The sequence below is a fragment of the Typopeltis vanoorti genome, chromosome 15 (assembly GCF_054136105.1).
Source record: "Typopeltis vanoorti isolate ZY-2024b chromosome 15, IOZ_Tvanoo_1.0, whole genome shotgun sequence".
NCBI lineage: Eukaryota > Metazoa > Arthropoda > Arachnida > Uropygi > Thelyphonidae > Typopeltis > Typopeltis vanoorti.
The window spans coordinates 36,649,729-36,713,463 of NC_143563.1; the positions used below are offsets into that span (position 1 = coordinate 36,649,729).

Here is a 63,735-nt window from a genome sequence, read left to right on the forward strand (position 1 = left end):
GTTGCACTGACTAGAGAGCCTCATATTACTCCAATTTATATTGGCTATAAACACGTGATTTATTACTTAGCATGATGTACCTTGCCCATATTGGGGTGTTGCCGATTTCATTCCAAACAGTGCGTGTATATATATATATATATATCACACAGAAGGTTTCAAAACGGTTAGTACATGAGTGCTGTGTGCATGTATTTTCCAAATGCTACACTAGCATCCTATAACTATGCAAGAAAAGGTGCTCCCTGTATTTGTTGGATAAACATTCCCATATGCTTTTTCCAAAACATGCTGCGTATCTTTTCCAAGCAGTATTTTGTCAAATTAGTCATATTCTAGATGCTGGTCAAAATTATGCCTTGCTGGTAATGACATTTAAAATTATACATTAATGAAAAATAAACTTAGATGTATATAGTATTACATATATACATAAACACAAAGCTAAACTACCTTTCATTATGACAAACTACAGAATGACAGATTTCACTGACTACAAACTTTTGTCTTACCTCAGATGGGAAGAAAATAATTAAACAAATAAAAATTAAATTGATTTTATTAGTTTGTTAAAGTCATTCAGGACTGGAAAACTTTTAGAAGTATAAATATAGTAAAGTAATTGGAATGGCTTAGCTCAGAGTCCTGATTTTAATTTGGCTAATTATAGTGCTGTAGTAACAGATAGAACAGAGAAGTTGCTAGCCTAGAATTTTATTTGGAGAAATTTGATTTGCTGCTTTGTTGATTGTAAAAGTTGGCCACATGATTTCTGAAAATTTTAGAGTATTTTTGTTGTTCACTTGTTTGCTTATGGTCTCACAAAACCTCTTTAAATGTCCACTTAAACCATCTCTCATCGACAGTATTTTAATGACATGGTAATAAATTTTGCTATACACAGAAAGTATGCTATGATATGCTCAAATATGATATAAGTGACCAACTCGAATCACTGCTAATCCTATCGACAGCTTTGGAGACTGTACTACTCTCCATTCATCCTACTCAATTGACAAACAGCAATGTGCAGACATCCCTGCTGTGAAGATCATCTAAAACTAGTGCCTTCAACATTGATCTACATACACATACTGGCCAGTGAATTGGAAACTTTTATTTAATACCATACTTAATACCTTTAGCCCAAATTATAGCACATATGCAGTTTTGCATAGATTCCACAAGTTGTTGGATTGCATCTATCTACAACATGCCAACCATTCACTAGCAAGTCATTTAACTGGCTCAGATTTGAGGAGAGAGGACTTTGCTCCCTGATGTGTTTTTCTAATATGTCCCATACATTCTCATTGGGGTTCAGATCTGGACTTTGTGGTGACCAGGGAAGATGGTGGAAGTCAGTTATGCTTGTTGAACCACTGCTGAACAATTCTTGCACAAAGGATAATAGTATTGTCATTCATGAAACAACCATTACCTGCTGGATAAAAAGTCATTTCAGGATGGACTTAATCAGCAGCAATGTTCAGATATTCCTTGGAGGACACCCAATTTGTTCTGTACCAACAGAGCATGCCCCACCATGACACCACCTCCAGAACCTTGAGTTGTGTTTATAAGGCAAGCTGGGTTCATTGCTTCATGGGGCTCCTGCCAAACTCTGCCTACCATTGGTACTGAACAAAGTACTATGACTTGTCACGACTTTTGTTTCCACGTGACTTTTTTAGGGTAGTTTTGATATGTTCAATACACTTCTTTCAGTATTCATATACTTTGTCCAATACTGTGTCTATTTTAAGTTCTTTACATATTTCTGTGCTTTTGTACCAGAGAGTATAGCCTGCTGTCCTTTACAGGAATTTCATTTCTCCAGTTTTTGTTCTCTTCTGCAGTTTTTATGGTCAATTCACTTTCGTATAATAGAGAAGGTCTTGCCAAAACTATAAACTCTTATTCTTGTATGTTTTTGAACTTGGTTACGTTTGAAAATATTATCAATCATTCCTATTATCTTTAGAAAATTTGAAAGTTTGATGTCCATGTCAGTTGTTTTTGTATATGATACAGCACATCCAAGGTATTTGAAGCAGTTAATTTGTTCTAAAATTTTATTTTCAATCATGATTTTACTTCAGACTGGAAATGGTCCTTTAAAAGTCATGATTTTGTTTTATCTGTTGATATTTGCCTTCCAAATATTTTTCCACTTATGTTTAAGCCATATATTGATTTTTGGAGTTCATCTTCACTTCTTGCTAAGATTATTTGGTCATCTACAAACAAAAGGGTATTTAGTATGGTTCTGTGATCCAGTTTAAATGCTGGTTTTATATTTTCCTTCCATTTACATTTGTAACAGCGGGATTATTAGCCAAATAGGAAGTTTTTTTTGATATGGTATCATTCAATTCCTCCTGCATATTTGCTGGTGACTGGTTCTCCAATTCCTTTTTAGCTGCTGAAAAGTTTCTGGTAATAGTTTTGTCCCCTTCATAATATATGGGATAAGATTTATTAATAGATTTCTTTTGAATAAAGCGATCTTATTCCTGGACTCCTGTGTGTGTGTGTGTTTGTGTGTGTGTCTGTCTGTACACACGCGTGCACACATTATTAACTGAGACCTCCAGGAAATCAAGTATTCATCAATGGAGGCCTGTACTTCACCCAAACCAACTATCATACCATTCACACTGGTAAATTATTCCATTCACTGCTCTGTAAGAGAAAAACCTAACTCTTAAACTTTTTTTTTGACTGCAAACAAACTTAACATTCATGCCCCTGTATTCTCTCCTCACCTAATGTAATGAAAAATTTCATCAGACAGTATCCTATAACACCCATTCAGAAGTTAATAGACTTCTATCATATCACCCCTCCTTCTATTAACCAGAATCTGTAATCCACATACTCGCAATCCGTCCTCATAATCTAAATCCAATTATCTGAATACAATCTTTGTAACTCTTCTTTTCACCCTTTATGCAGATTCTTTATTTGCTTGCAACCTGGGAGACCAAATCCATGCCCAATAATCCAGAGGTGGTCTTATCAAGGCCGTACAAAGAGGCAAAATGACCATATGTTAAGGTTTGCTTCAACATTGCAATTATCCTGATGGAGTGGTGATGAGAGTGGGAACGGTCAATGAGTTTAAGGAGTGGTATGATAGACTTTGTGTTTCTTGTGGGGGGGGGGACCTCCCCTCGATGAGTCTTGATAGACTTTGTGTTTCTTAGGAAGGACCTCTCACGATGAGTCTTTTGACTCCATGGAGGCCTGGATAATAATAATAATCTTCTGAGTTGTATTTGCAACTTTTGCTACGTGACCTTTGAACTTCAAATTCTTATCCACCATTATGCCTAGATACCTCTGGAATTGCTGGTTCCCAAGCTTGGATGAGAAAGGAGGGTTATACTTGTGACTAGCAACCACAATATCGAAAAAACATATTGCTACAGAAACCTCAACCATTATTGCAAAACTGACACAAAACCAAGAGAAAGAAGTACTGGGGAAAATGAAGCAAGCCAGTAAAAGCCCCCAAGAAAAAAACCTGTTTAGCCCAAAACTTTTAGCCAAAATTGGATGCTGGAATATTAGGACTTTGTACAAAAGTGTAAAAGCTAATTTACTAACCAGAGAAATGGACAGATACAAAATAGAAATACTAGGTCTAAACAAGACAAGATGAAACGGTAGTGGAGAAATCCAACTAACAACAAACAAATGCATTTTATATTCTGGAAACCAGAACGAAGATGACACACATAGCAAAGGTGTAACTTTCATGCTAACAATAGATGCTAAAAGAGCACTAATTGATTGGAAACCTGAAGGAATTATCAAAGTTAGATTTAAAACTAAATACAGAAATGTGACTATAATAAATATATATGGACCAACAAACAATGCAAAAACAGAAGAGAAAGAAGACTTCTATGATATGCTACAAAAAAAAAAAAAAAAAAAAAGAGAAGTGGATGAATGGATGAAGTAAAAAGTAAAGATATGCTTTTAATTATAGGGGACATGAATTCAAAAGTAGGAGATAATAACATGGGATATGAAAATAATGGGCTGTAACGAAAATGGGGAAATCCTAAGACTTTTGCACTTTCAATGATATGATCATAGGAGGAACCTTATTTTATTATTTTTATATGGCGATTTAGCCTAGTTTTGTTTAAATCTTATTTAAACATAAAGACATCCATAAACAGACTTGGATATCACCTGATAAGAAATCCAAATACCAAATAGAACATATTTTAATAAACAGACCTTTTAGAAACTCTTTGATGGATGTAAGAGTTTGGAGAGGTGCAGATGCCTTTACAGACCACTTATTATTGATTGCAAAAATAAAAATGAAACTAAGAAAAATATTTAAAGGCAAGAATCAAAGAATTAAATACAATATATCCAAACTGAAAAACAAGGATACAAAACACAAATATAAAGTAACATTAAAGAATAAACATAGAAGCCTTATAGAACAACATAAGGAAATAGACTTCAAAGAGAACTGGGAAAAAATAAAGAATATATTTAATAATACAGCCAAAGAAGTTTTGAGAAGGCAGAGCAGGAACCACAGACAATGGATCTCTGAAAAAAACCATTAACTTATGTGAAGAAAGGAAAGCTTTATGGAAGTAGGATAAATGAAAGATACTGGCTTAAAAATGGACAGGTAAAAAAAAAATAGTGCAAGAAAAGATGGAAGAGATTTCCCGGAGGAAATATGTAAAGAGGCTGAAGAAGCAGCAAGTAAATTTGACTCAAAGAGATTGTTTGAGATAAAAAGAAAGTTAGCTGGGAAGAGTTTTAAAAGAGAAGGACCTGTTAAAAATAAACAAGGAAGGTTATAAATGAAGCAGACAGAAAAAAGATGGGTAGAACATTTCCAAGAAATTTTAAATGGAGAAATAGAAAACCAAGAACAAGAAATACCAGAAACACAAGAAGAAGAAATACTTGAAATAAATACAGGAACTAAACTAGAAATAACTTTGGCATTAAAGAAAAAAAATTATAAAGCAGCTGGGAGTGACAATATACAAGCTGAACTACTTAAAGCAGATATAAATGCTACTGTTGAAGTGCTACACCCCCTATTTAATGAAATATAGGAAAAGGAGGAATGGCCAGAAGACTGGAATACAGGACTCTTGGTGAAATTACTAAAAAAAAAGGAGATGTAATACTTTGTAAAAATTGGAGAAGGATTTCACTTCTAAATGTTGTAAGTAAAGTATTTACTAGAATATTGCTAGAAAGAATGAAGCAAGAAATTGAAACTAAATTGAGGAAAGAACAGGCTGGGTTCAGGCCAAACAGATCTTGTATTGACCAGCTAATAACATTAAGAATAATTGTTGAACAATCAATAGAGTGGTAGAGTAGTTTGGGATTCATCAATTTTGAACATATATCTTTCATATAAACAGAACCATATACAACAAACACAGGAGTAAGACAAGGATGTATACTCTCCCTGACAATCTTTCTGATTGTTATTGATTTGGTGGTGAAAACATCTGAAGAAAGAACTGGCATTCAATGGGGATGGTCAAATAAAATCAATGACCTGGATTTTGCAGACGATATATGCCTTTTGGCTCAAAGACGTCAACACCTCCAAAAGAAAATAGATAATTTAAACCAGGAAGCAAATAAATGTGAATTGAAAATAAATCATAGCAAGATTAAAGCAATGAAGATAAACCCCAAACAAGAATTAGTCTTTGAAATACTAGGGTAAACACTGGAACACGTAGATAATTTTATCTACTTGGGATCAGTAATTAGCACACAAAGAGAAACCAAACAGGACATACAAAATAGAATCCAGAAAGCACAGATTGCATTCAGTATGATGAAGAAAATTTGGTGGTAATAAAATTTTAAAAAAAATAGGCTCTTTAACACTAACGTTAAACCAGTTTTACTGTACGGAGCTGAGACATGGTCATTGACAAACATAAGCATAAATAAAATACATGTCTACATAAACAAATGCTTGAGGAAGATACTACGAATATACTGGCTAAATAAAATAACAAACATAGGACTTTGGGAGAGAACAGGTCAAGCTATCATCAGAAATGAAATCACTAAAAGAAAATGAAATTGGATAGGTCACATAATCAGCAACCCAGATAAAGAAATAGCAAAAATTGCACTAGAATGGAATCTCCAGGGCAAGAGGAAAAGAGATAGATCCAGGATAACATGGAGAAGAAAACTAGATACAGGCAAGACAGCTGGGATGTTCCTGGAAAGGGATAAGATAAGAAATACTGAATAGAGTCAGATGGAAGTCGATGGTTGTGGCCCTATGTGCCGCAGGGAGTGGAGGACAGGTAAGGTAACATATGCCTTGATCCCTAGCCTTATAAGTTTCTTGTAGCATAACTCTACTAGTATAATATACTGGAAATTTCATCATGCCAAAGTGCCTAACTTTACACTTACTAACATTAAACTGACAGAAACTTTCGTTTGCCCAAATTTCCGCTCTATTCAAATCATTTTGTCAGTGCTGGATATCAGTAGCAATCCTGATTACCCAGCTTATTTTCACATCATCGGCAAGTTTGCCGATGATGCAAAAATAAGTTACACCACGTTACCTTAAATCTGCCAGACCCACTGTATAGCACTTTTTGATATCTGTCTGTCAACCATCGCTGATTTAAGTGCATAAATTTTAATTATTTAATCGCCCACGTTAAAAACAACGCGCAAGAGGCGAATTCTTTGCGACTTCATTATCATTAACATGTAGTTGTGGACAAATATTTTGTATGAAATTTAACAAATCTGAAGTTTAAATATGATATCACATCATTCCATTCAGATGTGCGTTTTTATAATAAGCCTGTGTAGCCTCTCTGGATGTGACGTTTGCACCAATATCGCTAGGCCATCCGAAGACCGCCACAGCCGTTCTCAGGACCAACTAGAAGAACTTCTTAATTCTTTCTTCTACTGGTTTCTGAGTTAGTCGATCTCGGGCACTGGCACGCAGGTTTTTCATCTCGTAAACTCAAACAACAAAAAAAAAAAAAAAAACCGACTGTAGAACCCACGCTGTTTCAGACAAATGAAGGGTACAGGGGAAAAACAACTTCAGTCCAATTTTTGTGCATTCAACCTAATGCTGCCATCTGTTGGGGATTAAAGGAAGGTTTCATCTCATAAATACGACTTTCTGCATAAACAACCTCAGTCTAGACAAATGAACGGAGAATATTTCTTAAACTTGGGAAGAACACCCTCAGTCCGAGCGGTTGTATGGAAAAACAACTTCGGTCCAATCACATCAACTATTATCACTATTGCATCGCTATTATTTTGTTATCAGTGGTTTGTTGAATCACTACTAGTTTTGATTATAGTTTTTACTGTTTTGGTTTTAAGAGTATTTTAATTGTTTTTTAATAATAAAAAGTAGTGTGAAAATGATAAGTGATTATTCTAATAGTTCTAATGAAAGCGAAGCTGATACTAAAGAAAAACTCACAAAGAAACGAAAAAAGACAGGTAGGACTAGAGATGTAATGAACATTCTTCGCGCAACAACGCACGAAGTTGGTCCTGACTGTTTATGCAAAAGGTATCGTCGTTTCGAAACTATTCCTGATGCCGAACGAAAGAGAATTATTCGTGATTTTAGCTTATTAGGGAACTATAATGACCAAAACTCATATTTAAGTGGACTAATTACAATCCTTCCCGTAATGAGAAAGCGGCCTAGAAAAGGAGTTGATGCGAGGGTGAACACGGCTTCATTTGCTTTTCGTGTCAGATTACTGCAAGTCGGCGATGAGGGAAATAGCGAAGATATCAGAATTTGCCGTAAAGCATTTATTTTGCATGGTATATCTGAAGAACGAGTGAAAAGGATTAAAAACTGTTTGATAAATACTGGTCAGTCACCTAAAGATGGGCGTGGTAAACAACTAAACAGACCCCACAACATTTCAGAAGAGACTAAGAACAAAGTTAACAGTTTTATTAAAAGTCTGAGGGGACGAAAATCCCATTATTCGCTAAAAGAAACCCAAAAATTATACCCTTCAGAGGATTTGAATATTTCAAAAGTTCATTTAATGTACATACAAAATAACCCAGAAAATAAAGTATCTTTTGAAACATTCCAAGGAATTTTTGAAAATGACTTTAATATCTCTTTTGGTTATCCTAGAAAGGATACATGTAGCAGGTGTGACCCTTAAAGGGGGAAATTTCCGTTTTGGAAGAAAAAATTAAATCTTGTGCTGATTTAGATACTTTGAAAGAAATCACAAATCAGAAAAAGCAAAAAGACACAGTATAAGGTACATTTGACAAAAGCAGAACGTTTTTATTCCTTAAAGAGACTTTATCGCAAACGTTCACTTAAAAATTCAGCTCTCGAAGCTGTCACGATGGATTTTCAAAAAAATTTGCCTTGTCCAAATATTACAACTAGCGATGTATACTACAAACGTCAACTTAACTTCATGAGCTTTAACATCCATATTCTTTCAAATTCACGATCTGTATTTTATACTTACGATGAGTCAGTCGCAAAGAAAGGAGCGGATGATGTTTGTTCAATGTTATTCCATTTCGTGTACAGCATTTTGCCCTTAGATGTTAAAGAACTTATAATCTTTTGTGACTCATGTGCTGGTCAAAATAAAAATTTTACTGTTTTCCGAATGCTTCACTTTTTAGTAACAAAAAAAAAGAAAGATTTGATGTTGTAAAGATGATATTTCCTATTAGAGGGCATTCTTACTTAGAATGTGATAAAAATATGGGGTTGTTAAACCAAAAATCTTACACTGAAACTCCGGACGACTGGAGAGAAGTTTTACGTATCAGTCGAGATAAACCTATACCTTTTGAAGTGATTGACTGCGGAAAGGATTTGGATTTCCAAAATTGGACAGATCATTTATTGCCTTTGTATAAAGCGAAATGCCCTTTTCCCACGACACCAATTCGTATGCTGCAAATTTTAAAGGACAAAAAACCTACAGCGATATTTTACAAGTCGGCTTATTCCGGGGCGTATGAAAGTGCATCTATTGTAAAGAAAACTATAAAGAATCAGAAGAATAAAAAAAAAATAATAACAGAGAAACTGCGCTACAGAGCTTATACACTGCCAAAGTACCCATGAAGTTAGCGAAGTATAACGACCTACTCCACCTGTCTTAATTTTTTAAAGCGGCCAAATTAAAAAAAAAATTTATGAAGACTTGCTGTATGATGATGCTCCAGAGGGTGGCGATGACGACAACGTTGATGACCATCCAATAGATGATTGAAATAAATGATTATTTTAAAACTACAATATTTTAACTACTTAAATTTTTATTACTTTTTACCATATTTCATTTTTTGTGTATTATTGCTTACTTAATAAAGAAGCACTTACCAACCTTTGTTAGTATAATAATTCCCTTAGTACCTATTATCTTTAAAACAAGGGATGCGATCTGATCATTATTTATAAATTAAATAATTAAAAAATCAGATATGACCAATCCGATTAATAAAAAATGTGCATAACAGCCATTTGTTTTTTTAATTTTTAAGTACTATTTAAATTAATTATGCTTAATATAATATACATGAATGTACCATATCTTTTATTTTTTTATTTTGTCATGCTATGTTTACTTGCATTTTGACAACCAGGAAAATTTTATTACGTTTTCTTCGGAAATCAATATCGTGGACTGAAGTTGTTTTTCTCCTGCACCCTTCAAATAATATAGTGTTCGGGTGAAGAGGGCAACACTTTTTCCGCTCTTCTCCACAATGCGGATTATAATGAATTTGTCTTAGGCAGTTATCTCTGATTGGCTACCCTTGGAGAATGAACTCCCGTCCCCTCAGTCTCAATAAAAGGCGTTACCGGATTTATTTTATTTATATTTTTATACCAATACTAATAAGATGGAGAGCCTGTGTAGCTCAGCGGATCGAGTCTTGGTTTCGAGTCTAGTCGGCGAATAGAGGAAAATTTTCTAAGCCTTTTTTCGACCGGTTCCCGAGTTAGTCGATCTCTGGCACGGGCAAGCAGGTTTTTCCTCCCGGAAACTCGGGTTTTTCGTCCTGTAAACTCAAGAAAATCGACCGTAGAACCCACATTATTTCAGACATTAAATATATTGTGTTAGGGTTAGGGACCACGAGATGGCGGCACATTTGAGCCGTCTCTCTTCACTGCGTACTGCTTAATTAGTGATAGCCTTGGGCCATCTGTCTCTGATTGGGTACCAGTGGAGATTGAACTGCCCACTCAGTCTCCAAAAGTTAGATAGGGCTAAATGGCCTCGCCTACTCCCGTATATATGGGAATAAAACGGCGTTAGTTGATTTTTTTTTTTTTTTTACTAATAAGATGTTACTGTATTCTGTAATTTTGATATCTTTTAATTCGCTAATGCCTTCTATTCCCTTGTGTATGCGAGGCTGTTTTAGCCTTTTCTAACTTTTGGATACCAAGGAAAGAATTCATTTTCTACCGCTAGCCAATCAGAGATGGTTGTCCCAAGACTTTCACTATTAGCATCCAGTAATGAGACGGCGAACAAGTGCTGCCGTCTCGTGTGTATCACTGCCGATTTTCTTGAGTTTACGGGATGAAATACTTGAATTTTCTTGAGGGATAAAACCATTTGCCTGTGCCAGAGATTGTCTAAATCTGTAGTCTGTCGAATAAATGGTTGGAAAAAAAAGTTTCTCTAGTCTGCAACTAGAATTGAACTTAGTTTGGGGAAGGGGGGGGCTTGTACAATGGATGCAAATGCCACTTCTACACAAGCATAGAAGTGACGATTAAAAAGGCCTGCATAGTTCAGTGGAAGCCGTGCTTGCATCCTCTGCGTTAAGCTGCCCAAAGATAGACTTATAGTTTAAGTCTTCTCGCCGACTGGAGTAACTTTTTCTAAACCTTTCTTCGACCAGTTCCCGGGTTAGTCAATCTCTGACATGGACAAGTGCACTTTTTCTCCTGGAAACTGGTTTTTCGTCCCCTAAATTCAAGAAAATCGACTGTAAAACGCACATTATTTCTGAGAGTAACATATCCTGTTAGGGTAGGTATGAAGAGATGGCAGCACTTGTTTGCCGGTCTCTTCATCGGTGGCCGCCTATAATTAGGGATAGACATGGGCCAGTTATCTCTGATTGGCTATAGGTGGAGATTGAACTGCCCACTCAGTCTCCAAAAACTAGTAGGGCTTAAAGTCTTCGCTTACTCCCTATAAAGGAATAAAAGATGTTAGCTTTTTTTATATTATTATAAATTCACACTTCTAGCATTCATAACACATTTCAGAAATAGACTTCACTTAAAGACAGCTTCCACAGGGATGACCTGTTCCTGCTCTCTCTCTCTCTCTATGTGTGTATACACATACACATACATATATATATATATATAGAGAGAGAGAAAAGTTTTTTATATTGGGTACACTATACGTTAAAGATACCAAGCAATTTATAAGCTTGGTTTTAATCCTTTTTCCCAAGTAAGCAAACAAGCAAGCCCAGTTTGCGCCTGAAAGTATTTTCAGGTCTAAGGCAACTCATGGTAAAGGTGGAGTAAGGTCTGGTCATTTGCCTTTGTATCTCCCATAATGCAAAGCACATCTCCTTGCAGAGATGTATGATGCTATGCATTAAGGGAAGGGCCACTACCCAGACTGGTTTCGACCTTTATTGAGGCGTCATCAGTTGCTGCCAGACCCTGAGATGATATATCTATGTATCTCTCTTCTCTCTCTCTCTCTCTCTCTATATATATATATATATATATGTATATATATGACAAAGAAATCTAAGGACTATGAGCAAGCTGCAGGATAGCAAATTGATCACGATCACGTAGCATGAACTCGCGTTTCGCCAAGTTGGATAGCTGAGGGTGATAATCAGAAAGGTTATAGCTGAGATTAGCATTAAAATGGACGGGATTGAGGACGATTTATGTTGATTCAATCATCCCTCTCTCCAGCTCATAGCATAAGAAATGTTTTCTTATTCGTTCCAGATTACTGGATGAGTAATAGAATCTGAAGAATCTTTAGATTCTATTACTCATCCAGTGAGTTTGTAATTATGCTTGCTCTGATGGGTAAGCAAAATTACGAACGTGATTAGACAGAGCGCTGGCTTTAGTTCTGCCATATGGGATGTCTTTGATATGCTCTTCCACATGCAACTCAAGCAATTTCTCCACGTGATCAAAATAAGACAATGAAGATAAACTGAGGGATACCGTAGGCTGTCATGTATCAGTACACATAAACCGACACATGACAGTTCAGGGTATGACAGAACTAGAGCCAGCAATCTACCAAATTACGTTCGCATTTCAGCTGTGCTGAAATGCGAACGTAATAATAAACACGTTAACTTTTTTATTGGAATTAGCTTGTGAACTAGTTTCCAAGTTATAGGATGTATTTCAGCTGAATAAAATATAGTGTACAGATGATAAAGAATTGGCATTAGTTCACAAGCACATCTGGTGGGATATAATCAGGACTAGAAAGTTTTTTTTTTTTTTGGTATTCTGGTGAACAAGATTCTCCTCTCTTTACGAGCTACAGAAATATGCACTGTAATGCTCCAGATAAGGAGAAGGCCATTTGCCTTAGCCATTTATGTAGGAGTTAAATAAAAAGAATGATATCAGGAAATCAGCCTTTTCTTTAGTTGTTGTTGCAGTGCTGTCATTTGGCTGAAAAAAAAAAGGTGAACGCACGGATGGAAAAAAAATTACTCCCAACAGCTTTGGCGAGGGATAGGAAGGCAGGTCTGCAATTGGCAACGGTATCGAGTTGCTAATGATGGTTGTCAATTATTGGGGACTGCAGTATAGGCTGTGGATAAAGCTGGGATTTTTTTATCGAGTCACTTACGCTAACCGTTTCGCACTTTTTGGAAAACAGTTGCTTGGTTACAGGGTTGGAATGGAACAACCAGTTCAGCTGTGCTAAAAAAGTGCACAGCTTAACTGGTTGTTCCTTTGACTAGGCTGTTTAATATGAATCTCAGAACAGGGAGGATTCCGCAGGGGCAGAAAGAATGTATGGTAATTCCATTGCATAAGGGTGGTGCAAAGACCGATGTATTCAACTATTGACCAATTAGTATCTCAGGAGTGGTGGTGAAGATTTTGGAAAAATTGGTTAGGGCCCACATTTAAAAATGGGTTGACAGTGAATCTCTACTTTGCAATGAACAACATAGGTTTACTAAGGGAAGGTCACGTTTTAGCAACTTTCTGACATTCTATCACAATGTTACCATTGAGCTAGACAAGGGGAATGAATACAGCATGATACTTTTGAATTTTGCTAAGGCTTTTGACAGAATACAAGATTATCTGGCTTACTGACAGATATCGAATAGTGGTATATAGTGATGTGAGTCTGCAAGATTTAACGTAACCTGGGGTGTACCAGAAGGACCAGTGCTTGTTCTTCTGTCATTTAATCTATACATTAATATTGGGAAGATTTGATAAGCGATGTATACAGCTATTTGTTGATGATGCAAAGAAACGTAGGGTAATGAGAAATGCTGCTGAATATGCAGTATTTGCAGAATGATTTGAATAATCTGGAATTGTGGACATCAGTTCAATGTCGGTAAATGTAAAGTCATTCACTTCGGCGTGATTAGATATCCAATGTCGTATTATATTGCTGAGATTATGCTTAAAGAAACTGATGAGGCTAGGGATCTTGGGGGGTTAGTAGATAAGTTGAAGTTCAGGGGGACATGTAGCAAAGATTGCAAATACACCTCAAAAGATAATTGCAATGCTGAAAGGAACGTTTACATGTGAAGATAAGGATGTCATTTTGCCTCTTTACAAGGTCTTGATAAGACCTCTCTTGGACTATTGTGTGCAAGTCTGGTCTCCTGGTTTAGGTTGTGATTCGGATATATTGGAGAGAATGCAAAGGAGATTGTTTTAAATGACCTCAGGATTCTGGAATACTGATTATGGAGACAGATATTGGAATTTGTAGCTTGCAGATACTAGCAAACAGGAGAAAGAGGGCTGATATGGTTGAGACTTACAAACTTCTGAAGGGTCATACAGGATTTCGATTGATGGAATTTTTCAATTTATGGAGGGTGAAGAAAGGACAAAAGGGCATTCTTGGAAGCTGAGAAGGAATGCCGCTAAGAAGGGGGTAAGGGCTAGATTTTTCTCTCATAGTGTGGTGCATGATTGGAATGGATTTCCATTGGATGTTTTGAGTGCAAGCAGTGTGAATGAATTCAAGAATAAGTATGACAGCTGGTGTGTGTGTGTGTGTGTGTGTGTGTGTGTGTGTGTGTGTGTGTGTGTGTGTGTGTGTGTGTGTGATATGTGACATCCCTGGAGGTCTCTCTTAATAATAATAATAATAATAATAATAATTAAATGTATGGCTGACATCTGCTGCAGCAATCCTGAATAATGTAGCAGTCATGTCATAGCATCATATCATCTCATGTATCAATGCATCTTATCACCTCTTTTCTGCCATTCACTTAACTCTGTTATTTATATTCCCTGATCTCTCTGAAACCAAGCATTCACTCTGATATTGCTATAATCATTGGTCTTTGAACCATCTTTAGATTTCTTGAAATAAAAGCTAGGTACCCATATTTCCACACAGGGTTATTTGTGGTTTGTTCAATGTCATATGCAGTAATACACTTATTTCTTTTCTCTTGACTTGTTGGTCTTCTTTGCCATAGCAATAATGTCCTCCTGTGTATGCGAAGGTTAAGAATGTCTTTGCTATACTCATAGTGTGCATACAACGTTTTGAACTTTGAATCTCTGCGACCAGATTGCAGATTTCATTCACCTGAAACAACCAGGTACCACACTCTTCCTTTGTCCAAACTAAAAAGTTTGCCTATATCTTCCATGAGCACTTGAAATCAGCATTACTTTTTATAACTCTTCCACAACTTTGTGCATTCATTAAATATCGGAATGGTCCTATGTCCTCTCTCTCTCTCTCTCTCTCCCTTAAAGTCTTTGAATCATTGATAGCGTGGGGTTCAGTCGCTATTGAGCTCAGCTGTCTCTCTGTCTTCTAAAAGTTAGCTAGAAAGCTAAAAGAACCCACCTGCTTGTTTTGGGGACAAAAGGCATTTCCTTTTTCTTTCTTTTTTATTTTTTTTAACATTTTGTGTGCATTTTATTGCTAACAAAAGTTGGTCGATTGGTAGATCCTCTGCTACTAATGGTTCACGCAAAAAGTTAAGCAAATTTGAGCCCGGTTAGTAGTTGGAAGGGTTTATCGTTCGATGTTATTAGAACACTCTACCTCGATGAGTGTTTGGACTCCCTAGAGGTGTCACATAATAATAATTATTTTATTTTAAACATGGATTTGACTTTCCCTTGAAAATTCTTTCCTTCTCTATACCCAGTGTTATACTCTTATGGCATAAAATATACGCTTTTTTTTTTTTTTTTCAGTGCCATTTCTAGCCATGGTGGCGTTTCAGGGCCTCGTGTAGTTTTCGATTAGGCGAAATGATAATAAATAAATAACCGAAAATTTGCTCAGAAGATTATTCGTCGGTTTCGATATGTGAAGTGTTAAAAAAAAAAAAAAAACAGATAAAAAAAGAGCTCTTGTTATTATTACATGTGTTCTGTTTGCAGTTGTGAATATTACTTTCGTAAAATAGCTTATTGTGATGTTAAAGCAAACATTGCTTGTTTCACAGTTAATGTGCCATGTTTGGGCGTTGACAACTTTCAATTTAGAATGGCAATATGCTGCTCAACAACAAATAAATTAAAATAGAGAAATCATGCTCTTATTCCAGGTAAAATGATATCCAGACATAATGTGTGTGATGTTTTGAAAATTTTCGATTTGATAGTGATACTACACACACAACAGTAAGTTATCTTCATATATCACATACAGAAACATCCTGGTAATGTCCAACAGAAAGTAGCACTAAAACAAAGCACATTCTGTTCATTAATTTTTCTTGGTTTTAAGTAGATTGTTGTTATCGGGATTATGCAAGATCTATATATTATTATCACATGGCACATCTATGATAGTGCACCCTGTATTATACTAGTCTCTCTTGCATATCTATTTTTATCTGTTAATTTTTGTTTTCTGGCACGAGAAAAAAACACGAATTTCAAGGGGGGGGGGGATATCAGCTTCATATGAGACTGCCTAATTCACCTTCAGAAAAGCCCAAATAAAAATTCTTACAACATAATGAGAATTAAACCTAGATATTTTCCAGTTGAAGGACATGTATTATGTTCTTTCAACTGCAGTACTGTATATAATTTCTGCTGGCTTTAATAAATGTATAAGAACAACTGTTTGTTTAAAAATAATGGACTATGTGATCTGTCATTTAGATTATATATGATTGCTTTAATGGCTTCTGATTAAGAGTATTAAAAAAAAAATTAGTATTTCTTTGTTGATTTTTGTTAAGCAAAAAATAAAAATCCCTAAGAGAGAGAGAGAAGTCAAAAGAAAAAAGCCAGAAAATCCACTAGAAACAGCAGGCAGTGTTTGAGCTGCTGAGAAAGGGGAGAAAAGCAATAAAACCATTTTTTTTAAATAATAGACTCTTCAAAGTCATTACCTAATCCCAAATAGAGAGGGGGGGAGAGTAATGATCACACACTGAGTGACAAAAATTGTCTACTACCTTGAACTACAATACGTTTCAAAACTATGGGATTAAAATCATTTAAGAATTGATATATATATATATATATCAATTCAACCATTTCAATTGGGTGTGCTATTGCATGGCTTATGCAACCCATGCTACAAAATTGATGTCAATTTGACTGTACGAGTGCACTTTTCTTGATGTATGAAAGTTTTAAGAGCATAGTTCATCAGCGCTCATCTTAATTGATCTGATGCAACTAACTGTAGGATAACTTTAAATACTTCAATTTATTAATTAATTATAACCAAATCTGCATAGAGTGGGGAACATGTGTTTATTTGAAGATATATTCATAATAATGAATGAGAATACTATATTTGAATTAGTCAAAGGTTTAAATATCATAGTAAATTTGGAATACGAGGACGAAACTACCTCCTTTGACTAAATCATACAATATGCGAGAGCTCTGGCAGAAAACGGAATATTTAGTAGATCGTCAACACTGTTTCCCATTGTAAATATGGATTAATTATTTATAGAAAATTATATATCACTTCATGCACGCAAAATAGATGAAACTCAGGAAACAAAAAACAGTAATTCATGAGAAATGACAACGTTCAATTGGATTAGTTGACACAATAACCAATCACAGCCACTAATTTCTAGGTGCTATTGTTTCAGCACACACCCTGCCTCTCCTTCTGGGTGGTTTAAAACCACAGGAATGTTAAGAACTTGACCACTGTAAAATGTGTATATGTTCAAAGGGCTTAAAGGTGTTCGTATTTGTGACCACACACTCAGGCAATTAATGCGAAGGTGATACAATATTTACGGATCGAAAAGTGCCATCTTCATGAAGCATTATTATATTCTGTTTAATTTTAGGAATTGCACAAAGCCAGAAAACAATTAGGGAAATCTTTAGCAGGAATGGATGCAAAAATATATCAGTGATATTGCTATGCTGTGGGTGTGCGCCATACACCTAGTACTCCCTGAATATACGCCCCTGATATATATATATATATATTTTTTTTTCAAAAATAGATTTAATGACTTAAAAACCGAGATTACTTATAAAGATTTAATAAGAATAACACAACTAGTTTCGGCTTATAATAGCCTTCATCAGGTATTCTTAAAGGAAGAGAATAGTAATAAACATTGAAGTATCTAAAAACTTGAAAATACAGGTAAAAAATTGCCACACATAATTGATACATAAAAACGTATTTTTTCAAGTTGTTCTAACAGGCGTGCCATTGTTTATTGCAAGTGTGCGTGCAGACTCACGTGAACGCCAATATTGAATAACTGCAGCATTGCTCTCTGGGATGTTATAACTCAAATTGTTGTTTAAGTGGACAGGATTCAGAAGGATTTCCCTTGATTCTATAATTTTTCTCTCAAACTCATCATCAGAGCGAAAAATATTTTCTGATCTATCCCAGCAAACGGAGTGGCTTTGTTGATCTTCATTAGGATTATTTGAAAAAAGAACATGACTGGATAATGCAGTTGCATATGATCTTTTGCAAGAGATGTCTCTTTTATGCTCTTCTATACGTTGCTCAACAGAGCCACTCTGTTTGCTGGGATAGATCAGAAAATATTTTTTGCTCTGATGATGAATTTGAGAGAAAAATTATAGAATCAAGGGAAATCCTTCTGAATCCTGTCCACTTAAACAACAATTTGAGTTATAACATCCCAGATAGCCATGCTGCAGTTATTCAATATTGGCGTTCACGTGAGTCTACACGCACACTTGCAATAAACAATGGCACGCCTGTTAGAACAACTTGAAAAAATACAATGTTTTTATGTATCAATTATGTGTGGCGATTTTTTACCTGTATTTTCAAGTTTTTAGATACTTCAGTGTTTATTACTATTCTCTTCCTTTAAGAATACCTGATGAAGGCTATTATAAGCCAAAACTAGTTGTATTATTCTTATTAAATCTTTATAAGTAATCTCGGTTTTTAAGTCATTAAATCTATTTTTGAAAATGTATCACAACAACCGAGTTGAAGCATATAATCACACACACACACACATATATATATATATATATATATATATATATCAATTCTTAAATGATTTTAATAAAATGGTTCTCTGTCTGCTACCTTTTATATTAAACCCATATTCTCTGGAAGCTACACATTATGCCACTCAAAAATATGGACTGATCGAAACATGACAACATTATCTGCCTCAGATGCACTTCTTTAACAAGAAATCTTAATTATTTAATAAACATCTTAAAATAACTCGAACATCAACCATTTGTTTTTTATTTTATATGAAAGGCACCACTGTGTGTGTTGCTAAAATTCTCAAAACATCCCAGTTGAATGCCATTCTTTCATGATATCCTCTAGTTACTTAAGAATAAACTAGATAACTGGTATTGATCAAATCCCTTTGCTGCCACTGCCACTTATCTTACTTTAGTCAAACTGGAAATTCAGCTGGAAAGTGGATCTCTATAATTGGGTTCATAAATCTGATCTGGCCCAGTGTGGAGTTATGCTAGTCTTACAATTCTTTGAAATAATTCAAGATTACTGCATCAGTCTATACATTTTGCCATTGATGCATTTGTTCTCTCCTCCAATCTTTCTCAGAACTCTCATATCTATGGTCTCTAATCATTGATCAAGTGCTTTATTTCTAACCCAGCTCTTATGAGATTCATAACTTAAAACTGGTTTGAACACTATTGTATTTTTGTTTAGTGTATTGGCTGATTTTGCTCTTATTCCATATCAGTTTATTCAAACTGGCTCTCCACCATCGAATCATTATTTTAGTATTGTTAAATGTTTTTAATTCCATTAATCCTGATAAAGTTGCATTTCAAAGATGGCCATTATTAACCACACAGTTATAATCAGTTGTGTTTGAATTCCCATTATTCTGTTAACTTCTGCACTAATGATGCTTAGATACTCGAAGCAAAATATCTACTGTTAATTATTTTTAATTAAATAAATTTTTAATTTCTTCATTGCAATATATATTCTTAGTAAACTGTTTTGTTCTGCTCTTGATAATATACATAATGCTTGATAAAGTCATAATAAAAAATAAAATAAAGTAATAATGCATGACTTAGTTTTTCTGCATACTTACTTTGCCTGTTTAGGTCATCTGGTTGACAGACCCTTCCTCTATAATAATAGCACCTGTGTAGTGCAATTAGAAAAATGACTGTATATTGCGCTCTTTGGAGGTAGCAGGGTTTTTCTCCCAGAAACTCTGGTTTTGCATTCTGTATACAGGCAAATTGGTCATCAGAAGACACAATTTTACAGACAAAAAAAATACTGTTGTCTTGGTGATGGGTGGTAGATGGTGTTGATGTTTATTGTAGTTGTGTGTATGTATGGGAGTACTCTCCCACGATGAGTCCTTGGACTCCTTGGAGGTATCACATAATAATAAAACTGCTTGGTATCACTACTAATTATTATTAATACTAGACCTCCATGGAGTCAAAAGACTCATTGTGAGAGGCAAATGCTGTAACACACAAAGCTCATCAATGTGCTTTAAGCTCATTCGATGTGTCTACATTCACCACAATGTCAGGCAACATTCCATTCACCAACTACTCTCTATTCAAAGAACCTGCTTCTTATGCCCCTGCTCACACCCTCCTTATACAGCTTCAAGATATGTCTTCTTGTTCTACCCCCCCATTCTCTCATTTTGCAAAAAATTTCTTTCACATTAATCTGGTAACAACCCTTATCAACTTAAATGCTTCAATAAATTAAAAATTCCAAGAAATTATATTCTTGGTTTAATCCTTTATCCAAGTGTAAGTAAACAAAGTTTGCACCAGTACTATTTTCAGGACTGGGCAACTCGTATATAGCAGCTAATGATTTCGCATCACTTGCCTTAGTATCACATAATGCAAAGCACATATCTTTACGGACATGAATAATGCTATGCATTATGGTAAGGGGGGTCACTACCCAGACCGGTTTCAACCTTTCATATCTCCTCTTTTCCTCCTATTTACAAGACTTTGCAACTGCATTCCCTCAATCTGTCCTCATGTCCCATATCCAAAAGATCAGTTATGACCTTAGTCAGTCTTCTCTGGACCCTTTCTAGTATATCCTCATCACCATGAAAACCTGGGGACTAAACCTGTACACAATAATCCCTCTTGCTTGCCCACCATTCTCTCATCTCATTCTCTACATTTGAGCTTCTGAGCTTTCTTCACAATGAGAATGAAACATCTTGATGAACTGCTCATTGAATACCTTGACTGTCTCCTCTGCAGCAGTTACCATTCTCCCACTTTCATACACTAACATCTTATATCTTGGCACATCATCTTGCATGACCCATGCTGACAAGCACAAAGAATACTACTGTTATTAACTCACTTTTGTATCCTATCTCTCACCAACCTCCCTAATACCTTGACTACAGCTTTAGATATACACATCAGTCTATAATTTGTTGCCTTAACTAATCATTCTTCTTTCTACTTGCCACATATCAAAAAAACTTATGAGGATTTTTCTTGGCCTGATTTACTAATTTCTGCCTGTACTGCACTTTTGTTGTCCTACCAACTAAAATACTCTCCTGGCCTGCTCATTATACTCTTCATGCAACTGATTATTACCATTATTCATCTGGTGCTACCTCCAAAGTGCCCTTCTTCCAGATTTTATTATTATTACGTGACACCTCCAAGGAGTCCAAATACTCATTGAGGGAGGACACCTACTCTACAACTCTCCATCTCCATCTCCACTACTCAACCCACCAACTACAGCAAACGGCAACTACCATCATCATCATCATCTACACCAACGGCATCTGTCCACCACCACTAGTATTTTCACAGACAATCACAAACATCCATGCTCATAGCGGGATTCGAACCCACTGCCTTTCTGCTGGAGAGCAGATACTCTAACTACTCAGCCAACTAGGCTGGCCAAAACAATTAAAAACATCCATGTCCACGACGGGATTTGAATCCACAGCCTATCGGTTGGAAAGCAGGTACACTCACCACTCGGCCAAACCAGTCTGACTTTCATGCTTATCTCATTCATCCATTTTACACCTACCTTCAGTCTTTTGATCTTCAGAATACATTCACACATTGATGCTGTCATGTATTTCTCTGTCACTTCCCAAGCATAATTATCCTTACTGCTCAACTTCTCATTCCATGCTATAGTTCTAAGCTGTCTCCTAAGCTTGTCACAGTCACCAACCTTGTACTTCCACATATGTCCTTTCCTCACAGAAGTCTTCATATGGCTTCTGGTAGATAGGCTTATAGGTTGGTTACTAGTAACTATTATTTTTTAGGAAATAAAGTATACAAAAATATTAATTATAAAAACTTTAATTAATACTTTCCCTCATATGGCTAGCTACACCCATGTTTTCTTAATAATAATAATATTATTTATAATTATTAATTAATTTTACTGATTAATGTGTCATGTAATATTTTAAAAAATGTTGCAAAATGGCTTTTATATATATACATATATATAACTTACCAAGACATCTGACTCCATAAAAATCTCCATGTTTAGAAAATCTACACACAGAATTTTAAGAAAGTTTAACATAAAAATGTGCTTCTCTACTCTCCCCAAATTAAGATCAATTATAAGCAAACACAAACCAGCTCACAACCATCTTCACATCACTATCCAGCATAGAAAGTGGGTATCATCTCAACTCTAGTGCATCGTGCCAGATCTGTACTGTCAGATGATGAAGAGCTAAAAAATGAACTATAACATCTAAAAAGAACCTTCACGAGTAATGGCCTCTTCAAAAACTATTAACAAGCATCTATAAAGCCACCATCAAAACAACTCAGAAACACAGGACAACCCCAAAGGTTATATCTCCTTACCATACATCAGCTCGCTCTCCAAGAAACTACGAAGAATTTTAAGAAAGTTTAACATAAAAATGTGCTTCTCTACTCTCCCCAAATTAAGATCAGTTATAAGCAAACACAAACCAGCTCACAACCATCTACAGTTCCCAGGAGTGTACAAAATTACGTGCGACTGTAGTAAGCCATACTATGGCCAGACTGAGAAATCCATCCTCTTACATCTCGAAGAACACCGGAGAGACATTGCCTACAAAAGAACTAGAGCAAGTGCCCTGTCAAGCCATGTCCTGTTTTCAGTAAACACAAATAATGAAGGCCACCAACATGAGATAAACTAGACAACAACTTCAAACCTTCATATATGCCACAACGAGGTAGAACGGCGCATAGTCGAGTCTAAGGAAATTGTTATGGACCCTCATCATATAAACAGTAACCTTAGTTACAATTTACCGGACTCATTCAACTCTGCTATCAGATTCTGGCGCACTCGTGAAGTCACACATGCACAGATGCCTAACAATAGAACTTTAACACGGACTGTAGCTCCAGTTCAAAGTTAACTGAAGTTTATAATATTCAAATTTCAGTGACACAATGTTTCTTTATAGTGTTTTTTATTTGCTTTCTGTGTTTCTTAACGCCTGAGGAAGTCGGCCTTCTGACGAAACATGTTGCATTGTGAATAAATTTAATTGTTTGTTCTAACTCTCGGATCTAAGTCAGTTTATAAAAATATGAATATATATATATATATATATATATGTTGATCCTATACATAAGAGGTCAAAGAACTTATAATCTGCCCATCACACCCAGCTCTGATGGGTGTGACATTCAGATCAGAATAGAGAAAGAAGTTTACTGACATTTTCTTGAAGAGTTGCAAGTGGTTTGGTAATTCTTTGTGATGAAGAAGCTGTTCCAGAGGACAGAGGCCGATGGAATAAAAGAGGAAGAGGGGAAGCTGGTTCAGTGTATATGCAGTTGCATGGAAAAGTGATGCTGGGCAACTGCTGCTCTGTTTTAACAGGCCTAACAGAAAGTGAAGGAATGATGTTGACCAATTCAATGGAGCAGTTACCATGGAAGCACCTATAGAACAGACACAGTGCTGAAATATTGCATCTATGGTTGAAGTGAGTCTGCAAGAGAGGGTTCATCCATCAGCCAAACTGCTAACCTCTGGACAGCATCAAGAATTTTTAGAGAGGCTTTAGGTACACCATGCCAAATATATGAGCTGTAGTCTAAGAATGGGTGAATTTGGGATTTGTATAGAGTTAGTAGCTGGGTGGAGGGAAAATAGCAACTTAAGCAGAAAAGAATGCCTAGTTTTTTAGACGTTGAAGAAGCAATTGATGTAATGTGTTTATATCAGGAGAGGGTGAAGGCTAGGACAACTTGTCACCTTAAGTTCCATCAGAATGCAGTCTTGCGCATTCTCTCACAAAAGGGAGCTCAGCTCATCCACCTTTACCTTCAGCAACACACAAATCACCAGACAGAATTAGATCTATCTGCTGACATTAGTGCTCTCCATTCATCCTGCTCATTTGAGGAGGATTAATGGAGAGTTACTTTATCAATAGAACTACTGTAGATGTACTCCCATAGCAGCATTTCTATATGCTATTTTCAGCAATTTGTATTTCACTAGCTGTTTTGCTAATTTAACATAATAATAATAATACAATATTGCTGTGTACTTTGAGATATTTTAAAATTAGCATAAAAACACTTGGTTAACTGATGCCACAGAATGATGCCTGCCTGGTTGGCCGAGTGGTTAGCATATCTGCTCTCCAGCCAAAAGGCTGCTTATTTGAATCCTGCCACGGGCATGGATGTTTGTGATTGTCTGTGGAAATACTAGTAGTGGTGGCAGTAGATGGCGTTGGTGTAGTTGCGGTTAATTGCTCTAGACCAGTGATGGCGAACCTTTCTACCCAGGTGTGTCAAACAATTTTTTTTTTTTTTTTTAAATGTTGACGTGCCACTTGCATACATGCATTATAAATTTAACTACATAATCATAGATGGTGACTTATACGTATCATATTAGGCTATTTATTTAATAGGACATTGATATAAAATCTATGAATTCATATTATACAATTCATTTAATAAACTGAAATTACAAACTTACATTACATTTAATGACTTTTCTGTTGCTGAGTGCTTGTGGAAAGTTGCTTTATAGAAGGGCTACAGTATGTACACATTTTAATGCTATATAGGCAGTGCTCAAATCATTGCTCAATCTATTTTTCCCTTTCGATTTGATATTATTTAAGGCAGAAAATAGAGTTTCACAAGAGTATGTAGAAGAGAAAATTGTTAGAAGAGCTTTAGGAAAGATGTTAAGAGCATGAAAGTTTTTGGGAAGGCTATTCCACACACTTAGAATTTCACAATCTAAATTTTTACATGCAGTATCATGCAGACATTCCTGCTCAAGTTCTTCTAATTCATTTCTAAGAGCAATAAACTTTCTTTTCCAGATAGGATTACACTGGAAGTCGGCTAGTTGCATTTCTAGATCTTTTATATCCAACTACTCAAAGCCATCTAATTTAAGATCCATGAATTCTGTTTCATCAGGATACTTTATGAATTGGATTGTTTGTTCCAATATTCGAAATTGCTCAAATCTAGAAGAAAACTGCTCAGTTACTGACTTTAGAACTTCGATAGATTGGTTGATATGTTGTTCACGATTTTTGGGGCTGGTTTCATTAAAAAAATTTTCACTCTTGGGAAATACTTAAAATTGTTACTTTCTAAATCACGTTGAAATATTTTGAGTTTATTCTCAAAGCCAAAACCTACCTTCGCCTTAACTGACGATCTTACACGATTTATCGCAGTTTTTTCATCAGAATACCAATATTTTTCAACATCCAAGGTGTGTCACCTGAAACCCTCAAGTGTGTCAGTGCTGACACGTGTGTCATAGGTTCGCCATCACAGGTCTAGACGGAGAGTTGTAGAGTAGGTGCCCTCCCTTGATGAGTCTTTGGACTGCCTGGAAGTGTCACGTAATAATAATAGTAATAACCAATGCCTTAGCTTAATTTATTCATCCTGCACAAACACAGTTTGCATCATGATACTACCAAACTTATAGTTAATATAAAGTATACTCCCAGTACAGATACTGTTTTGGAACAAACCTTTTTACATAATTATTTTTGTAGTATTTCATTTTGAAGAAGCCTGAGATAATCTGACACAGCATTTATAGGTCTTTATAAATCATATTAACCAGCCATGACGTCTATAGATGTCCAGCTAAATTTGGATAAAATTCTGTAACACCCGTTGAATAACATGGATAAAAAGTACAATTTGGTGTCACTATTTCATCCACCTCGGCTGGTAGGGAGGTTAAAGAAATAAATGTACATTAGTAGTAATAATTTTTAAGATAAAAAATTTACTATTCCTAATCCTTACTTGATATTACCCTTTTATTTGCAATGAGATAAATAAGTAAAACCCTTTTTGAATCATGCATCTGTCATTAGAAAACTTGTTTTAGAATGGCCAAGGAAGATGAACTTCATATAAAGTGGCAGAAAAATCAAACAGACAAGAAAAGTTTGTCAGCAAACAATACAATAGCATTATTTACATCATTTAATTTTTATAATGAGTATCAAAACCTTAAGGTTATGCTTAAAATTGACCAGTATGATTGAATAATCTATGTTTTGGAATGTTTACACTACAGTTGATAAACTTTTTAATTTTTTTTATTTCAGATAACAAGAGTTATACAGTCTTTTGAAATCTATCTGGTGATGCATTCTTTTGAAACGTCAAAAGGCTTTAAAGGGAAGATTTTTGCTGATTAACGTTCCTCGGCTGAAGAAAATCTGCAAGACAAAACTAGTTTATCTATCATTAATTATTTTATATTTTAATATATATAACTCTCAAAACATTAGAGAGTTACCTATTATTTTATTAAGAATATAAAATTGTTTTATCTAAGGGTAAAAAAAATGATCCCTTTCATTATTTTTTTCTATCAATTTTGCATTTTAATCAAAATAGGAAGATTTCAAGAATTGTGTAGCAACCTACATGAAGTGTAAACTGGCTGTTTACACTAGCAGAATCACAAATAACTGATTTCATTTTTATTAGAAATTTTGATTGAGGATAGACTAGAGATTAGTCTGACAAGTTAATTTGTAGAACGCTGCCTCAAGCAAATGGAAACTCTTGACTTTGAAGAATTTAAAAATTGTGACAAAATTATGGTCAAACAGTTCTACAGTTAGTCACACTAAAAAATATACAAATAACTGTTGATGAAGTTTAAAAATATGGAAATTATAACAAGTGATTTTTGATCACCAAAATTTAACATACCCAACATGAATGACCATGCTGAAAACCTCTTAACATGTGAAATATGTGATAAGACATTTTCACATTTAACAGCTCTGAAAAAGCATATATCAAATCATAACAGTGAGAAATCGTTTGTATGCAAAATATGTGACAAAGCATTTTCACAAATAGGAAATCTCACGGTTCACATGCGGACTCACACTAATGAAAAACCTTTTAATTGTGAATCATGTGGCAAAACATTTTCACAAATAGGTAATCTCAGAGTTCACATGAGAAGCCACAGTAATGAAAAACCTTTTACCTGTGAATTATGTGGAAAAGCATTTTCACGGAAAGAAAATCTTATTTCACATGTAAGAAATCATACTAATGATAAGCCATTTACTTGCGATATTTGTGAAAAATCATTTCCAAAATCAGCGCATCTGAAGATGCATATGAGTACTCATACTACTGAGAAAATGATGTGCAAATTTTGTGACAAAGAAGTTACAAGTACGAATCTTAAAATTCATATGAGGTTTCACTCTAATAGCAGTCTTTATACCTGTGAAATATGTGGAAAAGCATTCTATCAATCAGGAAATCTGAAAAATCACATAAGAATTCATACAAATGAAAAACCTTATACTTGCGAAATATGTGGAAAATCATTTACAGCATCGAGTACTCTTAAAAACCATATAAGAATTCACACTAATGAAGAGACGTTTATATGTGAAATATGTGGCAAAGCGTTTACAAACAAAAGGAACCTTATGGCACATTTGAGAACTCATACTAACACAAGGCCTTTTACGTGCAAAATTTGTGGAAAAGCATTTTCATTATCAGGACATCTAAAAAATCACCTAAGAATTCATTCAAATGATAAACCTTTTATGTGTGAAATATGTGGAAAATTATTTACAGAATCAGGCCATCTTAAAAATCATATCAGAATTCATAACAATGAGAAATCATTTGAATGAGAAGCAGTTGCTTCATTAATAAATCTCATCATGAAATTTAATAATAAAGGAAATATGCACAAAATATAAAGAGTTTTTTTTGAAAAGGTTTTTTTGGATCAGGCTAAGTTAGATGTTAGATCTTTTTAAGCCTATTGTATCTTTATTTTGATATATTTTTGTACAGAATTACATTTGTCTAATAGTTGTTTAAAAAATTAAGGAGAGAAAATTTGAGAGTTTTGAAAAATTTTAGAAAATTTTAAGACAAATTTCTCATTTAAAATTGTACTGCAAATTTGGGAGAGAAAAATTCTGTTTTTTTTTTTGTTTTTTTTTTATAAAAGTTGTCTCTGCCATTAATTGTTCAGTGTAATGCTTTTAGATTAATCATAACTTATTTGAACCATGCTTATAGATCATTTTAGAATCTTTACTTAAAAATTAAAACCATATAAAACAAGTCGTTGTCTTTTTTTGTAGCACATGACTATTAGAGTATAGTAAAAATCTTTTTTTGGTATGAAATGTATTATAAAGCAAATGAAGTCGGAAATTCTCCATGTATCTAAGTAAACATTTGAAAATATATCCTCAGTGGGTTAAAAAGATAGTACATTTTAAAGTATTCTGCTAATCCGAAATGAAAGAAAACGAAAAAATATGATCTGTTTTATTCTAATATCAACACTCCTTTTTTTTTTGCTGTTTCATTTTGTGCCATTCTTATGTTTGTTTTTTCACTAGTCATTTGATTTCATGAATTCTTACATCGGTATTCTGCATTTAACAAGAGAAATTGCATTTGTTTATTTATTTATTTATTTATTATTATTATTTTATATATATATACAGGAATCCCAACCATGAACTGCTTGAAACCTTTAGTAATATGGTTGGCCAAGAGCTTGGCCACCTTTGCTGCGAGTTGCCTGGTGTTGTACTACCTTACCTGAGTCCTGAAGATATTTTCAGGCGCAAACTTTGTTTGCTCACACTTGGATAAAGGATTAAACTAAATTTATTATAGTCTAACCAAGTGCAAAATCAACTTTCAAAAAAATTATTAAAGAAAATTAACATTTCCTGATTGCAGATCATAGTCTCTAGGGAGTATTGATAGAGTTTGTGCCATAAGATGTTGCAAGAAGGAATAAAGTTTGTGTGAGAGTTGGAAGTTACACTCAGCATTAATAAATTACTGCTCATTTAAAAGAGTACTGAATTATAGATGCAAACCTGTATGAACGGTGCCTATGGAGGTATCTTGCAAAAGAGGACAGAACAGGATTTGTGCAGTGGGGTGGAGTGAATCAGCATAAGAAGATTCATCAATTTCTTGATAATTGGATCAGTATCCATTCCCTTCCCGCTTTTGTTTAACTTTAAGGTGTACCTCGAGGTTTTCAAAATAAATTGCATTTCATGAATCCTGCATGTCCATCATTTGGATTGAAATTGGTACAAAATGTCTTCAAAGTAGAGAGTTGGAAATATTTTGTTATATGTTTTCCTCCCAAATGGCATGCATAAAAAGAAAAGAATTTTTTTAATGTTTATTAAAAAATTATTTTATTTTTACTTTTGAAGTAAAAGTAAAATAATTATTTTACTTTTACTTCAAATTTTGAACATCATTAATGGAGATGGTTTAAGTAATCAGTGGTCACGAGCCAACAAATTATGTTAAAATTATGTTAAAATCCTGTAATTATGTTTGTTTGCCTTTTAGTAGATTTGCTGCAACTTAATGGCAAATTACCTGTCATAGTACCTTTTCTTATTGTATAACTATTAAAATAAGGATGTTTTTAATAAATAAGTAATAGTATAGGAACATTAGGTATATAAGTTACAAAAAAAAAGTAATAGGACTATTATGATAAATAATAGTAATCTGCTTCTGCAGTTAGTAGAATCCCAACTGATTTTAGTTATCAAAAGTCACGTTTATCTAGGCTGACCATATCCTGATTTGACCGGGATGGTCCCTGTGTCCCAGCCGATTTGTAAATTGTGCCGGGAAAACATAATATTATTACTCTTGCTATTGTACATTATCATGAATGGGAGGGAAGTAAAAATAGAAAAACAAATAAGTTAAAAATAACGATGCTGTGCAAAACTCTAGAATATGTGTAATCGATCTGCATCAAGGCCACTTCGATTGTGGCTAGACCATTACTAACTATGAAACTATGTGCACGCAGAATCTATATAGGCATTCAAATCACGTGTCCATGATATAGTATCATGCATGTTTACAATGCTGTTCATCCATTCTAGTAGTGATTCAACATTTATAGAGTAAAAACAATTTTTAAAGTTTAACAGTTTTATTCCAAAAAACAAAATAGACATTTAAAACATACATAATTAATAAAATACTTTTAATTTTTTTTAGGTTAACAGTAAACCTGTTTTGTTTGCTTTTCTTGGAAGAACTGTGCTTAAATGTACAATTATTTTAATGCCAATTAAACAATTTAAAGTTAAAAGTCAATATTAATATATTTGTCATCAGGGTTGGGTCGTGCATAGGCACTGCGGAACTGCAGCACCCCCAATTTTTCTTGATATATAAATATATTTATTAATTTATTTATATTTGCTTGTAATATTTAATTTTATCATTAACAATCCTATACAATTTTCTTATTTTGTATAAAAAATAATAAAAATACATCTTATAGCACTTAGGATAGCGAAGGACACTAGCAGCACTGTGTTTACCACAGTATCATATTGCTACGTGCGCAAGCATATGCACGTCATAGTGAGATGCGAGTTATAAGTGTAATGCGGCACTGTCCGTCGCTCAGTTCCACTGTTGCTTATATGCAGTTAGCACCAGTAGTAGGGTTCATAGCGCTCATGGTGTTTACTCCATCTCTTTAAATATTTGAACATTACAATTAAAGGATTTAATTGTAATGTCCAAAAATCGTAAATCCATTCCTTTAATTGTAATTAAAGGAATGGATTTTATTTTTAAGTAATTTTGAATTATACCAAACTGTATAATTTTATCAATAATAAACAATATTTTTTCATGTTTAAATTTTTTTTTTTAATTTTTGCCATAATTTTGATATTTTATCCAAACACATATACACTGTACTTACAGTGTGTATGTACATTTCGACAGTTGCAGCACCCCCACGATTTCAAGCCATGAGCCGCCACTGTTTGTCATATGAGTTATTATCTTGTATTGAAGCTTCCTGGTTTGGGAAAATCAAAATATGGTCAGCTTACATTTATCCAGCTATTTATTTTATAAGACTGAGCTGTTTTATTCTGGATAATATTTTACATGTATCGAAAGTTTATTTTTAAGTTATTAATTAAAAAAAAAACACTTTCAGTCTTATATAAAGAACATCATTTTCAAAATATCGTTTCTGGAATCAGAGTGGAAGTATTGGGCGAATATGGATACTAAATTTCTAGCTCCTATAACCAGATCATTTTGCCTTCAAATTTAGGCATAAAGAATGCTCATACTGTGATTATTGAAAATAAATAAACCTTCAAGAAGCAATATTTAGGCAAAAATATCAGTAATAAAAATTTCCATATTTATTGGCCATGGCTTCATATGATTTCTTTCTATTCTGAAAAATAAACCAACCAAAAAAATAAAAATAAACAATACCTCATGAAAATATTTTAGAAGTGTTTGTTTCCTCATCAGGCACAGTAGTGTTGAGCCATCGATGTTGTGTTGCTAGTCATCATCATAAAGAAAATAGAGTGGACACCGCATCATTTCTGTAAACATTTTTTAGGATTTTAATACTTTTGGAACTTCTTTTCTCCTCCAAATTTTTTAAAACATGATACTCATTCCATATTATAGATAGTCATCTCTAATTTCTACAACAAATGCATCTACCTCAATAAAAACACTGCCATTTTCAGCATACTCAACGCTATCAAAACAACTTCACTACTGAACAGCGGGAAGGAGTCATGACAAATGGCCATCCCTGGAAGTTACGAAAGGAAACTGTGAGAAAGAGGGTGAGGAGTGGTTTCTTTTCATGGAGGGTGGTTGAACCATGGAATGCATTGCCTGATGGAGTGGTGAGAGCGAGAACGGTCAATGTATTTAAGGAGTGGTATGATAGACTTTGTATTTCCTAGGAGGGACCTCCCTCGATGAGTCTTGATAGACTTGTGTTTTTTTGAAAGGACCACCCATGATGAGTCTTTTGATTCCATGGAGGCCTGAATAATAATAATAATAATAATTAAACAGAATTCAAGCATATGGAAACATGATTTCAGTTGTTTGTTATTGAACCAATGTTTCTGCATACTTTGTAATATAACATTGTCTCATATTTAAGTCTCTTAGAAGTATTTCTGGCCCAGATCCCTGCTTAACCATGTTTTTTTTTTCAAAAGAAGAAATTCTTGGTTAGTGACTGTCATTGAATCAAGCTGCATACATTTACATTTGTTTTGAAAATAACTTGTAAACATTTTTGTGACTTTCAAAATCAGTGAGAATAAGGTTGGCTGAAGTAATGACTTGTAGTCACATGATTAGAAAAAAAATATAAGAGAAACTTGTTATTTTATCTATGTCATAAAAAAAAAAAAAACTATCAAAAGAAATAGAAGGAATAGAAGAAATGAACAGCGTAATGGAAAGAAAGATTAGTTCAGTTAGGTTATCAATTAATATTGCTTATTTTTAAATAGAATCAATTAATCTTTGAGGTACCATTCCAAATGTGTTCCTAGTGTATTCCTCTACCATGTTATAAAGCAGATTTTGTGCATATTAAAATTTGGGAGAGAACATAAAACCTGGAGCAAGAGAGAAAGCTTACTTTTAAATGTTGAGAAATACCATTATCCTAAATTATGCATATTTGAATAAAGACAGCCCACCTTTGTGTGGTATTAACTTTTGAGGAAACAGTAAAATCTTTGGAATTTAATGCTTTCCTATGGGGGTTCAGATATTTTGAAGGTTTGTTAAAATGTGATGTTGAAATAATAATAATGAACACTGGAGTTGAAAAGTTATAAAAACCGTGGAGTAGCAGAAATAATGAATATATTATGATGACAATAAATAAGTATAGCAAAGTGTTCCAAGATGGGAATTAAAATAGCTAAAAATAATTGTGATGGTGGGAACAAATGACTTGATGTAAGTTGGGCAGTGAGAGATATGAGATTTTTGCTTGAGGTGGTACGAAAGAAGACACAGAGAGGAAAGATAGTGTGTGTGTTGCCTAGGTATGATAAAGACGAACTGAGCAGAAGAGCAGTAATATTGAATGACATAATCGCTAGAATGTGTGACGAGAGGACTGGAATATGTGGATGCTTGGAGAGCATTTGAGGACAGAGAGGAATTGTATGCAAGAGACCGCTTGCATTTGAATGAGGAAGGGCGTAGGCATCTGGAGAGATTGCTGTTCTGAAAAAGTCAGTGCGTACCCGGGAGGATGGTAGCAGGGGTGGCCTCTTGTGGGAATGGGTACTTGGGAGAAGGGGGACGACATCAGGTAACACTGAGCCCAGTGGAGTCTAGAGGGGATAATGCTGGGTATAGAAACAACGGCATTTATATGCTATATACTAATGCCAGGAGTATCTGGAATAAGGGAGAGGAATTGGTGGCACAGATCAGCTTGGCCAGAAATTATTGGGATCACTGAGACGTGATTGACAGAAGAGGATATAATAACAGGAATAGAAGTCACTAGGTACAGCATTTTTCGGCAGGATAGGAAGGGAAAGTGTGGTGGTGGAGTACTGCTTATGATAAGTGACGACCTATGTCCTCTAAGAATGGAGACTTTGGAAGGCAGTGACACTCATGATTTTGAAAGCATATGGTGTGAGGTAGAGGTGGGCAAGACAGGATATTTAGTGGGGTGTTGCTACAGATCTAGGAGTACAGAGGGTGGGGACCAGGAAATGTTTAGACAGTTGAGTTTGGCAAGTGCAAGAAGAATGATTGTTATGGGAGATTTTAACTACAGTAGTATAAACTGGGAAGAGGAAGATGCATGTAGCAATAAGGGAATGGAATTTCTAGAATTCTTGAGGGACAAATGTCTTAGGCAACATGTAATAGAGGGAACAAGAGGTTCAAGAGTTTTGTATTTGGTTGTAGCATCAGAAGAGTTGATAATAACTGAGATGACATCTCTCCCATCAGTTGGAGAGAGTGACCATATGGTTTTGACTTGGAAAATGAATAGACATGCAGGAGTCTCAAAGAGACAGGAACATATGTGGAATTATAAGGCAGGTGATTATAATAGTCTAAGACGTCAACTTGGGGAAGTTTCATGGATGGAGGAATTGGAAAGCCAGGATATCATTAGTGTGTGGGAAATTATGAAAGAATATTTGTTAGCAGCAATGGTAAGTTGTATACCACGAGTGAACAAGAGGACACAATTTGGAGTAAAGTGGATGACAAACAATATTAAACAGGAATTGCATACGAAAAAGAGGCTGTGGAAGAGATATTAGGAGACAGGAGAAGAGAAGATGCATGAAGAGTATAAGACACAGGCCAGAAGAGTGACTAGTATGGTAAGGAAGACGAAACTGGAATATGAGAGGAGATTAGTCCTAAGATCCAAAGAAAATCCTAGGGAATTTTTTAGATATGTCGTCAGTAGGAGGAGAAATGACTGTGGAAGAATGATATTGTGGGATAAAAATGGGAATAGCGTGACCAATGCAGAGGATGTAGTAAAATTGTTCAATGACCACTTTATTGGAGTATTTCATCCTGGAGGAGTCAGTTTTAATGCTAGAGGGATAAGGCAGGTTCAAGGTTTAGAGGTACAGGAGGAGAGTGTGTTTCAAATAATGAGTACTCTGGATGTCAGTAAAGCTTTGGGACTGGATGGTATTTCACCACAAGTTTTGAGAGAAAATGTGCTAGGGAACTGACAGTGCCTTTGACCTGGCTTTTCAATGAAAGTCTGGCTACTGGAAAGGTGCCCATGGAATGGAAGGAAGGTAAGATAGTGCCATTGCATAAGAGCGGTAGCAGACTGGAAGTGTCTAATTATAGACCAGTTTGTGTGTCATCAGTAGTTAGTAAGATCTTGGAGAAAGTAGTGAAGGACCGTATACAGCATTGGGCAGATGAGGGTAATGTTATCTGTGAGAGTGAACATGGATTTGTGAAGGGGGGGTGCTCTTGTTTTAGCAATGTGCTAGCCTTTTATGAAAAAGTTACAAGAGCATTAGATGAGGGAAAGGCGTATACTGCCATTTTCTTAGACTTAACAAAGGCATTTGACAGGGTGCCACATGATAAGCTGATATTTAAGTTGCAGCACATGGGTCTGGATGTCAGATTGGTCAACTGGATTCAGAATTCGCTGTCCGATAGGTATCAGAGAGTTGTGTATGGTGGGGCAGTTTCAAGGAAGCAGAGGGTTACAAGTGGGGTCCCACAGGGCTCACTACTGGGACCTATATTGTTTAACCTCTATATCAATGACATTGTCAGTGAATTGCAAGGGGATTCAGTTGTTTGCAGATGATGTGAAGCTGGGAAGGATTATTAGTAATAGTGCAGATGCGGCAGCCTTGCAAGAGGATTTCAATAAGCTAGATAGATGGGCAAATGAATGGGGGTATCGGTTTAATGCAGCAAAATGTAAGGTCTTTAGGTTTGGGAAACATCGATGGGACACTGCATACTCTATGGGATGAGTTATACTGGAGGAAGTAGGGGAGACAAGAGATCTGGGGTTGATGATTGATAGAAACCTGAAATTTAGGGGACATATTGCAAAGGTGGTGAAGGTAACACAGAGGATTGCTGCAATAATGAGAAAGACACTGACCTGCAGAGATAAGAGGGTTATCATTCCATTGTATAAGACCCTGATCAGACCACACTTGGCATATTTTTCTTAGATTTGGTGCCCAGGATTTGAAGGGGATAAATTAACAGTGGAAAGGGTACAAAGGCAGATAACAATGATGGTTTCAGGACCGTACAATGATAGTTATGAGGATTCGCTGAGGGAATGTGGACTGCAGAGTTTGGTGGATAAAAGAAGGAGAGGTGATATGATTGCGACTTTTAAACTGTTGAGAGGTGGTTACAGGGTTGACACTGGGGAGTTCTTTCGCTTGGTTGAACAGCGGGAAGGAGTGATGACAAGGGGCCATCCCTGGAAGTTACGAAAGGAAATTGTGAGCGAGAGGGTTGAGGAGTGGTTTCTTTGCATGGAAGGTGGTTGAACCATGGAATGCATTGCCTGATGGAGTGGTGAGAGCGAGAACGGTCAATGAGTTCAAGGAATGGTATGATAGACTTTGGGGGACCTCCCCTCGATGAGTCTTGATAGATTTTTTGTTTCTTAGGAAGGACCTCTCACGATGAGTCTTTTGACTCCATGGAGGCCTGATTAATAATAATAAAATAACCCTAAAAGAAAAATTAGAATGTGAAAACGAAGTAAAGTCGATGTATTTTAAAAGACCTACAAATTCTAAACACATAATAAAATTTAAATATACATTACATTAAAATGATGATAAAATGACACAAATCTCCCCTTTTATTTGTGTCAATTTAACATTAGTTTGTTCTCTAATACTAATGGAGGATGAAAAGTTATCTACCAGTGTATAGTGTAAGCAGTCAGATCCAACTAATTGCAGATGGAAGAATATAAGAGGAGTTGCTTAGACCTTTATATGAATCTGGTTCTGGTAAAGGTGGTATGACTTCACATTACTTGCCTCAGTATCCCATAATGCAAGGCACATCTCCTTGCAGACATGTATAATGCTATGCATTATGGGAAGGGTCACTACCCAGAACGGTTTCTCCCGTTATTGAGGTCTCATCAGTGGGAGACAGACCCAGAGGTGAGGTGTCATAACACCTTTACCATGAGTTGCCCCAGTCCTGAAGATACTTTAGGTGCAAACTTTGTTTACTTACATTTGGATAAAGGATTAAACTATGTATATAATTTCTTAGTATCTTTAATTTATATTATAACCAAGTGAAAAACTTTTAACAACTAACTATCTCTAATCCAGAGTATTATAATAATAAGGTGAGACACCTTTTGGCAACTCGTATATAAAAATATGACTTCTGCATTACTTCAACCTTGGTATCACCTCACCTCTGGGTCTGGCTCCCACTGATAAGACCTCAATAAAGGTTTAAACCAGTCTGGGTAGTAACCCTTCCCATAATGCATAGCACTATACATGTCTGCAAGGAGATGTGCTTTGCACCACAGGATACTAAGGCAAGTGATGTGAAGTCATACTACCTTTACCACGAGTTGCCCCAGTCCTGAAGATACTTCAGGTGCAAACTTTGCTTGCTTACACTTGGATAAAGGATTAAACCAAGTATATAATTTCTTTTTTAAATAACGAAACCTGTGGTGAGATCATAACTAAAAGAAACACTCGTATTAACCACAGTGATAATTATTTAATAGGAATAACATACAGTTAGGGCGCATGATTACAATAGAATCTAATTAAACATGTGTAATGTGTTACAGAAGTAAAAAAAAAAAAAGTAATAATAATTATTTTACACAATTTTGTAAAATAAATCGGATGCAAATCCAGACTGCAAATACGATGACGTATTTGCAGTCTGGATCATCCCGAACATGAATTACAATTGTTTCTAGATAAAATTAACCTTCTTCATCATTGCATCAACTTTACGTTAGAAAAAAAATCTCCACAGGTATCTCCTTTTTGGATTTACACATTCAAAGGAAAGAAGACGGTTCCATCGCCACATCTGTCTTTCGCAAGCCTACTTTTCGGGTCGCTACATTCACAATTCTTCCGCTCATTATCCATCTCAGAAATCTGGCATTATTAAATCACTAGTTTTCAGAGCACACAAATTCTACTCCTCTGAAGAATCTCTAAACCAAGAATTAGAAGTAATCAAAAATACAGCCATCCTAAATGGATATAATCCTAAAACAACTCAAAAAATCATCAGTCACTTTCCCACACATCAAACCAGACAAGAAGAAGTCCATAGGATTCCCATACTTTACGTCACAGGCATCTCCGAATGTCTTTCTAAAATTATGAAGAAATACAATTTTGCCACTACTTACAAACCTATCAACCAAATTTACAACTTGTTACCTTCTCCTAAGGACAAATTCTCACCTTTAATGTTATCTGGCATTTATGAGATTCCATGCTCATGCAAATTATCTTACTTTGGACAGACAGGTAGGTCTGTTCAGAAATGCATCTCGGAACATCAAGACCACATTCATCTTTTTAAACCGCAGAAATCTGGCCTCTCTCAACACGGAATTGAAAATCCAAGCCATAGGATCCATTGGGAAAAGTCTGAACTTTTACATACATCTTTATATAAACATGAACTTTTATATAAAGAAAGTTCTGAAGCCCTACTACACAGACAAAATTTAAACCGCAACGATGTTCTTACTATTCCTAAAGTATGGGAAATTGTCATACAAAATTGTGTAAAATAATTATTATTAGGTTTTTTTTTTTTTTTTTTTACTTCTGTAACACATTACGCACGTTTAATGAGATTCTGTTGTAATTATGCACCCTAACTGCATGTTATTCCTATTATTGTTTAAACTACTGTACTAATGATGTCCTAAGATACTTAGGATGAAATATTTACAATTAAATAATTTTCACTGTGGTTAATACGTGTGTTTCTTTTAGATATAATTTCTTGGTATCTTTAATTATAGTATAACCAAGCGAAAAACTTTTAACAAATATGTATATATTATTATTATATCTCATCTTCCTTTTACTCTCTTTTACCTTGCAGTGTCGAGGTTTTATTAATCATCAGACCTCAAACCATTCACAAGATAAGGTGGTCAGCCCTACACCCTGGTGTATCCCATGTCCATAGTGTTGAGTTCTCAAGGCCAGTTTGCCTGCTTTGTGGGATGAAAAACCCCAGGATAAACTGGGGAAAAAACCCTACTGTCCATGCCCAAGACCGGCTAACTTGGCTATGGCTGAGGAAGATTCTTCAGCTCCTCACGTCACTGACGGGAATCAAACTGAAGATACTCCTTCTCCAGGCATATAGTTGCGAAGAGCACAGCCACTAGGCTAACCGCGCAGACTTATTATTATGTAATATGTATATATATATAATATAATAATACATATTATATATACACATATTATATTATATGTATATATATAATATGTATTATTATTATTATTATGTGACATAATATGTATATATATAATATATATTATTGTTATTATTACGTGACACCTCCAGGGAGTCCAAAGACTCATAAAGGGAGGGCACCTACTCTACAGCTCTCCGTCTCCACCATTCAATCCACCAACTACAATGAACCACAACTACACCAATGCCATCTACTGCCCACCACCACTAGTATTTTCACAGACAATCACAAATATCCATGCCTAAATATCATTCAAGCTGTAATCAGATACATTAGCATCACTTTCCATCATCTGTTAATTTTCAGTAGTTTCTATTTCTAAAAAATCATGCTAATTACTAAAGAGTGTATTTTTCTGATTTTCATAATAGCCCAATTTTTTTCTCTTCAAAATGGGTGTTTGATTTGCATCTTTTGGTAGTTTATGTGATGTTCATATTTTATATATACTGCATCTTTTGGATGAATTTAACTAACACTTAAAAGATATAAATGACAGATGTTTCATGATTTTTCATTGCATGATGATCTTAAAGCTATATGTAAGGTGCTAATAATAATTCCCAGTACTAACAGGCCTTTAAGGCCCATGACTTTTTGAAAAGTGAAATACCCTAGGCTTTTGAAAAAAACCATAATTTTTGGTTAAGATGGTAAGTCAAGTGCCTAATATATAAGGTAATACTGCCTGTTATATTATTTTCTGTACCAGTAGAAAGCCAGTAATAATAAAACCAAGCAGAAGATGTTTTTTTTCCTTATATGTGCTTGACATTAATTTAAAAAGAATGAGTATTACAGCCAAACAGTTACTAATTTACATTCATATACTCGTGTGTAATGTTCAGTTATATAGTAAAACACTACAGACAAGAATCCATGCATGATATATTTCCCTGAATGTGTATTGCATTCAGGGATCAATTAGGTCATATTAGGTGTTTTGTTGCACAGATTCATAATAACCCTCTCATGATTCCAGTAATTCAATACACTTAATCTGGAAATTTCAGTAGTTTTATTCAGCCTTTTTCGATCAGATACAATATTATATAACCAGTCACTGTTACCAATATGGCACGATTAACATGACTGATTTTTACTTGTGTCTGAAATATGTAATATAATTGTTAAGTATACAAATATTTAGTTTTCATGGTGACGATATGTTGGAAAGGGTCCAAAGAAGATTCACAAAGGTTATCAGTGGTCTTTGGAATGTGGAGTATGAGGATAGATTGAGAGAATGTAAGTTGTAAAGCCTTGTGAATAGGAAGAAGAGGGAGGTATATGATCAAGACATATAATCTAGTCAGGGGTTGTTATTAGATTGACATGGAAGAGATTTTTCATAGAATGAGAGAGGGGTTAGAACAATAGGCCATTGCTGGAAACTGTATAATAAAGAGGGGTGAGCAGAGGAGTGAGGAGAAGGTTCTTTGCATGGACAGTGGTTGGTGAGTGGAATGCTTTGCCTGAGTGTGCTGTGAACATAGACACATTTAATTGTTTTAAGGCACGGTTGGATGAGCATTGTGTGAAATAGTGTGTACCTCCCACAATGTCTCTGACTCCATGGAGGTCGGATATTAATAATAATAATAATTGCTATTATTATAATTAATAAAAACAGTGCATAGACTTTGAGTGTAGGCAGGTGCTGTTCAATCAAAGATTTTTTAATGTCTCATTAACTTCTTATTTCAACCCATGGATGAAATATTAAGAGTTACTTTTTAACTTTCATGAGTTGTTAATTTCTGATATTACAGTAAATTCTTACTGTAGCAAACACCACAATAATTCTATAACATTAAGCTACTTCTTAAAAATCTCAGCCAAAATATCATAGCATCAATGTTATGCTAAAGGAAATTCACTGAAATTGGATTGGCCTTACAAGTTTACCATAGCAAGAGTTGATGTCATTAATTGTATCAAGTTAGCAGTTTATTGTAAACATTTAAATATTATGATTTTTTCTGTACAGTGAAACTAACTTGGCATCCAGACTTCTTGGAATCAGATAGGTCATATTAGGTTTCTCGTTGTCCAGATTTATTATGGTCTCATGATTCCAGTAATTCAGTGCACTTTAATCTAGAAATTTCAATAGTCTGTTTTCCTTTTTCAACTGAATACAATATTGTATAACCATTTGCTGTTACTAATATGGTACAACATTCTTGATTTTTACACTGGTATGAAAGCAACTTGTAGGCATGCTTTCATCTATTTACATCCACTTTAGCTTAGTCGTCAAAAGTTTTGTGAAATCCATCTAAATATGTGATGTTAACAAGTATTGCAACATTGAAGTGCATTACAATATGTAATACTGGATGCTTCACTTCCTAACTTAAAGTGTTAGAAATTTTCATTATTATTTTCTTTTGATTATTAATTGATGGTTTTCATTCTTTACCATGGGTAGGTATAGCTTGCATTATTATGACACACAGTATTACTTAGAAGCATTGCTAGACCCATCAGATTCTCTGTTTTGTAAGTTTTGATATATGGCAACAATAGTGTTGATAACCATATAGTTATCAACAGTAGAAAACATATGAAAGTTTCTTTCTCCAACTCTTCCTCATGCAAAACAAACTGGCTGATGAAAATATTATTTAATACACATGCATTGTCTCATGCCGTGAGCAGCCATAATATCATTCTAAATACCACAACCCAAGCATATTTCACATCATAATTTTGAAAAAAATTACAGAATTTATTTAAATAACAGAATATTTTTCAACTCTTTAGAGAATGATGTAGCTGTTAATACCCACTTAGTGAGTAGCATAACTGCAGTAGATTCTCACTTCATACAAACCTCATTCTAGAGAATATTTTTATACAGACTTCTAAAAATGTCCTTGCCCAAACCCCATGGTATCGATACTATGATAAAGAAAATTCACTGTAGCAGAGATTCCACTACAACCAACTATTTCTTTCATCCCCTCAAGTTTGCTACAGTGCAAATCGACTGCACTGTACCATAAAAACCTCGTGACCTATGAAAATAGGAAAACCTGGGAAATTAACAAAGCTCCTTGCAAAGGGAATAAAACTGAAAAATCAGTTACTCCACTGTGCCTGTTGTAAAGCCGCTTGTATTTTCTCTATATTTCTAACATAAATCTGAGTAGAATTAAAAATATAAGTCAAATATAAGAAATGTTCATAAATTTTTTCCTCTATGCTCAACATGTCCTTCCTTATTTTCTTTAAAAATTGCATTCTTCTTTTGAAATTAATATCCTACACTATTTTTCAGTTTAAATCTGGATGAATTTTGCTTAACTGTGATCTATAATGTTCAAAATTAAAGCAAAAATAGACAACATTAGCTTTCGTACATGTCTGTGAATATCACATACATCCTTGGTAATATACATTTATTGTACAGTACAGACAACATTTTGTATTCTTCCAAATGGAAACTCCCAGAATGTGTCAAATATGTCTCTTCATTTGTAAATGAATTATAAAAACAATCAATAGTAAGCTTTTAGCAAATAACCTTCAAGTTGTCTCATTCCATTCCTTAATTTATATGTATGTGCATAAAATTCTGTTATTTCTTGGTATCAAAGACTCCATGTTCCAGAGGGAGGGGGGTAATCATGGAGATTTTGATAGGATAATCTTGTAAGATGTGGTTTGATAGATCTTGTGGTACTGGAGTAACCTCTTGCACTGAGTTACTTGTGCACCTGATAATGAGTTGGATTATAAACAAAAATGAGGATTAATTCAAAAAAAAGTCTTCAGAAACTGAAATTAGATGTTAATGCATTATTTCTATTTTTTTTATTCAGCTCTAACATTCTGTAATGTTGAATCACAATAGATTCATTAGTTCTTTCATGTTTGGAACAAAGTTAATTTAACTAAATCTTCTGTATTAAAATAAAGTCTTTTAGTTGTGTACATTTAGATTTTCAGTAAGCTATTACACTACTATTCTTAATATACATACTTAGATTATTTATAGATTTTAATCGAATAACTAACAGAGTCCATTCAGCTTTCTCCAATATATAATTTGTAGTTGTATATATCTCTGAGTACTTGAGAACATTGAAGACTTAGCTCTGATGAAGACTTGATTCAGTAGTCAGTAAGGAGTTAATATACATGTGTATATAAGTGTTGTAAAATTTGATATAAATTCTTTGGAACTGCAAATTTGATAGGTAAAATTGTGTGAATCAGAAGTTTTTTGTCTCTGCAACCTTTGATCACAAGCTTTGCTGCTAAGTGAGTGCATATTCCATGAAAACAAAAGAAACTGTAATGGTTTGGAAATGTTTTTAAACTTTAATTTCTCCACTTTTGGATTTAGCAAAAAAAAAAAATAATAATAATAAAATAAAAATAAATAACACACACATTATCACACAGAAGGTATGACAATTGTATTCCCAGAATGAATTCACACATAAAAACTATTAAACTGTTCAAATTAAACATATTTGGTCATTAGAAAGTTAAGCATAAAAAGCTTATTGTTTAATGCTGACCATATACAAATATTTTAACATTCTTTGCCTACCAGTTTCGCTAGCAAACTGTCTAGCTTTTTCAAGGCGTTGACAGAAAAGTATAAAAAAATTAGTAAATGCAAATTGAAAGGAACATTAAAAACGTTGTAAACACTCTAGTAGCTAATGTTGCACGTTCGTGTGATAGAGACTGAGTGAACTTATTGTTCATAATCATTATCATGCATGCGTGTTTGTTGTAAACGCATAATGTGATTACTAGCTAGCTGTAGTTTAGATGGATTTAGAGAGAGGATGAGGTTTTTCCATGAACTGTTAAGAATAGTACCCTGGTTTCTGTTGACGTTTCTGCCAGTTTTTAACACTACTGCGCTTCCCTGAATAAACGATGTCTATAATCGTCTTCTAAATATGGCATGGAGCTATTTTGCCACTCTATCGTGGCAAATGTGTGTTTATGTGTGTTTAGATGTACAGAAATGATGTTCTAAGCCAGAAGAAATACTTCTGTTGTGGTTTACGTCACCAACGTGCTCTCTCTGTCTGATCTCCAAACTCCGTGAAGTTTGTTCAATGTAGGCGAGACCACAGGAGCAAGGAATGTAATATACTCCTGGATATTTGTAGAATGGCACCTTGTCTTTTGGTGATCCTAAAAAATGTTTGATGCTGGTGGTTGGTTTGAAGATCACTCTGATGTTGTGGGCTTTTAGTATTCTGGCTATTTGATAAGAAATTGACTTGATGCAGGAATCACTACAGTAAAAATGTGCTGGGAGTTTGGTTCTTCTTGTCTGGGGTTGTCACCGTATAGATATTTTTTGATGATGTTCAGAGGGTATCCATTTTGTGATAATGTTTTGGCTATTAGTGAGATTTCAGTCTGTCTATCCTCGTCTTCTGATATAAACTTACGTGCTCTATTTTTCAACATATGTGCTAAGCCGGAAGTATTTCTTCCGGCTTAGCACATCATTTCTGTACGTCTAACCACACGATTCAGTGGCAAAATAGCTCCATGCCATATTTAGAAGATGATAGACATCATTTATTCAAGGAAGCTGCAGTAGTGTTAAAAACTGGTGGAAACCTCAACAGAAACCAGGGTACTATTCTTAACAGTTCATGGAAAAACCTCATCCTTTCTCTAAATCCATATAAACTACAAGTAGCTGGTAATCACATTATGCGTTTACAACAAACACGTATGCGTGATAATGATTAAGGACAATAAGTCCACTCAGTCTCTGTCACGCAAACGTGCAACCTTAGCTACTAGAGTGTTTACAACGTTTTTAATGTTCCTTTCAATTTGCATTTACTAGTTTTTTATACTTTTCCGTCAACGCCTTGAAAAAGCTAGACAGTTTGCTAGTGAAACTGGTAGGCAAAGAATGTTAAAATATTTGTATATGGTCAGTATTAAACAATAAGTTTTTTATGCTTAACATAAAAACTATATTTGTTTACTTGTATGCTATTATCACCTTTAAAGTAATCCCATTGCCATTATTCAAAACATTTCTGGAACTTGTCTTCTGGAAAGTTTGTTTATTACTGTCATTGCATGATGTTGGATGTCAGAAGATCTGCTCCTTTCAAGGCATTTTTCAGTTTCAAAAATCACAAGAATAAGTATGGTGAATACAGAAGATGGTACAGTTTTGTGATTGACTTTTTAGCCAGAAGCTTGTAAGCAGCTATTGCATCATGTGCAGGAGCATTGTCATGATGAATGATCCAGTTGTTTGGCCAAAATTCAGGTAAACAGTTTCACTTAACCTTGCCTGCACCTTTGAATAACATTGATGGTTTGTTTCTTTGTTAATAGTGTTGTCAGACCAAACTATTTGCACACTCTTTCCACGTTTACACATACTTGATGAATTTGTGGTCGCCCAGTTCTTTCATTGTCTTCTCATCTCTATAAATCTCTTCTGCCATTGAAATATGACTTTATCATCGCGTCCTCACTATAAAACACTCTTAATATGTCTAGAATTTTACTTGTGGTATTGCCTAACTTTGCATACAACTTTTTTTTTATGTGGCTCCTATTCACAAAGATTTATTTGTAAAATTTTTTTTGTATTTTTATTCCTTTTTTTACCAAGTCTAGAAGCCCTGCTCTAGAGACCAAACATTGAACTTTTTCAAGCCACTTCAGGCCTCCAATAAGTGGGGTGGTCTCATACTGGCCAGTGAAATTCATCTTCCACCTGAGTTGCTCTGTTCTAAACTCCATTCACTCAGAAAGCAACAAACACGTACGTACAAACTGCACCATAGTTTGTCAACTACTGGTGTAATGTTAATATGACTCAAAGCAATAACACAGACATGTCGAGACATGCTTGCTCAGTCATACAGTCTACCTGACTAACTATACACGTGATAGTACAAGGGTATTCTGAGAATTTGATTGTCGTACCTGGGAAGGGGGAGGTATTGTTTGTTTAATAAGGAAGGCAGACTTGCTAGATAATTTTGGAAAAAAAAAAAAAAGCATAAAATTTTTCCTTCCAAATTAAATTATCTAAAACCATGAATTCATTTATTTGTTTTTAAGCACAATTTGAAAATTCAAGAAACAATTTAAGATGCTGACATATTAGTAAAGTAGCTTTGGTGCACACCAAAACTACTTGACTAATATTTCAGCATCTTTTTTCCATGGAGAGTGGGCAAACATTTTGATCTATCAATCACTTAGTAGCATACCATATATATGTAATATCTTATTGATATTAAAAACTGTTGAAAAGAAATTTATTACATAATCATGTTAATCTTAATTTCAGTTTAAGTCACAATAAAAAATGTAATTCTTTTTATTAAAAAAATGTAATTTAATTCATTGTATTTTTGCTTATTTCTGCAATCTGTATGTTGCAGTAGAGCATCAATAAACTTAATTAAGAAGATTTATTCATTGGCATATTTTTATCTTCCATTAGTCATGTAATGAATAACAGGTTGATAAGTGTTTTCATTTGTTTTAACGACTTCTCTAGATAGTAAACATGAAAATGTTAGTCTGATTTATATGTCACATGGTGACTATCTGTCGGGAACAATTTTTGTAAGTTTTAACTACAAGTTTCATGTACATTATGTACACTTCATGTACTTTATGGATTGACAACATTTTTTTTCATTTTCCTTCTTCAGTCTTATTTATTCATGTAACTCTAGGGAAGCACTCAGATATGGCTTTCAGACATCCTTTGACTAGTTCTGCCATGCAGTTTTTCCATCCCAATGCTAGTGATTCTATCATAATCACCAGTCTCATATTTCCAAATATGGCCTTTTTATATTCAAAGCTTTCACATTATTGCCATCAAGTTAAAAAAAAAAAAAAAAAAAACTCCATGATCACTTCCTTAATTCAAAATAAAATAGCTACTTCATTTGCAGGGATCAAAAAAGTATGCAAAATGCTACTCGTCACAAAAAAAGAATATTCTCCCCCCCCCATCTTTTAATGTGTTCCATAAAGTGTCGATCAGTGGGTCTGTATCATTGTTTGAAGTTCATTTCATTTGTGTGAGTACACACCAATAAGAAGTCAATGAAAACAACATTCATTTTTTTGAAAAATATAATTTGTTACTAGAATGGCCCTTTATATTATGCACATTCTTCTGTGTTTTCTTCAAATTAAAAAAAAAAAAGATTTTGTTTAAAAAGTTTTTATTATTATTACTATTCAGGCCTCCATGGAGTCAAAAGACTCATCGTGGGAGGTCCTTCTTAGGAAACAAAGTCTATCATACCACTCCTTGAACTCATTGATCGTTCTTGCTCTCACCACTCTCAGGCAATGCATTCCATGGTTCCACCACCCTCCATGCAAAGAAACCACTCCTCACCCTCTTGCATCGCAACTTCCAGGGATGGCCCCTTGTCATCGCTCCTTCCTGCCGTTCCACCAAGCGAAAAAACGCTGCAACATCTACCCTGTAACTGCCTCCCAACAGTTTAAAAGTCTCGATCATATCACCTGTCCTTCTTCTTCTATTCACCAAACTCTGCAGTCGATCTTCGTAACTGACATTGTACAGTCCTGAAACCATCTTTGTTATCCGACTCTGTACCCTTTCCACAGTTAATTTACCCCCTTCAAATCCTGGGGACCAAATTCGAGAACAATAGTCTAAGTGTGGTCTGATCAGGGGCTTAATCAATGGAATGACAACTCTTTTACCTCTGCAGGTCAGCCTTCCTTCTCAGCATTTCAGCAATCCTCTGGGTTACCTTCACCACCTTTGCAATATACTCCCTGAATTTCAGTTTTCTATCAATCATCATCCTCCAGTATAGCTCCTCTAATCGAGTATGCATCCTCCCATCGATGGATCCCAAACTTCAAGACTTTACATTTTGCTGCATTAAACCAAAACCCTATTCATTCGCCCATCTGTCTAGTTTATTCAGATCCTCTTGCAGGGCCACCACATTGCACAATTACTGATAATCCTTCCCAGTTTCACATCATCTGCAAACAACTGAATTTATCCTTGCAATCCATTGACAATATCATTGATATAAAGGTTGAACACTACAGTTCCCAGTACTGAGCCCTGTGGAACCCCCACTTGTAACTTTCTGCTTCCTTGATATTGCCTCACCATACACAACCCTCTGATACCTATCAGACAGCCAATCCTGAATCCAGTTGACTAACCTGACATTTAAACCCATGTGTTGCAACTTAAATAGCAGCTTATCATGTGGAACCCTGTCAAATGCCTTTGCAAAATCCAAAAAAATTGGCAGTATATGCCTTTCCCTCATCAACTGCTCTTGTCACTTTATTATAACAGGCAATCATATTACTAAAGCAAGAGCGCCCCTTAACAAATCCATGTTGATCTCATCTCATCTTCTTTATACCCTCCTTTACCTTGCAATGTTGAGGGTTTGTTGATCATCGGACCTCAAACCGTTCACAGGATAAGGTGGGCAGCTCTATGCCCCGGTTATCCTATATCCTGTAGTATTTGAGTTCTCAAGGCCAGTTTGTCTGCTTTGCAGGATGAAAAACCCCAGAAAAAACTGGGGAAAAAACCTACTGTCCATGCCCAAGACTGGCTAACTTGGTTGTGGCTGAGGAAGATCCTTCAGCTGCTCACGTCACCGACGGGAATCGAACCCAGGACACTCCTTCTCCAGGCATATGTTTGTGAAGCGCACAGCCATTAGGCTAACCGTGCAGACATCCATGTTGATTCTCAAAGATAAAAAAATAATAATAAAAGATTTAAAAAATTATTTTTTTTTATTAAATTAAATATATTCTACTTTTTCAGTTTCACCTGCATGCCAGCTGGCAAAATCTACTTGCAATGGGTGATTGAGTAAGTGTATTTGTCAAGACCTGTTTGTTTATTTAAATATTTTCAGATACAGTTGCTATATCTGATATTCCCTTCAGTAACATACTGTTTTAGGTAGTTATCTTAACTATAAATTCTCTTTCCTCTGGTTTTGCATGCTTTCTCCTTTTTACATCTCCGTATTTGTAATAACATATATTGATAATCTTCCTTATATTCATCTGCCTCAGCCATGTATTTTTTCCTGTTAATCTGTGCTTCAAACCCATTACCTACATAACTTGTACTATCCACTGTTTGAAATCTCTGCTGTAGTTGGTTTTAATTTCTTTGCAATTGGTAACAGTACTCCAATTCTCCTTCCAACTTGTTCTCCCTTCCTGAATGCATGGTACCTAGTACAGCCTATTCTTTTCAGCTATGTTTCACTAATGCCGATAATATTTGGTCCCATTTCATTTACTAATGCTAAAATGTATCACTTTTATTTGTGATGCTTCTAGCATTGATGAACATATATGATAACCATCTAATAAGCCTACATGTTTCAAATAACTCTCAGAAGTTCAACAAGCAGCCTCAGTTGATTTATTGTCAAAATTTCTTTTCCTTCTGCAATCATTGCTTTTCTTTTGCCAAAACAAGTCTCCTTTTTTGGGATTAACCCTTCCATACTATAATTTCTCTCTTTCTTTGGCTCAGTAATCTCAATCTCTCATCCTCCCTCATGAGTCCAAACTCATACAGCCAGCTTGCCATAATCAGTTTGCCTGACTACCTATATTAACTGTTTCATTGTACAATTTCCCCTAAAACTGGTACCAAATCCATTCAAGTGTCATGGATCCTTCAAGTATAAAACCGTTTTACTATCGAACTTGCTCTGCATGAGTACATCCACCACTGTCCTATTTTTCCTGTGCAGTGTACACATTAAATCATTGCGGTTTTCTCCATCTCAACTGACTCTTATCATACTGTGGCAACAGGTTTACAATACTGACTCTTTTTTCCTTTTCTGATAACAAGTGGTTTTCTAGTCTCTCCAACTCCCATTTGGTGTTATGAAGCCATGAAACTCTTGTCATTGTGCCACACTCTTCATCATTCACTATATCTTCCATCACTTGTATTTTGATCCCATTTTTGTGCCTATTAATCTTCCACCTTTTTGGCACTCATTTTCGAGATGCTTTCTACACACACACACTCTTATCTTTTTCAAATCACTTACCTTTGGCAGATGGCTTGTGCCCCCCCCCCCCAAAAAAAAGGTTCTGGTATGTATCGGTGCTGCATTATTACACAGTTATATTACACTTTTTTTATATGGCTTCCACCTCAGGAGTTATGTAAAAACATAGCCAAAGTACTTGGGAAGACAAGGATTTTAAGTAATTTTTTAAACATTTTATGTTGTTATATTGTTTTCATTTAACAAAATCCAGAAACCTTGTTTTAAATTCCCACATATGAACCTACGGATGATCACAAATATACTATGCCTGGTGAAGAGATGCAAACTCATAGCCTGTTAGTTGGAGAGCAGGTTCGTTAACCCCCCAGCCATCCAGCTAAGCCAATACATGTACTTGATTATAAATCTAAACCTAATACAGATTAGAAAGCAATGTTATTTAAAATAATAAATAAACCTGTTTTTAGTATATGCTTATCAAATTAAGTCTTGATTTTGTTTAAGAAGAAATGTTTTTTTTCTTCTTACACATTTTGCTGTGTGCATATCAATTTATTTAGAGGGAACTTAATAGATTATACAATATTAAAATTACCTGTATTATTATTATTATTAGACCTCCAGGTAGTTAAAGACTCATTGAGGGAGGCCGTACATCACCCACACCAACTGTCATACCTTTTCTTAAACTCGTTCACATAGATGCACTCACTCACTCACTGCTCTATGAGAGAAAAATCTAGCTCTTACCCCTATCTTAACTGCACACCAGCTTAACTTCCACAGATGCCTCCATTTTCTCTCCCCACCTTCCATATAATGAAAAATTTGATGAACCAATATCCTATAATGCCTTCTCAAAAGTTTATAGACTTCTATCTTATTAGTCCTCTTTCTTCTGTCTACGAGTGTTAGCATGACATGCTCTCAATCTCTCCTTGTGATCTACATTCCATAATTCCAATATCATCCTTGTAACTCTTCTTTGCAGCCTTTCCATAGCTTTTTTATTCCTTTGGAAACCAGTAGACCAAATCTTTGCACAGTAGTCCAGGTGTGTTCGTATCAAGGCCTTGAAAACAGGCAAACTGACTTCCATATCCTGGCATGTCAAATGTTTCGTTTAACATCACAATTATCCTCTGAGTCTTATTTGCAATTTTTTTCAATTTTCTATATACCATATTTCCACCCTAAGGGTCAAAGCTGTATAACTGAGAGGAGACCTCCACATAGCCTTTAAAGGAATGCGGAGAACCGACCAGGGCTTCTGACCTAATGTCCAATCCTCACCTTCTCCTGGTGCACCCTATTGGGTATCTACTTTGATACTGAACGAACGAGGATGGGCTGGCAATTTGGGATTTAGCCGACCAAATTGTATTCTTATTGGTTAAACCAAAATAAAAAATGATGGTACAACATGACAAAATTTCATGCCGGCTGGGGCGTCGCCCAGTTAAACAAGGCCCCCGTTGTTTTCGCCAGGGAACCAGGGCGAACAGCGAAAAGTCAGCTACTGGAACAAATCTGAAAACAAACCCCAACTCAACATCACCAGAGTTAAAGATCGGTACTATCAACGTAAGAAGCCTGAATGGCAAAGAAATGGAGCTAGCTGAGGAATTAGATAAGTGCCAGATCGACATAATAGGGGTGACTGAAACAAAAAAGACCAAAACTGGTGAGATCTTTCTGAGCAATAAATACAAAATGTTATATTCAGGCAATGACAATCAAGGAAAAGAAGGAGTAGCCATAGTATTCAACACAAAATACGAGGCTAATGTTCTTGAATGGCAGTCAGTCTCAAGTAGAGTAATGTGGGCAAATATGAGAATGGGGAACTGGACAATGAGACTTATTTGTGCCTATGGTCCCACAGAAGGTTCTACTAAGGTAGAAGTGGAGGAATTTTTTGAGGCTTTAGAAAAAGCAACTGACACAATGAAAAAGGAAAAGCTGGTCCTTGTTGGGGATCTAAATAGTAGAGTAGGAAGTGATTGTGAGACATACAAAAATATTTTGGGAGGATTTGGAGAAAAGAGCAAAGCTAATAATAATGGCAAATATCTGTTGGGTTTCTGCTCAGGACATAGACTGGTTATTACTAACACCATGTTCCAACATAAAAATGTGCACAAATTCACATGGAGAGAAGAGGCTAGGAATAAGAAAAGTCTCATTGACTATGTTATTGTTGATAGTGATGTTTTCTCCCTGGTGCAGGACACCAGAGTGTACAGAGGATTTGAAATTGGAAGTGATCACTATTTAGTCTTGAGCAGGATAAAATTGAATTTCATATTGAAAAGAATAACATGTAAGAAAGTTTTAAAAAGCGAATAAAAGTTGAGCAGCTCTCAGATGTGAACTGTAGACTAAAATACAGAAATATTATTGAAAAGAAAATGAGAGTTTGAGAACAGGAATCAAACCTTGGAGATTCAGTGGCAAACTCTGAAGAAAACATTGATTGATTCTGCCATAGAGGCATGTGGTGAGGTTGTGTGCAAGGATAAAAAAATCAGAACTCCCTGGTGGACACAGGAAGTTAAAGAGGCAGTGAAGGAAAAGAAGAAAGCATATCAAAAGTTCCTGGCAAATAAGTCAGCTTTTACTCTTACAGAATACAGAGACAAATGTAAGAAAGCTAAAGTGTGTAAAACTAGCTAAACAAAAGTCATGGGAGGACTTTGGCAAGAATATAGAAAATAAATATCAAGAAGGTGGCAAAATATTCTGGAGGTTGTTGAAGAACCTTAGGAATGGAGGAAAGAGTGCTGTAAAAGGAATTACAGATGATAAAGGTGAAATGAAAACAGGAGAAAAAGATATCTTTGAAGTATGGAGTAATTACTTTGAAAAACTGCTAAATGAAACAAGCAGTGATGACAGCACAGTGATAAAAAACACTGACCAGGCATGCAGTCAGGAATACATATCCATACTTGAAGTAGAAAAAGCCATCAAAGGCTTGAAATGTGGAAAGGCAGCAGGAGTAGATGATATTCGACCAGAAATGCTGAAGTATGGTGGTATAAGAGTCTTACAGTGGCTGCACTGCATAGTTCAGAAAGCCTGGACAGAGGGACGAATTCCTGATGATTGGAGTAGAGCTCTCATAGTACCCATATATAAAAAGGGAAATAAAACTGAATGTGAGAATTACAGAGGTATTTCCCTACTGAGTGTTCCTGGCAAGATCTATGCAAGTATACTTGAGAAACGGTTGAGAAGAATTGTGGAAGAAAAGCTTGGTGAAGAACAAGCTGGATTCAGGCCAAATAGAGGCTGTCAGGATCAGATCTTCACTTTACGACAAATAGTCGAGAAAGCATGGGAATATAACAAAGATCTGTATTTAAGTTTTGTCGATTTGGAAAAGGCATATGACAAAGTGCCAAGAGAGAAGCTATTCAATACGCTGCAGTTATATGTTGTCAATGGGGCATTATATCAAGCAATACTTAGTCTTTATTTGAGTTGTGAGTCGGCAGTTAGAATTGAAGGAAGTACAGGAAGATGGTTTAATGTTAAATCTGGTGTGAGACAAGGATGTACATTATCCCCTCTGTTATTCATTATCTATATGGATCACATTATGAAGGAATGTGGTATTAAACCTGATATCAAAATTGGAGATGTTAATGTCAACTCTTTGCTTTATGCGGATGATGTTATACTTCTAAATAAATCCGCTACAAGTCTGCAAGATTCTCTGACTAAATTGAATAGCTGTTGTAATAGATATGGTATGAAGGTCAGCAATAAAAAGACAAAGACAATGAAAATAGGCAGAATCATTGAAAATGTCAACTGTGTTGTGAATGGAGAACCTGTGGAACAAGTAAAACATTTCAGCTACTTAGGCACAATTTTTACTGAAGATGGTAAACTAAATATAGAAATAGACAACAGAATCAGCAAAGCTGGTATCGTGGGAAGTCAATTGAATAAATTCATATGGAATAAGAAAGAAATTAGTCGGAACACTAAATTAGCTGTATACAAGACAGTGTTCAAACCAATTTTAACTTATGGATCTGAGAGCTGGGTCAGAAGTAAAACACTTGACCAAAGACTAGAGACCGCAGATATGAGAGTCCTGAGAAAGATTAGAGGCGTGAACAGATGGCATCAATGGCAATATCATATTAAAAATGAGGATATTAGGAAAGAACTTGACATTGTCAGCATCCAGGAATGCGTTAGCAGAGCTAATCTCAGATGGTATGGTCACTTAAATAGAATGGGAGAGGAAAGATTAGCAAAACAAGTGTTCTCTGCCAGGTTGGCAGGAAAACGACCCAGAGGAAGACCAAGATATAGGTGGATTGATATGTACAAAGTGCCTTAGACGATAGAAATATAAGATCTGATAATGTTGGAGTCTTGACAAGTAACAGACTGATTTGGAGGAAAATTGTAGATAGGAAGTTAGTAATGATGTAATTTTTTCATGTAGTACTGTCATATCCTGTACACAGCTTGAGGGTACATGGCAGGAATTTGATGATGATGATGATAAAATTTCTCTCTAAATTGCTTTTTGATTGCCCTCCCTATATTTGCATTGTCAACAAACAACTGAAGATCTCGTCAGCCCCTTTCCACTATCATTAATGTATAGATTAAGCAGCAGTGGTTCACGGACTGATTCCTAGAGCACACCACTATTCACCTTAAATCTGGCAGATTCACATCCTCCACATACCACATTTTGATGCATGTCCATTGGCCACCCACTTATGGAAGCAAATAGTTTATATTTCAATCACATATTCTATAGTTTATGCAACAGCTTTCATGTGGTATCCTATCAAATGTGTTAGCAGTGTCCAACAGTATCATAGTGTATCCATTCCCTTTAGTAAACCTATGCTGTTTCTTGAGAAGTATATGTTGTTTGTTCACCTATTTTTATATGCGAGTTCTTACCAACTTCTCTAAAATCTTTACAATTGCTTCAAAGATACTGATAGAGCTATAGTTGGACATATCAGTCTTTGCACCACCCTTGTGCGATTGGATAATAATGCATTCTTTCCATTCCCGTGGGAGCTTTCGTGAGCTATACAGTCATGCCAAAGGCCTAGCCAGTTCAGCTAAACATTCGTTTAGCATGTGCTGATATCCTGTCTGTCCCAATTGCTGAATTCTTATCCAGATTATGCAACAGTTCTAGGATCTCTTCATGCATCTCTACCTCTTCATACAAAAGTAATACACCAAGTTGATAGATCTCAGTTAAGTTGAGTACTCATTATTTAACTGCCTCATTTGCTTCTTATATTAGGATACTATCTGCATTCAATAAATTTATTCTTCCACTGTCAGAAATGCACCACTCTTTCTTTTACTTGCATCATAACAATCTTTTGGATTGCTTTTAGCCTGTGCAGCTTATTTTGTTTCATATTCTAACTTAGCTTTGTGTCGAATACCCATAACTTTTCTGGCCTGCTTTATATTTCATAGCTCCCCTCAGTCTTGTTCTCACGATATTTCTTCCACATTATCTCTCGGTTAATGAGACTGCACATCTGTTTCACTCCCATATACATTTACTGGCCACTGAATTAGAAATCTTTATGCAGATATACATAAATTCAATTTTCTTAGAAATGTTATCATATATCCGTGCAGTTAGCTTAGTGGTTGTGAGCTTCGCAACCAGATGCCTGGTGAAGGAGTGTCCTAGGTTCGATTCCCGTTGGTGACGTGAGGAACTGAAGGATCTTCCTCAGCCATAGCCAAGTTAGCCGGTCTTGGGTGTGGACAGTAGGGTTTTTCCCCCAGTTTATCCTGGGGTTTTTCATTGCTCAAAGCAGGCAAACCGGCCTTGAGAACTCAATGCTACGGACATAGGATACACCAGAGCATAGGGCTGACCACCTTATCCTGTGAACAGTTTCAGGTCCGATGATTAATAAACCCTTGACACTGCAAGGTAAAAGAGGGGAAAAGGAAAATGAGATGAGATATTCTCATACACAAGAACTGATATGATGTAGCCTGCATGTGAGACAGTTTAATAATGTGAGTCATCAGCATCTGATTAAATGTTTATTTCGATGTGTATATAAACATCGTTAATTCTTCATTGAGTATATTGATTCTTCTACAGTGCTGCCTATTATTATTATTATTACTTGACACCTCGAGGGAGTCCAAGGACTCATCATGGGACGGCATGCTACTCTATTATGCTAAATACATCTCATCCTCTCCACTACTACTTAATTCTCCAACTACGACACTATTACCATCAATGCGATCTATCATCCATCATGATCAACAGTGATTTTTGTCTATAAATTGCATGTATTCTGAAGGCCAATTTGTCTGTTTAGGAAAGAAGACTAGAAAATTTCCATTATTATCTGTAGTAAGTAACAATATAAAAATTCATGATGAATTTTATGGTGATATATTTTGTTCTTTGCTGGAGATTGAAAGCTTAATTTTGAACACGGGTTTCATCGGAGTGTTTAGAAGAATAAAACATCCATTTCTCAACATGTAGACAAACCTATTTGTTCTTTAAAAAAAAGTTCCGTGCATGCGAACGATGTTCTATTGTGAAACATTGCAGATTTTTTTTTTTTAAAAGAAAAATGCAATTTTAGTTGTGTGTTTGTGTAATTTTATCAAGATTTCAATTTCAAGAATACATGATACACAGGTGGGAGAAGTCCTTAATCCACCCCTGGAAAAGTTGACATTTCTCTTGCTTCCTGGTATACATGTGTAGCAGTATTGAATTTGTCTTTATCTTCTTTTAAAAATAGTAAATTGTTCCAGTTCATCAAAATGGGTAATATCTATATCGTTTTTATAAATATAATAAGCTAACACCTTTTATTCCCTTATAGGGAGTAGGCGTGGCTTTTATTGGCACAACAGCCCTGGTGTAGATGATGAACATAGTTGTGGTTGGTGGATTGAGTGGTGGAGACGGAGAGTTGTGGAGTAGGTGCCCTCCCTCGATGAGTCTTTGGGTTCTCTGGAGGTGTTATATAATAATGGATCAGAAAAATCTATGTTGAAGTCGCCATTTAGAATCACTAGTACTTGATATTTTTCTTCAACAGTGCAGAACTATCATTCGTATAATAAGGCAGATGAACGAAGTGAATACAATCTATGGCAGCATGGCTTTGTGAAGGGTTACTAAAGTTCGTAATTACTAAGATCATGCCTTAGTAATCTACAAACTTAAAAAGTGACGAATTGGATAAATGGAATGGCTGCACAAACATACTGCTGGATTTTGCAAAGGCATTTGACAATACCACATGGAATTCTATTATAGAAATGGGGATGAATATGAAACAGGTGATATGGATAAAAGGGTGACTGATGGGCAGATATCAAAAAGTACATGGAGAAGCAGAATAAAGGAGGAGGCAGATGACGTGGTGTGTCACAGGACTTTGTTCTGGTGACCACTGCTGTATAATGTAAAAAAAATCAGCAAACGCATTTTATTCCCTTATTATAGGGAGCAGGCATAGCCGTTTTAGCCCTATCTAACTTTTGGAGACAGTGGATAGTTCAATCTCCACTGGTAGCTATTCAGAGATAGCTGGCCCAAGGCTGTCACTAATTTAAGCGACAAGCAGTGAAGAGATGGCTAACAGGTGCCGCCATCTCGTGGTCCCTAACTCGATATTTTTAATGTCTGAAATAGTGTGCGTTCTATGGTCGATTTTCTTGAGTTTACGAGACGAAAAATCCGAATTTCCTGGAGAGAAAAAAAACTTGTCCTTGCCGGAGATTGCCTAACTCGGGACCGGCCGAAAAAAGCTTAGCAAAAGTTCCTCATTTCGGCGACTAGAATCGATCTCTCTACAGACTACTCTTTCTTCAGGTTGTCGCCGACTGGAGGAATCTATTCTAAGCCGTTTTTCAACCAGTTCCTGAGTTAATCGATCTTGGGCATCGGCATGCAGCTTTTTTCTCCTGTAAACTCAAGAAAATCGACCATAGAACCCACATTATTTCAAACAAATACATTCTGTTAGAATAAGGTATACCAAGAGATGGCAGCACTTGTTTGCCTATATCTTAATTGGTTGCTGCATATAATTAGTTTTAAACTTGAGCCAGCTATCTCTGATTGGCTACCAATGGACATTGAACTGACTATTCAATCTCCAAAAGCTATATAGGATTAAAAGGCCTCACCTACTTCCTGTAGTGGAATAAAAGGCATGAGCTGATTTTTTTTTGTGTGTGTGTGTGTGTGTAATGTAAGAATGTGTCAAGTTATGCATTTTGGGATATGAAGATTACAAGATGTGTGTACATCATTCATGGAACCATACTCTCCAGGAAATTGATGAAGCCAGGGATGTGGGTTAGCAGCAGATAGTAGAAGTTTAGAGGGCATATTGCTAAAGTCGTCAGGATAGCTCAAGGATTACTTGATTATTGAAGAACACGCTAACAAGCATAGTTAAGAGAGTCATTGTTCCTCTTTATAAAGCCTTGATATGACCCCATCTGGATTCCTGTGCTCAGATCTGGTCATCTAGGGATGAACAAGTGGTGGAGAGGATCCATAGGCAGGAACCAAGATGTTGAAAGGACCGGAATGCTCCCTATGGGAATAGCTTGAGGGGTTGTGGATTGCAAAAAATGTTGGTTAATAGGCAAAAAAGGAGAAACTGATAGAAACATTTAGTTACTTAAAGATAGGATTGATGTAGGGAAAATGTTTCAACACTTGACAAGAGGGAGCAGAACAAGAGGTCATGTCTAATAGTTGGGTAAGAGTGTGGTTAACAAGTGAGGACTAGATTTTTGCTTGGAGAGAGGTAGGGTTGCCACTTGTCCCGAATTTTAAGAAAATTTTCAGCGTCCCGAATTACACCTGAGCGGGACAAGTTATATTTAAAATACAAATATTATTAAATCACTAATAGCTGTACCAATGTATTCAATCTTTTAATTTTTTATAAGGTTAGAATTACATATTCAACTTTGGCTTTTTCATTTTATACATTTAGAGGAGAGGAAGACTCATATTCGATAAGTGTCCCTCTTTGGACTTACCAAAAAGTTGCAACCCTAGAGAGAGGTGAATAAACAGAATGGGTTGTCAGAGTCATGATAGATATTGTGTTGATAGTTTAGGTCTCCCACAGTGAGTCTTAGGACTCTTTGGAAGTGCCCATGATATCTTCAACTGATTGGTTTGGAGAAATGCGCATGGCTGTGTTGAGAACAGGTTTATCTGTTATTCTCCCGTGGCATACTGCTACATGTCGTTTCATTGATCATCTCGCTTGAGCAATAGTGGGTGAAAATTGGAACGCACAGTCGCAGAGGACTGTGTGGTGGTGGAGGAAAGGGGGATGTGACGTAGTAGTCGTTTATCACCTGATTATGTAACATTCTGAAGCGAGTTTACTCCGTATTCTACATCAGGAAGGTGTGAGTAAAGATGTTTCACATCAAACACAGTTTATCGACGTAATCTTAAGAGCACAGTGTTTGGCTTGCCTTGGTCATGATTTGCTTTGACATTGCATCACTGAAGACACATGAAGAGTGTCTGCTGAATTTAAACAAGAATGAAACAAATAAATTTATAGCTTAATAAATATAGGTAAATTCTTCCATAATAGTAACATAAAACTTACATAAAAAATAACTCATTTACAAGTAGGGATCCTATACGTCCCGGTTTTATTACTTCTGTCACTGTTTAACTAATCGCAACCACGGCATCTATTTCGTTCGTCTGGTCGGCCGTAAATTTTTAGCAATCTTTTGTCTGAAGCTTAGTTCGCATAACGTACGATATCAGACGGTGCGAAATGTTTCTCACTGGTCGACATGTTTTTGAATATCAACGCGCCGCAATAGTTCATTTTCTTTCAACCAATGAGAAACATTTCGAACCGTCGGATATCGTACGCTATGATTTAAGTGTAACGTTTTTAAGTATTGTCATCTGTGTTTAAGTGTTGTTATTAGAATTCTATTTATTTGACGTATGTATAAACATTTATGTTATCTACATTAATAAATCAAATTCAATAAATATTTAATTTTGTTATTTTAAAATACATAATGTTAACCAGTAAAATTTCTCTCTTAATTCTACAAAATTTATCGTATCCCGATTTTTTTTTTTTTTTTTTTTTCAAAAAATAAGATCCCTATTTACAAGTGACATAAAATAAATCCGCTAACGCCTTTTTAACCTTATAGGGAATAGGCGAGGCGATTTTAGCCCTAACTTTTGGAGGCAGAGGAGACAATTCAATGTATACTATTTTTTCATATTCTTAATGTAACATTCTGAAGCGAGTTTACTTCCTGTCCTGTATCAGGAAGGTATGCGCAAAGATATTTCACATCAAACAGTGAAAGCTGAAATATCTCATTCCAATTCAAATGAGCCGTCACTTGCTTTGCAGTTATAGCCCTTTAACGCTATATCACGCTAAAGGTGTCGCTGTCACGCTATTGTCAGCGTGCAATCAGACACGGCTTGTGTCACACGTCTTGGTGTTGTGTAGCTGATAGCTAGCTGAACTAATTAGGAGTCCTATTCTCAGCCTGTGAGCAATGATGATCTTCTGGCACTTGAAAAGCAGAGGCAAGAAGATGTGCGTGAAGAGGCCTGACTTTCGAAATGCATCCAAAGCTTTTCATCATTTCGAAGCTGGCATGTGGTTCTTTTGGAAACGCACGATTTCGAAAGTAAATGCTAACATCGTAAGGGATTATATCTGTTGCATATTTACATGGAAATCTGCAGATAAAAGAAAACACAATCGAGCTCACATACAACCTTAGACAGGTACCTTTGAAAAAGACCAGCACCATGAACCAAATCTCATCAAATGTAGAAGATACATTTGATTATGAACATACATGAGACACAGGGGCAGACGAAAATGTTGCATTGCAGCACACGAACTCACTGAATGAACCAATTTTCATTTCATCAAGTTTTTCTTATTATTTCACTCACAACCATACCATCTTCAAAGTTCAACACAATGCTTCGACTTATTGCTCCCTCTAGAAGTGAAGGCAGCGTAACTCTGGGTATAACTGCCATTCGAAATTCAACAGATGCATGGGAAAGACTTTGACGGTACCTTCTGAGAGACGAAAAACCCGAGTTTCTGGCAGAAAAACCCTCTATCACCCTATGAGACTGGCTAACTCACCTTGTCAAAAGAGAGCAGATAATGGTTCTTCACTCCATGGAAATCGATCCCAGGTCTTTCTGAACAAAGGGCTTCGTCTATAGTTTTATACCGACTGAGCTACAGAGGCTCTATTGTTCCTGTCAAGGATGAGAAATTAAAAGGGTGTTCCACAATTTTATTAACACGGAACATTTGCTGCGAATTTTTAGGGATTCATACAATCTAGGAGAATGAGCCATGTTAGATTTTTAGGTTGTTTGTTTTGTTTCATCATCCCGAATGGAGACCTTATCGATGAGTTTGTTAAACCTATTTGTTTGACTACAGGCCGTATCATTGAAAAGAGGATAAGTAGTGCAGTCACATATCATTAGGGTAATTTCCCTATGATGTTACTTTCTGACTTGAATCACAATTGCTTTTCCCTTATCAGCCTTTGTAATTCGGGACCATTGAATAAAGCATTTAAATTATATTTAAGCCATGAAACAAAAATTATACAGAATTTATTCAAAAACTCCAATATATTTCATCTCACGTTACATGGGTATCGTCAGAGAGAGATACTTAATTACTGTACATTCAAAAGATGAATCAAAATAATGAGTCATAAATCGTGTCTTGGCCGCAACTGAAGTATATGATATTACACTATTAGAGGTCACAGGTACACTTGAAGAAAGTTACGTAGCCAAAAAAAAAAAAAAAAAAATTTAATAATTAAAAAAAAGCTTATGAACAATTAATAGTGATCATTTCCCAAAACTTCGATATTGGCATACAGTCTGATCAGCTCAGATTCGCACGATTTCTTAGTGTTTAACGAATTTCAAGGAAAAGACAATCGAATTTGAACTTGGAGTGAAGAAGTTTTGTCTGGTTCCAAAGGACTCTGTGCCTAGTGGTAACAGTGTGAGAAGTAAGACGTGTCAGATTCCAAAAATGCAATAGTCTTGATGTTCTTCAGTTCTAATCAAGGCAGAATAGCGTCTGTCCCAAATAGGGAAGATGACATGATAGACACCTAGTAATGAAAGAAGTGGTTATGTATCATTTGTTGATGGCAAACAGGAAGACAGTTTGAGAGCTAGTTCCAAGTATTTAAAGGAAGCATGCAGATTGAATTTATGAAGAATCTTTGCTATTTGTTCAAAATTGCTTTAAGGTAGGATATTGAGATTCTTTTCACATTGGATTGTAGTCTGATAGAAGGATGATAATTATCAATAATTTTTAAATGGTACTTTCATTGTATCCATTATCAGATTGCTTTTAATTTTACTCAGTTCATCTAACAAAAATAGATCTGAAGAGATTGTGCAAACTCCAAGTACAACTCTTGATAATACCCATTTTTGTGATGCAGGATGACGAGTGAATGTATCTGCCAGTAAAGGTTGTCTTCCAATAAACTGAAAATTCAACATGATCTGTGGGATTATGAATTATTAAGGTATCCAAAAAGGACAATGGTAGTTGTTTGTTGCACTCTCCTTCCAGATGCCTATTAAAATCATTAATGGTCTTTAGTCAGCTATCTGTGATTGGCAAAGGATGTAGACTGGGTGTCCTTCAGTCTTCAAATATATAGCTCTAAAACATCAGATTTTATGGTAACGAGAATCTCTCTGCCCTCCTAGTTTCTTCCTGATGTTTAAAACTCTTTGTTTTTTTCTGATGAGACCAAGTTCAAAACTGGTATCAGGCTAGTGAACTGTTTAATCTCAAGCACTAATAAAAGCCAAACACATACAAACTCCAGGGCTTCCATTTTTTCTTGTATTTTTTTTTTTAAAAACGAACGAGGGAGTATAATCATTTTCATATCCACACATTTTGAATATTTGTATTTTTCACAGCTAGAGTCTGAATATTTTTATTTGACAAATGATAGTTATATCTATCAAAAAGTGTAGAAAGAATACTTTAACCACAAAGAAAAGGTTAAACAAATGTTTCTATAGCTTATAAAATGGAATTTTGCCCCATAGCTATGGGCCACCAGAATGAGATTGTTGTAGGTTTGATTCCAATGGGTGACTAGAGAAACTTTTCTAGGCCTTTCTTCATCGTTTTTTAGTTGGTTAAAACCTTTGGAACATGAAATCATTTTTTTTTTCTTTGTTTCTGGATTTTAACTCAACTTCAAAAAAAAAAAAAAAAAGTATAAACCTATTTCAAATAATATATATAACATATACCCCTGTTAGGGTTTAAAATCATGAGGGATATCAGTTGTCTGCTGTATCCCCTCACCCAATGTGTGAGAAATCATTTACAGCCTTGAGCTTAGCTATCAGTGATGACTATGTGTGAAGACAGGCTATAAAATGATTGCAGTAAGACTGAGTTAAAAGAACTATG

The 63,735-nt window shown here is 35.4% G+C and overlaps 1 protein-coding gene and 1 long non-coding RNA gene across 2 annotated transcripts; one reads left to right on the forward strand and one right to left on the reverse strand.

Moving 5' to 3' along the window:
- Nucleotides 1–15,565: 15,565 nt before the first annotated feature.
- Nucleotides 15,566–28,319, forward strand: LOC150098629 (uncharacterized). Its single transcript, XM_090405372.1, has 2 exons — nt 15,566–15,846; nt 26,368–28,319. Exon 2 carries the CDS (start codon nt 26,989–26,991, stop codon nt 27,937–27,939), a length of 951 nt encoding a protein of 316 aa, XP_090261498.1. The 5' UTR covers nt 15,566–15,846; nt 26,368–26,988; the 3' UTR covers nt 27,940–28,319.
- On the reverse strand, nt 26,387–59,964 carry LOC150098630 (uncharacterized). The gene is made up of 3 exons (XR_016549517.1): nt 59,845–59,964; nt 31,577–31,692; nt 26,387–26,481 (listed from the first exon to the last, which is right to left on the reverse strand). It is a non-coding gene; the product is annotated as an uncharacterized LOC150098630 (long non-coding RNA).
- Between the last annotated feature and the right edge of the window lie 3,771 nt (nt 59,965–63,735).

Coding starts and splice junctions, on each gene's coding strand:
- LOC150098629 (XM_090405372.1), top strand. CDS start 26,989: ATGAATGACCATGCTGAAAACCTCTTAACATGTGAAATATGTGATAAG.